We start from the raw sequence: 60948 nt of genomic DNA, 5'->3' as shown, positions 1-60948 counted from the left end.
TATGGCCCAGAATGTGTTCTTAGTGTATACTTCATGGGAGCTTGAGACAATGTGTATCCTGCTGTTGTTGGATGAATTAGTCTGCAGATGTTTATTCTATCCGTTTGGTCGACGGTGTTGTTGAATTCAGCTTTGTCTGTACTGATTTTCTGCCTGATGGATTTGTCCATTTATGATAGAGGGGTGTAGAAATCTCCAACTATGATAGTGGATTTATCTCTTTCTCCTTGCAGTTCTATCAGTTGTTGTGTCACGAATTTTGATGCTTCGGTGTTAGGCACATAAACATTAAGAATTGTTATGTCTTCTTGGATAGTTGACCCCTTTATCATTATGGAATGATAATGCCCTCTTTGTGCCTGATAATTGTCTCTGCTCTTAACTCTGCTTGGCCTGAAATTCATACAGCTTCTCAAACTTTCTTTTAATTAGTGTTAGCATGATGTAGCTTTCCCCAACCCTTTACTTTTAAGCTATATGTGCCTTCATATTTAAAGTAGATTTCTTATATTTGGATCTTATTTATCGATCCTCTGTGACAATCTCTGTCTTTTAATTGGTGTATTTATACCATTGGTATTTAAAATGATTATTGATATCATTGACTTAATATCTACCATATTTGTTACTGTTTCATACTTATTGCCATTGTTCTTTGTTCCTTTTTTATATTCCACTCTTTTTCTGCCATTTCTGATTTTAATCAAGCATTTTATATGATTCACTTTTCTCTTCCTTGAAAATCCAGACACGACGTACTGGTGAAATTCACTGCAGTACATAGTCCTTTAGTGATGTGGTGTTATAGAAGCATTGCATAGTCTTATGATTAGGTCTCAGTCTGGTAATGAGCATGTGCTCCTCAGCTATGAATGTCACAAGTGCCTCTCAGTATTTTCCCTCACCTTAGGTGAAACACAATGGCCGGCAGGGGTCAGGGTAGGATATTTCCCTTCCCCCAGGTCAGTTAGGCTCTGACAAAACCCCATAGGTTAGGCCGCTGGTACAACAGTTTCTCCTGAGGGCAGGCCTTATGAAGCATAGCAGAATGCTCTGGTGTATTTCAAAATTGCTCCTTTCACCCTCCCCCTGCCAGAATTCCAAGGGGATTTTCCTTTGACCTTCACCTGGTAGTCACAACCTGGTAGAGCTCAAGAGACAAAACTCACAAAAGGATAGGGGCTTCCCTGGAGTTTTTTACCTCACAGACTTTTCCACACAAGCCTCCAGCAATCTGTCAAATACAGTTCAGGTTTTCCTACCTCACTATTGCTTTCCACAGAGATTTCTGCTCTTGGGTATCTGTCCCAGCAAGTTGTTATTCTCTGTATCTGCCATCTGCCTCTCCAGTTTGGGGCACGGTGATTTTTCCTGTCACCTCACTTCTCTAATGAATCTAGGAAGAATTGTTGATTTTTCAGTGTGTTCAGATATTTACCTTTGAGGACAGAGTGGCAACTTCCAAGCTCCTTCCATGCTGGACTCAAAACTAGAAGTCTCATAAGTTTTTTACAATGGAATAAAACATGTTAATTCTCAATATTTCTAATGTTTTAGGTTGCACTGTATTAACTAAATCGAAGGTTTACTAATTTTTTACATCTATCTATAACTTCACAACCAAGAAGAAAGTTTCTAGTGTTTTTGTCAGAAAAATTTTAGGGTCATAGAACAATAATACTTTCCCCATCGATCATTAAGATCAACTTTGCACAGTTCAGCTTGGATGATCATTTTTGTAGTTCCACAGTGAGGACAGCCTGTACTTTACTTACCCTATATTTTATTTCTCATATATACATGGGTTCGTATTCTGCTTTAATAATATACTGGTGTACTGTTATAGCTTATTAGATTTTTTTAAACTACTGAAATTTGGAGTGTGTTTTGATATTCGATACGGACATTTCTTTCCTCGTTCCAACTTTCCCCTACTTTAAAAAATCTGCTTTATGGTGATAAATCCCTCTTGATCATAATGACTTTTTAAAAATATCTTGCTGGAATCTTTTTGCTAATATGGGGTAGAACTTAAGATCTTAAAAGAAATGTACTTCTAGTTACTTTTTGGGTAAATTTTCCATATCTGCTTTTTGTATTAGGACTCTTCTAGCTTTTTTAATACATTGGAAAATGACTGATGTCTTTCTAAGGTGTATATCTTTGATTATATTTTCTATTTTCATAAAGCTACTTGTATTCTCTACTCAAAATAGGAGTAAATATTGGGTGCATATAACTTATCAGTAATCAGCCATTTTGTCCAGATTTTCAAATGTGTTGGTATAAAGCTAGCATAGTATTCTTTTGTAATTAAAAAAAAAAATTCTCTCTGTTTTACAGCTAGTCCCATCTCTATTATACTTGCCAAATATTGCTTACTTTACTGGTCTTTCTAAAGGACAACGTTTTGGTTTTATTTGTCAAGTTTACTGCTTTTCTTCTCTATTTTTGACTTTTCTCTTGATTAATTTTGTCCTTCCACTCTTTTGGATTTACCTTGTTCTTTTTCTATGTCTACTGTCCATTTCCTGTAGCTTCAAGAGCCATTTTCAACAACTCAACGAGCTCTGCCGGCTGTGTCATGGCCACTTCATCATATGCCATTAAAACTTAATCTCATACACTGGGTGAAGACTCAGCAGTCTTATTTTGCTTTCAAAATTGTTCTATGGCCTTGGCTCCTTCTTCATCTCCTAAATTACCACTATCATCAGGGAAAATTCTACTGGGCCTCACACTGCTTATAAGGCTTGCCTTTCCTGCAGTTTAATAATAAAAGAAAAAACATTTCCACCCTTTTTTTGATGTTGATCGAAAATTTAGCAACACTTCTTTGCACTGTATTCAAATTCCGAAATATAAGCAAGCCTTCATGCATACGGGCTCACTGAAATGTCATAATTTTAAACTATGTATGACCTTGAACAATGTCCTTTCCAAATACTCCATGCTCCCCCTTTCTTCCTAGGTGTTCAGACTTTTTCATTCCTACAACATCTTTTATTTACACATGGTCAATTTGTGTCATAAGCTCTTCCTCCCTCCCACTTCTGAGTATATATCCAAAGGAAACATCATCATTATTTGAAGAGATATCTGTACTCCCATGTTCATTGTAGCATTATTCACAAGAGCCAAGGTATGGAAACAATCTAAGTGTCCATAGTAGATTATTGGATAAGGGAAATATGGTATATATATGCAATGGAATATTATTCAACCTTAAAAAAGAAGAAAATCCTATCATTTAAGACAACATGGATAAAACTGGAGGACACTATGCTAAGTGAAATAAGACAAATAGTGCATGATATCACTTATATGTGGACTCTAAAAAAAGAACTAAATAAATCAACTCTTCTTCCCTGGACATTTTCCTCAGCAGAAGCTAGAAGCCTCTACTATGAGTCTCATCTTTTTTTTATTGTTTGTACCAGATCACAACCCCAGGGAACCTATGTATTTACGGATATATATCTAGATTATAGTGTACCGTTGTTCGTTTTCTTTGCAATTCATTCCTTCCACTTCTGGCATCAGAACCTCATTTTTCCTTTGGAGAAGTCCTTGTGATTCAGGTAGGCAGTGTGTCTCCTCCCTAGGCTGTGTGACTTGGGCCTGGCTAGACACAGTGTTTTACATATACTCCATATGTCTTATGTACTTATTTCTCTGTTTTCCATGCTTCTCCCTCGAAATTTTACTGTAGTTATTTTTTAATTGACATTTGTAATACTTTCTTTTGTTTGACTAAGGTGCTGCTAAACTGATCTTCTGAGTGCTTAATTTCAGCTTTTTTAATTCTAGAATTTTCCCTTGGTTGTACTTCACAGATAATTTTTGCTTAAATTGTATATGTTGTCCTTTTTGAAGACATTAATCATAATTTTAAATAATAGTTTCATTGAGATATAATTTACTTTCCATATTATTTAAAGTGTACAATTTAATGTGTTATGCATCTACCACCACAATCAATTGTAAAACTTCATCCACCCCCCCAAAGAAAAAGAATCTATTATAAGTCACTCACTCCCCCACTTCTCCAAATCCTAGGCAGCCACTAATATACTTTGTCTCTACAGATTTGCCTAGTCTGGACATTGCATACAAATGGAATCATACAATTACTTAGCATGTTTTCAAGGTTCATCCATGTTGTAGCATGTATCGGTACTTGATTTCTTTTTATGGCTGAATAATATTCCATGGTGTGGATATTACTGTGTTTCATTTATCCATTCACAGTAAATGGCCATTTGGGTTAGTTCCACTTTGGGGCTCTTAAGAATAATGCTGCTGTGGTTGGATTTACATGCAAGTTTTGTATGCAGGTCTAGATTTGTTTTTTAAATTTATAGACTATTTTGGAGCAGTTTCTGGTTTACAGAAAAATTAAGCAGAAAGGAGAGAGTTCTCATACCTCCTTAGCTCTCTACCCAGTTTCCCCTATTACTAACATCTTACATTAGTGTAATATATTTGTTATAGTTAATGAACCAATATTGATACATTATTACTAACTAATGTCCATGCTTTACTTTAGACTTCACTCTTTGTTTTGTACATTATATGATTTTTGACAAATGTGCAATAACCTGTATCCACCATTACAGAACCATACACAGGAATTTCTCTGCCATTAAAATTCCGGGCTTCACCCATCCTTTTCTCCCTCCCCACAACCTCTGGCAACCACTGATCTTTTGATTGTCTCCACACTTTGCCTTTTCCTAAATTTCAAATAGCTGCAATCATATAATATGCATGTAGCCTTTGCAGATTGGCTTTTCTTCACTTAGCAATATGCATTTAAGCTTCTTCCATGTCTTTTCATGGCTTCATAGCCTTTTCTTTTTATTGCTGAATGCTATTCCTTTGTACGGATATACCATAGTTTGTTTATCCATTCACCTATTGAAAAACATCTTGGTTGATTTCAAGTTTTGGCAATTATGCAAGAAACTGTTATAAACATCCATGTGCAGGTTTTTATGCGGACATAACTTTTCAGTTCCTATGGGTAAATACCAAAGAGCATGATTACTAGATCACTGTATGGTAAAAGTACGTTTAGTTTTGTAAGAAACTGCCAAGTATCCCGCTAGCTACAAATGAGAATTCCAATTGTTCTGCATCATCACCAACTTCGGTATTTCAGTTTGGGGATTTTAGCCCTTTGAATAGGTGTGTAGTGGTATCTCATTATTGTTCTAATTTAAAATTCACTGATGACATGGAATGTGTAGCATCTTTTCATACGCTTATTTGCCATGTGTGTATTTTGTTTAATCATAGTTGTTTTGTTGTTGTTTTTTTTAACCAAGGCCTGCTAACTCTTGTCCTCCTGTGTCTCTATATTGTCTTTTTTCTTTCTTTTTTTTTTTTGAGCTTTTGATCATTTCGTCGTCTATATTTTTTATATTAAAATTGGGTTTAACTTATTTTAGGAAACTATAAAGATACCTCCACATTCTGGATGTTGTTATCTTTCTCTTGAAAAGATTTCCTTTTGCCCATGGCAGACAGTCAATATAGGGACTGGTAACCTTAGTCCATTCTCAGTTTGAGCTCTTTCAAAGCTGTTTTTCAGTCTGTGTGAAGGTTCATCTATTTCTGTCTTGTCCTTCCTCTACAGGTGTTGCCCTTTGGGATTACCATGTGAACGTTTGGATTCTCCCTATTCCCAACTACCCTTGTATTTGTTAGGCTTTAAATGTAATGGTTCCTGCAGCCCTGCGAGACTAAAGATACACTTAGCTTGTCATTCCATTAGTTGTTGCCTTTAGCTTGAGCTCTTGCCGTTTGGCTTCTGTGGTTAGAGTCTTTTTATCTCCTTGGCTTTTCAGCTCCTAGGCTGTAAGATTTGAATCAGCAAATACCCCAAGGAGAAAAGCTGCACCAAATGTCTAGCTTGCGTTTGTGTTTCCCTTCTCTCCAGAACTTGGCCCACATGTCTTGGTGTCTCTCTAACATTCTGATGCCAGCAAACAGATGTTTTCTTACTTTATCCAGGTTTTCTAAAATTTCTTTAGACTTCAACTGATCTTATGTTATTACTGAACTATCATCTCAATTACCCCTAGGAAGAAAATTTACAATTTTATGTTTTATTTTCTATATTACCTCAGTTTCTGTAGAGACCTTTTACCTGATTGTTCAGTCTAGTTCCTGTGTTACCAGTAAGATGGAGATAAGGTGGAGGCTAAGAATATTGGGGGGAAATCACTGATTAATGGTATGTCTCGTTCTTTTTGTTTTTCCTCTCCTTATTTACTCTGGCAGCCTACATTTGCCTTTCTTCATTTGACCCAGTTGCCCAAATAAGGAACCCACTCTGGCAAAGACCTGACTTTACTCTCATAAATGTCTGCATGTTAGGATTAGCTAGATGATGAACACCATGCCAAAGTTCTTTGTGTGAAACTTTTGCAGACTTTCATTAGCCCTTTAGTTTGCCTCTTGCCAACACTGCTCAGATTGTTGAGGTTTTCTAAGTTTCTGTAGGTCAAACCTCTCTACCTGCATACCAGATGAGCCCTTCTCTCTTTCCTGAGCTCATCTGTGGGAGGTTAGACCTCGGTTTTTCTTTTTCCCCATCCAATCATAATTGTTCATGAATTCCAAAAAGCCCTCAAAGTACCTGTCGTCCCTTTCTCTCTTCTCTTTTTTATCAACACTGTTAAATATTAAGCATATATTTGCATACCTCTTTCTTACTTACAATGGAATATCGAAAGGCTCGAGCATTGTCTGAGCTCCACCGAACTAGGCCTCATACAACACTCTCCTACAGGCCTCAACTTGTGACATCCACTGGGTTTCTTATAATATCTTACATGTATCTAAATTTGTAATGATTTAGTTAATTCCTGAGTTATGTGACAATAAGGAATCAGTCAAATTAGCACGACAGAAGTGCAGCTTAGCTCTAGGGACCAGAATCAAGGACCACAAAAACCTGTTAACCAATACGTTTCACTTGTACTTTATGTTTAACAAGTGCTGAGGGTGAATGGGAAGCGAGGGAAAAAGAGTTTAACTTCATATCACAGAAACTTGCACTAAAATGAAGAGGAAAATGACCCAGTTCCTGGTTCAAGTCACTATAATCTGCTTCAATAAATAATAACAGCACATAAGAAAAACAAACAATATATGATAGGAACAATGGATAATTAATTACCAGATCAGGGAGGACAGATTACACTTGCTATGGGATTTCATTAAAGAAGGATTCCAAAAAGCACTGGCTTCTTCTGAGAAGACTTCTTAGAACAGGTAGCATTTAAACTGAGTCTTGAACAAGTATATAGAGGGTAGGGAACAGGCCTTCTGGGCAGGGAACAGGCACAGTGTCAGGAATGGCACAGAGGGCTTATGGAATAGGGAACAAAACTGGCTGAACACAGGAGTGCTACGTGTTGGGGAATATGGGGGAAAAGCTGGCTGAGGTGGGTTAAATGAAACATAATTAGAGGGAAGAGAAAGTAGGTGAAAAGACACATGGAAGACTGTGAAAAGTCCCTGAAGATGGAGGTCAGCATAATAATATTAAGAAATCAGTGGTATTTTGACACTGTATGAATGTCTAGGTTTAAAAAATCAGGAAAACACAATAAAAGAATAAACTACTGATATAATGATATGTAACCAAAGGCCAGATACCAAAGAATACACACGGTGTGTTTCCATGTATGTCATATATGGTGATAGAGGTCAGCTTGGGTGTTGCCCTGGGGGAGTATGGAACAGAAAGAAGTAACAGAGAACCTTGTAGGGTGTTAGAAATATTTTAAAATATCTTGACCTGGTGTTGGATACATGGGTGCATAGAGATGTACAAATTCAGTTATTAGCAATGCAATTGGTGTTTATTGTTTGTATGCATACATTAAAAAAAACTCTAATAGGTTAATTAGGCTGTCAGTTGTATGAAGTAAATTTTGGCCAAGGAATAGCCAAGGTAGTAATGCAGTAATAAGTTATACATGTGCTCACTGTGCTCTAGAATGTCACGATTGGAATACAAGAAATATGTGTAAGAAAAAAGACAAATATTCAATATTGATGGTTGGATGAGCTGAATAAATTAGATCACTCTACTTTCAACTTAAGAAATTGGCCAGTGTTTGGATACCTTTGAACAAAGAAAAAATGGAAATACAATTTTTATTACGCATATGCTATGTATCAATCCCTGACTTATAGTTTGACACATATAAACATGGGAAATATTGCACCTTGTAACTAAGACAATGAAGATGAGCGAGGTAGCTGGTTTTGACACTAGAGGCTGAGAAAACAATCAGCTCATAATCGTAAGAAGTTTGAAGTCGGAGGAAAAGAATCAAGAGGAAATAGTGGTAAGTGCCAGGAGCTTCTGGAAACTACATAAGAGATGAAGACCCCAGAATTGTTGAGCTTTCTAAGAGGCCCAATGACTCAGGTAAAAACAGAAGGCTTAAAACTGAAACCTGGGGATATATGTATACATATAGCTGATTCGCTTTGTTATACAGCAGAAACTAACACAACACTGTAAAGCAATTATACTCCAATAAAGTTGTAAAAAAAAAAAAAATCCTGCAAAGTAACAATTGTTAGGATAAACAGTAAAGAATTATAAGAAAAATAATCACATGCCTGTCCCAACACAGAAATATCCTAAGCTCCATCTCAGCATTTCTCCGATTGGCCTTTCACAAAATACAGTCCCATCAGCTGAATATAGGTTTGTCAAGTAAGTGTGAGTAAGACTGAATTAAAAAAATGAAATCAATTCCTTCCTCCAAAACTTTTCAGAGTATGTAATGTAACAAAGTGAAACCTGAATTTCATGTCAGGATGTAGACTACGGCTCTTCCCAAATGCTTCTGTCTTGTAACTACATCAACATCATCTAAAACCAGTGTTCCTCAGGACAGAGATTGTGAAACGCTGCTCTCATCATGTAAGATAACAAGTCCTTCTCAAAATCCATTCTTCCTTCTGCCCTTTCTCATGTTGTCCCTGCCACCTGGAAGGTCTCTCCTAAGCTCCACCTGCCAAAACCCTACCCATTTTTAGGATCCAAGAGATCATAAAAGGCTTCCATTACTGAAAGGCAGAGAAAGAAATCCCTTCCTAGGGATCTAAATTTCCTTCCTAGGGAAAAGAAAAATTGTGAAGTATACCACAGTGACCTTAAGTCTATGAATGTAACTATGTTGTGCTACTTTGAGTTCTGTAAAAGTCAATGTGCTACAATATATATGGATATGAATGTTTGATCACTTACAAGTAGAACTTGCTGATAACTTTCATCATGAGCGAGGTTAATGATTAAGGGAGCCATTGTATTTGGCTCAGACCTTATAACCAGGGAATATTAAAATTGGAAAGGTCCCTAGATATTAGCAAATCTATCCACCTCATATTCTAAGTAAGAAAACTGAGACCTTCACAGATTGGATATTTATATTAACAAAGGATAAGGATATAAGATATTGGCAGAATATCTTTTTTTTTTTAAATAAATTTATTTATTTATTTTTAGCTGTGTTGGGTCTTCGTTTCTGTGCGAGGGCTTTCTCTAGTTGCGGCGAGCGGGGGCCACTCTTCATCGCGGTGCGCAGGCCTCTCACTATCGCGGTCTCTCTTGTTGCGGAGCACAGGCTCCAGACGCGCAGGCTCAGTAGTTGTGGCTCCCGGGCCCAGTTGCTCCATGACATGTGGGATCTTCCCAGACCAGGACTCGAACCCGTGTCCCCTGCATTGGCAGGCAGATTCTCAACCGCTGCGCCACCAGGGAAGCCCAGATATATCTTTTAGATTAAGAATTTTGAGATTTTTATAGAATACTAGGACATTATGTCCACTGATATTGAGACAATGTGTTTCTTAGTCATCATTTTCTATTGCAGTGACCAAGCGAGGTGGCAGTCAGTAGTTGTACAAAGGGAAAAAGGTAACTTTAGAAACTCCCAATTTATATACACAGGGAAATTCATCATTCATGTTATTTAAGCTAACTGGATGCAGTTTATCAGCTACATTGAGGAATGGTGAAGTGAAGTGTCTATACAATTAACATGTTAGTTTCTGTCATGAGCTCCCTGTTGTTCAAGTGAGTTAGCACTCAACTAGGCACTTAAGAGTCCATTATAAATATGGACTAAAACGTTTATCTGTGGCATCTTTATTCTTCTTCGGTGCCCTTAGGCAGAATTAGCTCTCTTATGTTTTGATAAATTCTAGTATTAAACAGGGCTAAGGTTTCACAAGTTCTTTGGCCTAGACATGGGGGTAAGGAAGACCAATGAGCTGGAGTACTTCTAGATTTGAGAATGGTCAGATTGAGGAAGAAGAGTCTTATGCCAGAGGTGAAAGAAGACTGATTATAATTACCTATTTTTAAAAATTCCAACCCTTTTCAATGTTCTAAAATGATCACGAAGTACATGGGTATGCTAGGAAGTAAGGGAGTCAACCACGAATATTCTGTAAGAGTTTGTGGATGGCAATGAAGAGGCAAGAAAGAGAACATACTAGAAAAGGTTTCGGTTGGCCATAATAATGAAGTCAGAAGGAGAAGAAGAAGAAGAATGACACATGCAATGGGAAAGAGAAAGCAAGAATAGAGAAGCAAAACGGAAAGTAGAAAAATGAGACAAATTTGGAGAAGGAAATGAGGAAGAAAACTGGGTGAAAGAGGGAAGCACTGATGGTAGACCACATGACACTCAAAAATTAACACGATGCACATTTAAGATGTGCCACCAATGGCCATGGTCATTACCCTCAAATAGTTTACAGTATGTGTTTCAAAGACATTTATAAATTGAAAATGCCATTAAAATAAGTGCCAGGGTAAAAGTATTCATGGAATTGTATGGGAGAATAAAAAGTCCCCCGTCAAAGAGCCTTCTGAGACATAGGAAAAAAAAGAAAAACCTAAAAAGCATAAGACTCTTCCTATTTTCATTTCCAATGATACATCCCAATCTTGATGATCAATCAGCGATTTAAATATCAACTATAAACCCAGTATTTTATTAGCTGCTATGCAGTATACTACAGCAATAGAAGAGAGAGGACCTCAAACCCTCTGTTCCCTCAAATTGAAAGGTAGGCTTCCTGACCCCTCCAGACCACTACTGGACACAGAGAACACACACTAATGTTTCAGGACCCCAACCAACAGTCACCTGCTTTGTGATTACTTCCATGACACACCCCCACTAACACCACTGACTTTGCTGCTCCTACGGGACATTACATATATTTCCTTTTTTAACACATACCACAGTGCATTTTAATTATGATTGCAGATCGATATTCTAACAATTTAAAGAGAATGATGACTTTTTTGCTCTTTACATCTTGCTATTTCCCTTCTCATAATATTTCTTGAAGAGAAACCATAAAAATATAAACAAACACAAAAAACAGAAAATATACAAAATGTATGCTTTGCAGCTTAACACAAACTTAAGTAAAATTAGTTATGACAGTATCCGGCATGACAAACTTCCATGGTACAAATGAGAATGGACCAAGGTTTGAGCAGGTACAGGAGACAATCCAGGCATGAACAACACCAAGAAAAGGGAGACAGGAAGTAACATGGTGTGTAGGAAATCACGAGACCAGTCTGATGGGAAGAGACTTAAACAAGACTGAAACTCACTTTCTAAACCTCCACCTCCAATTGGACAATTCGCAAGACACAGGTGCCCCAAAGTGGCCGATTTATTCAATCCCTTTAATGGGGAAGAACAGTTTAAAATTTTACCCGTTTAGTTTGCCATAAAAGCAACTATCAAATGTTGGCAGGACACAATGAAGGCTTACCTTTGTTAACGTAGTTAAGTCTCTCTCTCTCAGAACTAGCCCATTTAGCTCCAGGTTCCTTAGCGCACCCGACGCACTTACACAGCATTTAAGAGCTTTACACAACTGGAAGGTCACATCTTTATTTCTTATTGCAGGAACACAACTTCTGGAAACCTTATTTCTGTCAGAACCTAAAGCAAAATTATTGTAAAATGAGTGATTTAAACCATACATTTTATCACCGTTAAAAAGCACCTAAAAAGAAAAAAAAGCATCTGCTCTGTGCTAAGGATTAGAAACGACCCCTGCCCTTAAAGCCTCATTAAGGAGGGACATGTATAAACTCAAATTTTCAATCACATGAGATAAAGAACCATAACCTTTATGCACAGAGGTTCCTATGGAGGCAAAAAGTTATATCTAAGTGACGGCTTCATGATAACCCTGAAGTACAATCGAGAAAGATGAGGCTATGCAGAGTTGGAGGAGGAGGTGCATTAACTGCAGAGGGAGCATCTGTGCAAAGACACTCAAGCCTGACACCTGCTGTGCACTGTAAATACTGCAGGTGGGGATAACTAAACGCCAGGGGTCCAAGTGTGAGAAGGGACAGAAAATAGAGATGTTGGTCGAATCAAGCCTGGGAGAGAGCATGGCTTGTATCCCATAGGTGATGAGCCCTGGGGCTACCACTGGCTGAGTAAGGGTGCCTCCGCTGCTTAGAAAAAGGTGCCCCGCTGCTGAAGGAACAATTAGATAAAGGGAGTGATCACAAAAAGCTCTCCTTCCTCAGGGCCAAAGAGCCCCAGGAGGCTTGGCAGAGCACAGTTCAGACTACATGCCTCTGTGCAGAGCACACGCTGGGGGGCTAGTATGCACTAACTCCGTGTGGGCAAGCCATTAGCAGCATTATTTTAGGCGTATCTTTTCATGTTAGAAGATCACTCAACCCGAGCAGGCAGATGAACTTAGAGGAACTGAGTCCAGGGGCCACGAAACCACCCAGGAGCTTCTGCCATAGTCCAGGCAAAATGTAATGTGAATGAAGAAGCAAATTTAGGAGGAGGCCAATATCTACAAGCTAGACCCACTGGATGAAAGACATAAAGAAAGTTCAGTGAAGGAACTCTGAAGAGAATGGGCTCTGCAATAAATTTTTCTTACAATCAATATAAAATATTAGGCAAAATTAAGTACAGTGGCCTTTAAGGTCCCTTCCAGCTCTAATTTCTTTTGATTTCTAACTTATTACCCTGGTTAAGTAAAGTCCCTTCAGAGATACAGAACAGTTCCTACACCTGAACGGGATGCAAAGAATAATCTGACTTCTCTTCACCAGGGGATGAGTTGAACTGTCCTTGCAGAAGAGATAACACATGGCGAGAACCCCAGATCCTAGAAAAGGGCCAGGCACACGATAAGTATTCAGCTTTTTGAAAACAAATGAACAATCATTTCCTCTCCTAGATCTTCACACCCTTTCTCTGCTGGCTACTTTCTTTCAGCTTATAAACATCCTCAATATACCCACTTAAAAAGCCCTCAGACCTATGATTCTTTGGATCTTCTTGTGGGTAACCTAAGTCTCTCCCATGCCGTCAAACACCTGTCCTCCCAAAAAGCCCAGATCTGTACCTTGGGCCCAGACCTGTCTACCAGGCCCCTCTAAAGCACTGAAGATGAAGTAAGATCCTCTCCCCCCACTGCCAATCCCTTCGTACTGTGCTCTGTATCTCACAAAAAGATGCAGCTGTAAACTGTCACCCATACTTGCTGCCCTCCCTTTTCTAACTGGTCACCAGGCCCCACCCATTCCCTCTCGGATCTGCAAAATCCAGTCCAACCTTTTATAACTTAAGTGGGACCCTTAGATTACAATTCACCCTGCACCCAATCAAGTGCCTTCCACATGGAGATCCGAGTGAGTCTCTAAACCAGAAGTCCATCTCACTGTTCTTTAGGGTTTCCCACAGCCTTCAGGATAAACATCTAAATTTCTGACAGGACAAACAAGCCCCCTTTCTGTTGGGCCCCACTAGGTTTCCAGTATCAACTCTCATTTCTTTGCCAAACCCGGAGTTCCACTCGTGTACCTTAGTTTTGCCATATTTTCTTATATTTCTCAAACTTTGACACACACTGCTCCCTCCTGCCACCCCAGGAGCTTCTACATATCCTTAGAAAGGATGGCACCTCCTCCAAGAAGCCTACCCGGAACTTTCCCTTCCAAGATTCTGTGCTCTGCAAAGGGGAAAGATGGGGGGGAGGGATACATTAGGAGTTTGGGATTAACATATACACACGACTCTATATAAAATAGATAATCAACAAGGACCTACTGCATAGCACAAGGAACTCTACTCCATATCCTGTAACAACCTGTATGGGAAAAGAATCTGAAAAAGAATGGATATATGTATAACGGAATCACTTTGAATCACTTTGCTGTACACCTGAAACTAACACAATATTGTAAATCAACTATCCTCCAATATAAAATAAAAATTAAATTAAAAAAAAAAAGATTCTGTGCTCTGTAGCACCAGATCTCACTTTTTCCAGAGCACTGACTACTGTGCTTGTGTTTACCTGCCGCCCAGTAGAAGGGGAGATTACCTAGGGCAGAAGCATCATCTCCAGCAGCCCTCAGTTCTGACAACTCATTCAAGTGCCAGGATACTTCACACACATAACCTGCTTAATTAATTCTAAGAATCCACAGAAAGAGTGGTTTTTCATGTCATTTTACAAGTGTGAGGATTGCAGTTCAAAAGTAACCTGCCCAGGCCACAGAGAGCATAAGCCCTGGAATTCAAACCCTAAGCTGCCTTCACACCGGTGCTCTTTCCACTATATGATACGACTACTGAAAAAAAGATTTTTTTTTTTCCTGAGCCCTGTTTTAATGGAAAGGAAATGAAGCTGGGATATATCCATTTCCTAAACGCTTTGGCGTGTACCAGGCAAAGTCGTTCAACAGACCAGGTAACATCTGTGGAACAATTAACAATGCTCCAAACTGCGCTAAGTGTTCTACATTGTAGAGTCTACAAGCATTAACAGAATGCGACCTTGTAACCGCCACAGAGAGTGAGTCCTGTTCAGCCCATGCTACAGATGAGAACACTGAGACCTAGAAGCCTTAAGGCACTCGGCCGGGGTCACCGAGCCGGCAAGAGTCCTAGGCCGCACGCCCCGTCTAGTGCACGCACACCCGGGCACTGGGCACCGGTTCTAGTGCCCACCTCCACCTTGCACCATCTAAAACCCCGCTTCGCAGCGCCCACACGAGAGCCCCTGGAAGCGGGAACTACAAACCCGTCTCGCCAAGCCGTGGCTGGAAGAAGCTCTGGATACAGATCGGGGGCAGAGGGTGCTCAGGGGCGGCGCCCAGTCCACCCCGCGGAGGCGGTCGGCGTTGAAGTCCAGTAGGCCCTCCCGCAGGGAGGCGCGCACGGCGGGCAGAGGCACCGAATCCTGCAATGCGCACAGGTCCTCACAGTGCCAGAAAAAGTCGGCCGCGCTGTCGCGGCGCAGCTTTACTGAGTGATTATGGGCCGAGCGCGGCCTTGGGGACGCTGGCTGCAGACAAGATGCCCACACACGCCTGGAGGCCCCGGCTGGCGTCCCCGCCCCTCGGGCGGCCACCGCAGTCCAGGGAGTCATAATAAGGAGCAAAGTGGTAAAAGTCCTGCATTCTTCTTCTTCTTGCATTATTTCAAAACCGGCATCGCTGGCGTCAGGCAGTCCAGTAATTGGGTCCGGCGGACCGGGAATTGGGTTCATTTGCCTCGGCGTTATCTGCCTACCATCTGCTTCCTGAAATGCAAACAGCTACACAGGGTGATTTGCTACAAGAGAGGGCACGGAGCTTAAGCACCAGATGCAGGATGTCATTTACATAGACAGCTAGGGAGTGCTAGGAACAGAATGTAATTTAGCTTTGTGAAAGATAAATCTAGTTACAGACACTACAGATTAGTAACAGTTTAAATAAAACTAGGATCGATTAACCCTTTCAGGCCAGTTTATGTGTCTTCTCTAGCCTGTTCACTGTCCCCTTTACTTTCCTTATTTTCAGGAGAGGAAAAACTTCATTTCTATTTTTGCTGCAACACTATTATGCTTACTGAAATAAGTCAAACAGAGAAAGACAAATACGGTATGTTATCACTCGTATGTGGAATCTAAAAAATAAAGAATAAATGTAACAGAAAGGAAATGAACTCACAGACATAGACATCAAAGCAGTGGTTACCAGTGGGTAGAGGAAAGGGGGGAGGGGCAAGATAGGGGTAGGGGAGGGGATTAAGAGGCACAAATTACTATGCATAAAATAAATAAGCTATAAGGATAGCCAATGTTTTATAATAACTTTAAATGGAGTATAATCTATAAAAATATTGAATCACTGTGTTCTAGTATATTATTACAATATAATACTGTTAATCCACTATACTTCAATTTAAAAAATGATCACCACAGTATGTCTAGTTAACATCCATTACCATACATGGTAGAAATCTTTTTTTCTTGTGATGAGGACTTTTAAGATCTACTCTCTTAGCAACTTTTAAATATGCAATATCGTATTAACTATAGTCACATACCCGGGACTTATTTTATAACTGCCAGTTTGTACATATTGACCACCTTTACCCATTTCACCCACCCTCCACCCCCTGCCTCTGGTAACCACCAGTCTATGTATCTATGAGCTTTTTTTAAAATTCCATATAATGTGAGATCATACAGGATTTTTCTTTCTCTGTCTGACATATTTTACCTAGCATAACGCCCTCACAGTCCATTCATGTTGTCACAAATGGCAGGATTTGTTTCTTTCTCATGGCTGAATTTTATATATATATATATATATATATATAAAAAAAAATATATATATATATATATATAATTTGGCATATATATATATGCCTAATGTCTTTTATCCATTTATCCATTGATGAACACAGGGGTTTCCAAGTCTTGGCTATTGTAAATAACGCTGCAATGAATATGGGGGTACAGATTTCATTTTGAATTAGAGTTTCTGTTTCCTTCATACAAATACCAAGTAGTGGAATTGCTGGATCGTATGATAGTTCTATTTTTAAGTTTTTGAGGACCTCCATACTGTTTTCCCCAGTGGCTGCAACAATTTACATTCCTACCAACAGTGCACAGGCTTCCCTTTTCTCCACACCCTTGCCAACACCTGTTAGTTCCTGTCTTTTTGATATTAGCCATTCTAACAGGTATGAGGTGACATCTCTTTGTGGTTTGATTTGCATTTCTCTGCTGATTAGTGATTTTAGGTGTCTTTTTAATTATCTGCTGCCCATCTCTGTATCTTCTTGGTAAAAATGTCTATTCAGACTCTCTGCCCATTTCTTAGTTGGGTATTTTTTCTATTTTTTTTGTATGAGTTCTTCATATAATTTGAATACTAACCACTTATAGGATATATGATATGTAAAAGTTTTCTCCCATTCGGTAGGTTGCCTTTTCATTTTGTTGTTGGTTTCCTTTGTTGTGCTTTTTAGTTGGATATAGCCCCACTTGTTTATTTTTGCTTTTGTTGCCTTTACTTGGATCAACGTCTTTGCATAAGTTCTGGAAACAACTCTTTCATAGTTTCCATGGATCGTTTTTAGGGGAGAGGGTGAGATGAACTACTAGTGAAAGGAGGGTCAGTGGGTGGAACTATAGCCTCTGTTACTGTAGGTGGCCTCAAGGCCACAACTGATAGTCATTGTCTCCCTCCTGTGCTATCCATTCTCAAGTCCCCTCATCCTTGGATAATATCTCTGCTAAAATGGATGGCTTACTTGGTGGGGTGACCCTCACCCTCGTCCCTGAGTGAGTGTTCTGAGCCCTGGTCATCATTTCTTTCTCAAACCATGGATGCTGTACTTGACCATTTACTGTGTACTTGACCATTTACTGTCGAAATTGGGAAAGGCAGTACCAAGAAATACCCCACAGACTTCTGTTTTTAATCAATCATTTTCCAATTAAAAAATTTTTTCTTCCCACAGACATTTTTATCACCCCAAAAGGAAACTCTGTACCCATTAAGAAGATACTACTTCGCTCTCTCTGCCAGGCCCTGGAGACCACCAATCTGCTTTCTTTCTCTATCGATTTACTTATTCTGGATATTTCAGATAAATGGAATCATACAATGTGTGACCTTTGTGTCTGACATCTTTCACTTAGCATGATGTTTGCGAGAGTCATCCACACTGTAATATGTATTAGTATTTCATTTCTTAAAAAAATGTTTTTGGCCGTGTAATTGTTTGATATTTAATTGCTCCATTCCTTTTTTTTTTTTTTTAATTTATTATTTATTTATTTATTTATTTGTTTATGCTGTGTTGGGTCTTCGTTTCTATGCGAGGGCTTTCTCCAGCTGCGGTGAGCGGGGGCCACTCTTCATCGCGGTGCGCAGGCCTCTCACTGTCGCGGCCTCTCTTGCTGCGGAGCACAGGCTCCAGACGCGCAGGCTCAGCAGTTGTGGCACACGGGCTTAGTTGCTCCGCGGCATGTGGGATCTTCCCCGACCAGGGGTCGAACCCGCGTCCCCTGCATTGGCAGGCAGATTCTCAACCACTGCACCACCAGGGAAGCCCCGCTCCATTCCTTTTTATGACTGAATTACTATTCCACTGTAGGTATATACCACAATTTGTTTATTCATTCATCCATTGATGGACATTTGGGTTATTTCCATGATTTTTCTATTGTGAATAGTGCCGCTATAAACATGTGTGTACGCAGATTTGAGTGTTTGTTTTTAATGATTTAGGAGTGGAATTGCTGAGTCACACGGTAATTCTATGTTTATCCCAAAATACACACCCCAAGAAACTTCCTGAAAGTCTGTCCTTGTCTCAGAATCAGCTTTTCAGGAAACATGACGTGCAACAGTATGGACAGTGTCCCATGAGAGCTTATTTGTGATGCCTGGGGGTCTGGAGTTGGAAAGGGCTTCCCTTAGGAAGTGGCAGCTAAACTGAGGGCAAATTCAATGCTTTTTCCTTCCTTCCTTCCTTTCTTCCCTCCTTCTTTCCTTCAGAGGGATGACACAGATGTTTTACACAGTATATCCTTTTAAAACTTTTGCATTTGAACCCTGAACTTATTCATAAGACAAAGAAATGATTATTTTTAGCAGGGTATTAGGGCTCAAATTATTAATATCATAGAACCATTATAGTGACAACATGGATTGGAAACAATTTATTAGGAAAAAATATGGAAACTTTTTTTATAACAATTTTGATAAATAAAAAAGTTGACAAATCAGAGTGTATAGAGAGAATCTTGGTTATTTGGGAAATTGTATCATAAAATGGATGGGCTCCACAAATTCTTCCATTTACTTGAAGAAAAGAGTGCTAAGTCAGTTTGGGCCGCTGTCACAAAGTACCATAAACGGGGCGGGGTGGGGGCTTGTAAACAACAAAAATGTATTTCTCAGTCTTGGAGGCTGGAAGTCTGAGATCTAGGTGCCAGGATCATCGCCTTCTGGTGAGGACTCTTTTCCGGGTTGCAGACTGTCCACTTCTCATTGTGTCCTCACAGGGCAGAGAGCAGAGAGAAAAAGCCAGCTCTCTCATGACTCTCACAAGGGTAAGAATCTCATCATGAGGGCTCCATCCCGATGACCTCATCAAATCCTAATCACCTCCCAAAAGACCCACCTTCTAATACCATCACATTGGAGGTAGGGTGTCAACATGTGAACGTTGGGGGGACCCAAATATTCAGTCTATAACAAGTACTAATGGGGAAATGAGAGCTTCTCTTGAGGATGTTAAGGGCCGCTACAAAGATCAACGGTACATGTGTTTCCAGACAGAACTACAATATAGAATAAGTTCTATAAGGCGTTCACAGAATAGATTCATCTTTCTTCCCCAAAACAGTCCTTGGTATCCAGGGACCCATTCTTGGAAATTCACTCTTGCTCAAGGAAATCCATCCTCTCATTAAAAAAAAATCTTATGAAGCTACATGAATGACACAAAGGACTTTTCCCAGCTCTAAGATTCTGTGTGTAAAACCTGTTAGTCTAAATTTATTTCCAAAAGATAGACCCTCCGCGGGGTCTGCTCCTGCGGGGAAGGTGGGAGCCCCGCTTGTGCCGCGGCCCCCAGGTGTGGCTTCCTCAAGTTTGGGGTGAAGCCCCAGCCCCCTTGGGCTCTGCAGCGCTGCGGTGGGCTCGGGGGACGGAGCACGGTCTCTGGGGTTTCTCAGCAGGAGATGCCGGGGCTGCCGCACAGGAACCCAGCGGCCCTGGGTGGGGCGCAGACTCGCCAGGCCTGGGTGTCCCTGCTGCACACGGCTGCTGAGAACAGGGTCTGCGACGAAGCTCTGCCTGGCAAACGGGGACTGTGGGCGGCTCCATCCTCCCCTTCCGTCGGCACAGCCCCATCGCAGCCCTCCCTTCCAACAGGCAAAGCCTGTGACCTGTGGCTGGACGGCTCCACACCCTCAGGCCCTGGTGCTCGCCCCACGCTGGGAACAGGCACAACCCCTGGGCCGGCCTCTGTGGACGGCTCGAGTGGGACGGCTTCTTCGGCGCGCCCGTCACCCACCCCGAGCCCAGGGGCCGGCAGCGAGGTCTGAGGGCCGCTCGGGCCTGGGCGGGGCGGAGGCATGGGCTTCGCGACTGGGCCGGCCCCCCTCGCCGCCTCCTGCCTCTGCGCCTGGGCCCGGGCTTCCCGTGGCCCCGTATCCTTCCCACTCCCGTCGCGCCTCTTGCCCCCGGGGCCGCGGGCTCCACCCGGAGCAGCACCGAGTCGTGAGGGTGCGGGAGGGCGCCCGCCCTCGGGGCTTCCCCGACACCTACCGGCTGTTCAGACACCTACCGGCTGTTCAGCCACGTCCCGGATGGGCAGCGGCAGGTCAGTGGAGCGGAGTCGGCCCTGGTCTCCTCCCCACTGAGGAGGGGCGACCGGCACCGCGCACGAAGCGGCCCTGGCGGGAGGGAGACCAGGGCGGAGGGGGTCGGTGGGGAGCTTGACTCGCAGTCACTTCCGAGGGGACGCTGAGCCCCCAGAGCTGGGGGCTGACTGGCCTCAGCACTCCCACGAGGGGGTGGTCAGGAAGGAGGGACCCTGTCCCTGGGGCCCAGGGCACTCCCAGGTCAGGCGGAGTCGCCAAGTGTGTAGGGTGCCGTGGACAGCTGAGGCACATTTAGCCCAAAGGAAAGTTCCAGCGCATTGCAGAGAGCAGACGAAATACACGGTGGTGAAAACTCACTGTTGCTAAGGGTTGAAACGAACTAATAATTCCTCCTGTTTCTCAGGGTGTTCCGTTTGGCTGTTAATGAAATGTATTTCCAAGGAAGGCAGGCATGTGGCTGAAAAGGCCAGCAGTGCCTCGGGGTCACAGCGAGACCCTCCCATCTCGCCCCCCTCGGCCATCCTGTGCTCTGGGAGCAGAGTTATCAGCCAGAAGTGAAACATAGTAGCTTCCCCCTTCTCTGAGTGGTGCTTGACCTGCTGGTGTTTGGGGCGGGAGGGTGGGCTGGGTGGAGGGTCTGAGCGCCATCCCGAGGGAAGGGCTTTGGAGGCCTGTGTGAGCCTGAGACCAGGGGGCCCAGTGCACGTGTCCGAGGGGAGGCTAGCGCTGACTCCAGCCATTCCGAACCAGACGTCGCCCTCCTTCTCGACAATCCAGCAAAGCCTGTCGCTCAAATTCCTGGCTGTGCTGCTTACACTTGCCCTCTGGGAAGGTCAGACTGGCAGAGCTCTGTTCCTGCCGTTTGGGCTGCTGGTAACTGAGTACCTAGCCTGGGTGCTGGAGGGGAGGATCCATAGATGGTGGAGGCCCAGTGCCTGCCCAGGGTGCTGCCCCTCTGCTGAGCTGAAACTTCTAATCAACGTCTTAATAAAACCAAAAGGGATGTGATATTGTTCTACCACCTGTGCCCGACCAATGTCAGCCCTTTGTCGTATGGGGCAGTGCTGTCTAATGGTAAAGCTTCCAGTATCAGATCCCCAATCCCTTCTCCTACCCCTCCCTCCCACGGGGGTTCAGTGGGTACATCTGTATTTCATAGAACCTTAAACTCTGATTTTACAAAGGAGCTGGAGGTCTGGGGAAAGAACTGGTCTGATCTCAGTTAAGAATGCAACTTTATACCTGGATGATACTAGAGCACTTTAGCACGTCATGTGTTTGAAAATGAGACCTTCACAAAGACCTCATGGGCAGGAGACGCAGGCAGGAGAGGGGACAGACTGAAGCTCTGTGACTGACTGATCAAGTAGCAGAGGTCCAGCTGACTTCCAGGCCTACCGCTGATTTACTATCACCAGAGCCACGTAACACACCTTCCTCATAGAGAACCAGCAGAAAAATGAGTTTGAAGAGCATTTTAGCTAAATCCAAGGTCATTTTGATCATTAGTGAAAGTCATTCTGTTCCTACACGCTCCCCACACCCTGACCCCCCTTCCTAAAACCAAATGGGTTCTGAGATTAAGGTGGAAGTGACAAACCTGGAGGTGACCAGGCTTTACTTTATCATCTCTTTCTTCTTCTTCCACATGTGTTCCTGGTCTTACTCTTCCCGGTTCTTCTGCAGGGAGCGGTCCAGCAACTCTGTCAAGCAAAATCACACACCCTAAGGATGACTTTCACAGACTCCTCCCGTGGAGGCAGTTTTCAAAAGGTCTTCCTTCCTATCCACCCCCCCCCCGCACCAAAAATCAATCTTCATCTCAGGAGCCCTGAAAGGCACATATTACCTCAACATTTAATATTTAATACAACCTTTAGATCTAGTTCTGATAACTGCCAGTTGCCCCCAATTCACTCTTAGTAAGACAATTCTACCTGAATCACAAGGTTAATAACCTGACCGCAAACCCAGCATCCTTAAGCTATCTATGGTCACCCTGGCAACTCACTATAAAGTTCTTCTTTTTAAAAGATTTCAGAAATGTAATTTTAGTCATCAAGATTACATATTGCACAGAACAAAAAGCTTTATTATTCTTACCGTTCTCTGGATGTAACTCTCCGTCTGTTTTCCTCCTATGTGGAGAGAAGGGAAAAAGAGAAAAACAATCTTTCAAAAGAAGATCAAAACCAAAAGCATGAGTCAAAGTATTAAATAAATACATTTGATGTGGTTAAAAACAGGGGTTGGGGGGTAATCTGGGTTTGGGGGAGATCTGGGCAACCTTCAGTCTGGTGTTGATGTCCCACCACCCTCAAAACAAAGAGAGGCCCAGGAGCTGGCCCGGCACATGTCTGCGCACTAGAGGTCATCTAGTGATGCTACGTAAGTCAAAGATCCACCTCATGTCAGGAATTTGTTAATACTAGAAAAAAACCAAAGTAGTAATTTGGGATTCACATCAGGAAGTGATGATGACAACCTAAACTGGACACCAGCTCTTCTCTGATGAATACCTTAGTACACTACTTCCCTAAGTTCACAACACTTGCCAACTCAAGGATATCTGTATTTATGTATTTAAGAGGGATAAAAATATTGTGGTGACGAAACCGATCTACGTCTTGTTTGAGGTGGAGGTTACAAGAATGCATGCGTGCATACACGTGACCATACATGCACAGTGAATAAAGTCTGTAGATTATGTCGATGTCCATTTTCTGGTTTTGCTATTACAGTTATGTGAGACGTCACCATTGGAGAAGTTGGGTAAACTACACAGAACCCCTCTGTACTATATTATACGGAATTCATCTGTATGTGTATACACAAAATTCTGCCTCCAGACTGCCTTTAGACTTGAGCTACAACATCGACTCTTCCCTGGGTCTGCCTCTCTTGGCCTGTCCTGCATATTTCAGACTCGCCAGCCTGAAGTCGTGTGACTCAGTTGCTTAAATTAATCTCATATACACAGACATCACTGGGTCTGTTTCTCTGGAGAACCCTAAGATAGATTTTATACTAATATACTACAGTGATATATACATACATATAACCTGAAACAATACAGAAGAAACTGATAAATGCTCGCCTCTCAAAGGAAGGACAGGACGGAGAGGGGGGAGTACCACCCCTATGTACCAAACAGCCTTTTGTACTGCTGCCAGCCCGGCCACCCCAGATTCAAGCAGACGCAATGGCGTGTGGCCCAGGCAGTGGCTACACAGCTAAGGATTTTAAGGCACAATGCAGCGAGATGCCAGGGCCACGGTCACACACGTGGAACATTCTAAAGCCAAGAGCGGTTGGTTGCAGGATTCCGCGCATGGGCCCCCGAGGCCACTCTGGAGGCCGTCGCAGACCCTCAGGTCCCACATGAGGAGACAGCCCACTAGAACACAGCAGGCGGCCCTCCTCCCAGATCTCACCCGGGTCAGCCTCCCGGGCCCCCGGCCTCCTCTGCACAGCACGGGGCAGGCTCACAGAGGGAAGAGTGGCCCAAACCCAAAGGTCACACCAAACCCCATGGGAGAAGAGTAAAGCAAGGTGATGAGGGGAGAGGGGAGGGGTCCCTCGGGAAGCTGCCCACTCAGGATTTCCAGCCTCTTCCACAGGAAGCCAGCTCATGAAGCACCAAGACCTGTCCTGGGTCACACTCAGAGGACTTGACCCCCTGACTCCACAGCCCCGCTTCCCAAGCCTCCTCGATGCTGACGATGCTGACGCGGATCAGCACGGAGGAATGGGGGAGCGCACGGCTGGGGGGCTGCTGGGAACTCAGGACTGGCCCACCCTGAGGCCCTGCCCCAGCAGGCGCCACACTCACCGGATGGTCTCGCTGATTTCGTGAGCAACATCGTGGGGTTTGTCCTGAAAGACAACGGGACAGGGTTCAGAGCCGTCCCTCCCCGCTCTGGTGATGGGGGCGACCAGAGGAGGCGGGTGCTGCAGCCCCCGGGACTCCCCGCCTCATTTCCCGACCCGCGGGACCCACCAGAGAGCTCCACCCACAGCGCTGGGGCCATGTCCTACCAAGTGGGACACGCTGGCTCCGGGAGCGCCTGTTCCTGCAGCGCCCTGCCGCCCAGCGGGCTGCGGGAAAGGGACCGGGACGGACTCGAAGCCCCCGACCCTCCTTCCCCAGGACTTCCCCCGGGCGCTCCTGCAGCCTGGAAGCCACAGGCCTGCCTCTGAGTCCCTGAACCACCGCAGGCCTCGGTTTCCATCTGTACAATGGGGAAACACCACTCATGCAACCACCGGGAGCGGGCGGGCGAGCAGCGGTCCTCCCTCCCAGCCACAGCGGCGCTCTCCTGGCCTCCCTGCGCCCGGCGGGCTGGCCTCGCCGCTTTCCCCGAGGAGCACGTCGGGGGTCGCTCTGGCCTTTCGCCGGGGTCTTGGCGGCCAGCTAACCCAAGACCCCGCAGAAACCAAGTGAGGACGACGCATCGTGTGGACGGTCTGTAACTCCAGACTGCACCTCCGCCCCGCTAGTGAAGGTTCCTATCGCGGTGAGGAGGGGCCTCGAAGAGGATGCACAGCGAGAGGAGGGGCCACGAAGAGCACGGGCTGAAGCGGAGGTGAGATGGTCAGGCCCAGAACTGCCAGCCCTGCCCCGGGACAGCGACTGCCCCTCTCAGACCAGGCCACCATTTCCACGCTTCACAGTGGAGGACGGCAACGCGGGCAGAGCCCCTACGGGCCAGGGCACGGATGCCCGGAAGGTCCCAGGACAGGGCCCCCCACGGCGCAGCGGTCCTAACAGGTCAAACAACTCCGGAAACACCCTTTGTGTCCTAAGCCTCATCTTTGCAACAGCAGCCCTACTGAGATATAATTCACACAGAATGGGCCCCCGCTTCAAGTATACAGTTCAGTGGGTTTTAATACATTCAGAGCTGAGCAACCATCACCTCTATCTAGTTTCAGAACATCCCATCACCCCATTAGCAGACGCGCCCCAATCCCCTCCCCAGCCCCTGACAACACTAATCCACACTCTGTTTCTGTGGATTTGCCCCTTCTGGACGTTTGTAAATAGAATTACGATATGTGACCTTTTGCCCAGAATCTTATTTTTTAAGGCAAAGGAAAAAAACAATCTTCTATCGTTCTTAATAATATCCTCCAACTTACCAACGACGGAGCAGTAAATATCCATTGAACTCATATTACTTAGACAAGGCCGGGGGCGGGAGATGGAGCACGCGCGGTCCAGCACAGGACAGCCCTGCAGACCAGTGGTTCCTGACACCGGGGAACCGACCCGCAGCGTCAGCACCACTGCTGACCCAGAAACCCTGGGGAAGAACCACTGATGGGAACAATCGGCCCCAAGGACTCCTGGCAAACGGCAGAAAACAATGAGGACGGCTGGGTTTGGAAAACAGTCTGGCAGCTCCTCAAAGGTTAAACAGTTAGCAAATGACCCAGCAATTCCTCTCCTGGGTGTCTGCCCAAGAGAAATGAGAATATTCGTCCATACAAAACCCTGAACATTGGGCTTCCCTGGTGGCGGAGTGGTTAAGAATCCGCCTGCCAATGCAGGGGACACAGGTTCGAGCCCTGGTCCGGGAAGATCCCACATGCCGCGGAGCAACGAAGCCCATGCGCCACAACTACAGAGCCCGCGTGCTGCAACTACTGAAGCCCGCGGGCCTAGAGCCTGTGCTCTGCAACAAGAGAAGCCACCGCAATGAGAAGCCCGCACACTGCAACAAAGACTAGACCCCACTCACCACAACTAGAGAAAACCCGCGCGTAGCAACGAAGACCCAACGCAGCCAAAAAAAAAAACACACCAAAAACCCGAAAATTAATGTTCACAGAGGCGTGATTCACAACCGCCAAAAGGTGGAAACCACCCAAATGTCCATCAACAGATGAACGAATAAACAAATGTGTCCCTCCACACACTGAAATATTATCCATCCATGAAAACGAGTGAAGCACTGACACTCGCTACAACGTGGATGGACCCTGAGAACACGATGCTCAGTGAGAGAAGCCAGATGGACAAGGACACACAGGGTGTGATTCCACTGATGGGAAACGTCCAGAACAGGCAAGTGCACAGAGACAGAGAGTGGGTTCCTGGTTGTCAGGGGCTGGGGAGGGGGATGGGAGGGATGCTAATGGGGATGGGGTTTCCTCTCGGGGTGATGGAATGTTCTAAAATTGGTAGTAGTGACGACTGCACTCAATGAATACACTACAAAGCAGGGAACGGCACGCATTAGGTGGATGAGGTGAAGAGTATGGGAATTACACCTCAAAACAGCTATCAACAACAACAACAACAACAACAGGGACTTCCCTGGCGGTCCAGTGGTTAGGACTCTGTGCTTTCACTGCTGAGGGCCCAGGTTCAATCCCTGGTTGGGGAACTAAGATCCCACGAGCTGCACAGCATGGCGAAAACAAACAAAAAACAACAACAAAATCTACAGAAGGAAATGCGAGGTATTGTTAAAAGCACCTCCACCTCAGCAGGAAAATACTGAGCATCTAAGACACTCACGTGGCCGACAGACTCTGTTCCTGGTCCACAACATTCAGTGAGTCCAGACAGACAGTCCTGGCAGCCCTGAATTCCCTGGGCTCCTGTACCCACTGAAAGCAGAGAAGACGCCACGCTGTCCCGCAGGGTCTGCTCAGAGACAAACGCACACAGCACAGTGTACAAGGCGCTGAGGTAGTCACAGTATGAGGAGGAGGGTCTAGAACTTTCCACCAACGCTCTCCCGCGTCACACTCCTCCTGAGGGGAGCCGGCCCCCGTGCACTGAGGAGCCTCAGCAGCCCTGCGGGGGCCCACGTACTGAGGAGCCACGGGAGGGGCCTCCTGGAAGCCAGGCATCCCGCCCAGTCCGGCCTTCGGATGGGGCAGCCCCGGCTGAAGCCCCTACTGCAGCCTCCTGAGGGACCCTCGGCCAGAATCCCCTGGCCCGCCTGCTCTTAATCCCTGCCCTCAGAAACCATGGGAGGTCATCAGTGTGCATCATCTCAAGCTGCTAAATTCATGTCTGCGTTTAGGCCAATACACTACCCTGCAAGCACGGCCCGTAAGAACAAGTCTTAGAGCCACAGGAGGACGTGACAGTACCCAGGAGAGTCTCATTCCGGTCACCACTGTGGAGTTACAAAACAGCGTGCGCGCTCTGAAAGGACCCCGTGAGCATGCGCGTGTGCCTGAGCGTGCGCCGCGTGGCAGGCCCGTGCCGGCTCGGACTGCACTCCCTCCCTCGGCCCCCCAGGAGGCTGGACGCGCCCCAGAGACGCTCCTCCTGCAGGGGCAGCAGGGGCCCTCATGGCACGCGGGCCGCAGCCCTGGCTGAGCCACCGCGTCTCAGGCTGCATCACGCCGACCTGGGAAGACGGGCCTGGAATGTGGTCTCATCTGTGATGAGATGAACTCAAGCTTTCCCAAGCTTTACAACCAGAACGAAAGGAAGGAAACAGTTTACGACGTGCCTCCTACGATCTGAGGATGCTGCTTTAGGGACTGGCCAGCTTCCAGCGACCGTCCTGAGTCGTATGATTTAAGATGCCCTGATCACCATCGATGATTCAGAAGCTCTCACAGCTTTTCGGCTGTGGCCTCTTCTTCTGCTTCACAGGCCTTCAGAACAGAGCGACGCCAGAAGCCGATCCAGAAAGGTCCGACTGACAACAGCCCTGAGGAAGCCCGCGCTTAGGAGCACCCGCACCTCCTCCCCCGGGGGAGCCCTGGAACTCCGGGGTTTGAGGCCAGCCCTGGGCTCGCTGCACGGGACGCCCGGCCTCCCCGTCCCAGCCACAGCCCCGGCCCGCTGCTGGCTGCTTGCTGAGTCAGTGACTCACCCAGGCTCTTCTCACTAACGGTGTCAGAGCCTCCGCAGGAAGCCGCGCACAGGCTTAGCGGAATGCTGCTCACCACAGAGCCGGCGGCCTCACTCCGGGATCCTGGGAAAACAACCGCAATAAGCACAACCGTTCCCGCCTGAAAAAGCACCCCGTGCGGAAGCCGGAGGCTGTCATCAGGCCTGAGCCGCCACCAAGCCCGTCCTGTCCGCCAGCTCCCCTCCCCTGCCCAGCTCAGGTGAGGGCGGGGTCCGCCCACAGGGCGGGGGAGTCTGGCTGTCCCACTCGGCAGGCCCCTGCCTCCTCCTTGACCGTGAGGACAGGTGTGGGAACAGGAACTCCACCCGGACGCCCGCAGGTCTGGCTCTGCCCCCGCTCTTCCCCGCAGGCCCTGCGCCCGGTGTGAGGAGCCTGGACAGGAGGCCTCCTGGGTGCTCGCTGCCAGGGCACGGCCCACCCCTGAGCACGCAGGCTGGTTCACGGTGACAGGGGCACGACATCTGGAGACATCGTCCCTGGAGGACCCGGCGAGAGACAGGGGGCAGAGACTAGGGAGGAGACAAGACGTGGACTCCGTCCTCCTCTTCCCACTTGCAGCAGGAAGACGCCGGGACCCAGGGGGCCTCCGAGGCAGGGGCATCACACCGGGACGAGCATCAGAATCCCTGGTCAGAGTGGAGTTCTGGGGCCCACCCGCAAACTTTCAGAGTCAGCAGGTCTGGGCCCCAGGAACCCGCATTCCTAACCAGTTCCAGCTGGTGGGGAAGCTGCTGGCCCAGGGGCCCCACTCAGAGAACCACCGGCCTGAAGCAAGCAGGGACCACACTCTCTATCACCATCTGCTGAGGGCACGAGTGCCCAGGAGGTGCCGAGGGGGAGCACCCTGGGCCTCTGCCTGCGGTCCCCGCTCCCCAGCAGGCTGCAGGGGGCACGGCCTGTGGGCTGGGGGTCGCTGCCTTCTTCCCCGAGGCTCTGCACACTTCCGGAGCCCTGGGGTGGGGGCCAAGGCAAGTGGGACAGAGCGGCCAGGGTGGGATGCACGCACTGTTTCCCAAAGTGGAGAAGCACAGCGGGAAGAGTCAAAGGCAGGGGAGATGGAACACGGAGGGAGATCTACCGGCTGTCTCTCTGCCTCTCCCAGTGGCAGGGCTTTGAGAGCAGACATCTGGCTGGAAGAGTGGAAAATCCACAGAAGGCTCTCCATCTGGGAGGAAAGCCAGGCAGGTGAGCAGAGGGCCCCGAGGCCCAGCGAAGGCGCTCAGCCTCACCTCTCAGCCTGCGGCCCCGCTGGGGAGCACCCACTCACCAGGGGGAGGGAGCAGGGGGTGAAGGGGGAGGGGGAGGGCCAGCGCCTGCGGTGGGCCTGAGTATTCAAGAAGCGAACAGGTTTTCACTTGCAAATGAGTGCATCTCACACAGGGGCGGGGGTGGCAGAGAGACTGGCTGTGGAGCATCACACGGGTCTCGTCCACAGTCAGCCCCGGACATCCACAGGCCCCCAGCAAGGGGGTGCTGCCTGGCCCCAGGACCGCACCGGAGGACAAGCCAGGCCAAGGAGGGGAACCGCCTGGTAAAGCAATGCAAAGGAGAGAGCCAGGAAGGAGGCTCTCCTCCCACCGCCAACCCGGCCCTCTCCCCGCAGGGCCAGGCGACAAACCAGGCTGGTCTCGGGACCGAGCCGCGTCGCAAAACCCTGCCCACGAGACCGGCACTGCAAGGAACCGTCAACATGGGAAAACAGGAAGGGGCTGCCGGGACCCCATGAGGCCAAAGTCCAGCTGGAGGAGGAAGAGAGAAGAGAGAGCAGGTCCGTGGCTCCCGGGCCACGGACACGGTGGGCCCGTGGCCCTGACCCGGGCGGGTGGGACCCGCTGTGCACACAGGGGCCCCGATGACCAGGGTCCAAGGAAGGAGCCCCCACGAGGGAGAGGGGTCTAGAGCCTCACTGTGCCCACAGCGGCCCCTGGCCACCTGGACGAGGGGCAATGGTGTGCGCTGGCCCACTCCAGTGACATGTGCTGTGGGCACAAGATGCACGCGGATTTCTAAGACAGAGCGTGCGCGCGCGCACACACACAAAGTAAAAGTGCCCTTCAGTAACTCTTTAAATGGCACGTTGAAAACGTAGCGTTTGGGCCGTACGCGCTTACGTACAATGTTATGAAAACGTACCTCGCCTCCTCCTTTTGACTCGTCACGTGGCTCCCAGGAGGGCACGCGTGTGGCTCGTGTGCCACCTCACCTACCGCCACACCTGCGGGAGCATTTTCAGACCTGACCCTGAGCCTGAGCTCCAGGCCTGGGTCCGCAGCTCACGGAAGCCAGTCTGCGCAGAGCCAGGACTGGCCGGGACGTCCTGCTGTCCGGGCAGCCGTCCTTCTGCAGGACGGGCATGGGTGTGTCCACAGGAATATGGGGCGCCACGGGGGCTCCAGGGGTGACAAGACCATTTCAGTTGCTTCAATCCAAACTAGCCCACCTGTAAGAGCCCAGGCCGCCCAGCCACCCAAGGAGCCGCTGCAAGTGCTGAGCGCCTGACGCCGGGGGTCCGCGTGGAGGGGCCGTCGTGGAGTGACCCCGGTGGGACGGGGGAACGCGACGACCAAAAGTTCACCACCAGAACTTTTCTCACCCTCACCAAAGAAAATGCTTTACTGCCACAGAGCAGTCCGGCCTGAGGCCGAGGCCGAGGCCGAGGCCGAGGCCGGGAAGGGAAGGGAGGGAAAGCCCAGGGACAGAGGAGGCCCTTCCGAGGGGGCACAACTGGAGAAGGACTCGCCCGGCGCTCCCCAAGCGACAAGCGGCAGCACGGCCTCCACCCCGCGGTCTCAAAGGCCAAGACGAGCCGCGCCCTCAGCCTTCCAGCTGTCTCCCACTCCAGCAAGGGGTCCTGTTAGCACCGTATCAGTGCAACTGGAGTCACCCCACCCCAGGACCAAACCAAACGAACGCCTCTCCAGGGGCCTCGAGACCCCACGACCTGGGCCACACGCACGGGAGCATCACTCAGCCACGCAAAGGGGTGAAGCCCTGCCACGCACAACAACGTGGACGGACCCTGAGAACATGATGCTCAGTGAGAGAAGCCAGACACAGAAGGACACACAGTGTGTGAGTCCACTGATGGGAAACGTCCAGAACAGGCAGATCCACAGACACAGAGAGGGGGTTCCTAGTGTCAGGGGCTGGGGCAGGGGACTGCGGGCCCTTTGCGCTGATGGAATGTTCTGGAATTAGAGGTGATGGCTGCACAGCTCTGTGAATATAGTAAAAGCCATTAAATTGTACACTTCATATGGCTGAGTTCTCTGGTGTGTGAATGCGATCTCGACAAAGCTGTTATTTAAAAAGACACAAAACCCACAAGACTCAGCGCGGCTCCTCCTCCCCTTGTCCCGCCCCTTCACCTGGTGTCTGTCCCAGACCAGGTGTGGGCCCAGCGTGTCCTGCGGCCCCAGCACCTGCTCCCCGGTGGGAGCCTCACTCAGCGCGCAGGGTGAGCACAGAGCAGACGCCAGGGAGCCACCTGCACACCAGGGGAAACGTGAGCCACCACCACCACGAGATGTGGAAATCCTTCCCGAGAGCTCCCCGCCCCGAGCCCCACGACTCCCGCCGTCCCCGTGGGCACCACCCCGTGGCGGCCCCCCACCCCCCAGCACACAGCCTGCAAAACCCCTTCCCCACCCGGGAAAAAACGCGTCAGGTTTTCAAAGGACCAGCGTTCTCAGAGGTAACCTCTCTCACACACCGGCTACCCGTGCACCTGGTGTGAGTCTGACGCGCTTTCCGGGCATCGGCCGCGCACCCCATGACTAACTGAGGGGATTCAAACGGAAGCCCCTCAGAGATGAGGAGGCATCGTCATCCAAGGTCAATACTCAGTGAAGCACACAGCCTCCGACCTCCCAACTGCAGCTCACGGGAACCTGTGACTCGGCAGCCCTGCCAGGCGCCGTGGACAGGAAGAGGGCCCGGTCCCACACGGGGGCGCCGAGGAACAGAGCCCCGGGCTAGGCACCGCGACAGCAGCCGTGGGTGGGGAGAGAGAGTCCGGGAAGGAAGAGAAAGGCGGGTGGTGAGGGAGGCACTACAGAGCCACGCATGAGCTGCGGAGGACCGCGGACAGACACCCGGCACATCCTCTGTGAACAGCCTCGGCAGGAGACCCAGCTGGTGGGAACGGCAGGGACAGCCTGAAGGGACAGAGAAGATGCCAAAGAGGCCTCCAGGCAGCACCCTGAGTGGGAAGAAGGAAACAGGACTGTCATCCCACAGCCAGGGAGACAAGGCGCACGCACTGGGGAAGAGCGCCAGGACCACGAGACGAGGACACGGCAGAAAGAAAGAGGGAGGAGAGGGGTTTCCTGGGAGACGTGCGCCGGGCCCGGGACCCAGGGATGCGCAGACACAGCCAGTCGCACCCTACAGGTCCCCGAATTCAAAAGGGACACCAAACACTCTGTATCTTGATTGTACCAATGCCAATGAAATCATTACATCGGTGCGTAGCTTTGTAAGATGCCACCATCGGGAGAAACTGAGTAAAGAGAACGTGGGATGTGTCCGACTTATTTCTGACGGCTGTGCAAGAATCTATGATCATCTCAGAATAAAAAGTTTAACTTAATTAAGGAAAAAAGGATGCAGCTCCTAGAGGTAGACTGGGGGCGGGTCCCCTGCAGCTCTGCCGCCTCCTGCCTAGTGAATATCCAAAGGGCCGGCTGCCTCTGGCTCCTCCCACCAGGAACAGAGCATACAGGCGGCATTTGGATGTTAGGGACCAAAGTACGAAAGCTAACAGCCACGTACGTACAGAATACCAGGCTTTTCCGGTGATCCCTTCCTCTTTAAAGAGGCTACTTCACCCACGGAAAGTCGTCAAAGGGTTAACCTGCCTTCCACCTGAGCTCAGATTAGGCAGGACTCACACCAGCAGAGGTCAGATCAGAAAATATTTTCTGAGTCACAGGGAGGGATGGCTCACTCGGCCGCCCACTTCAGACACTACTCACAGTCGAGTGAAGGGCGTGACTGCTCAGCGGGCATTCATCAGAGACTCGTGGGCTCTCAGGAGGAAGCCAGAAGCAGGAGGGGACAGTCACGCTGGGGCCGCTCCACGCCCACAGCCTCAGTGAGTCACGGAGGGGAAGGACCACTGCACGCCCTCGCTGGCTCCTGCCTTGCCATCAGGCAGCGGAAGATTCCACCTGCTTCCTCCTGAGCTGAGACCCGGTTTTCCCACCAAAAGAAGGGCCATCCTGCTTTAGAAATGTCACCGTGAGCTATAAGTGGATATCTGGGAACTCTCAGTCATGGAAGGAACAAAACTTGCCCTGCAGCCCGCCCTCCTATTTGTCAATTGCGCAAAAGTCCATTTTGAAGGCTGGACATTTCCGCGTACAGGCGGTTGTGGCTGTTTGCACTTCATCCTGCGGGTGTTCCCTCCTCAGAGAAGCCACCCACACCTCCCCCAGGGCAAATCTGGCAGCCCCACCCTCTGGGACCTCAGCTGATCCCATATACGGGGAACTACACCTCAGCTGAACTTCTGTGTTTATAGATCACCTACCGTCCTTAGTTCATAAGTTTCTTGAGAATAAGAATACTGTCACCCTCAGAATGGGAGAAAATATTTGCAAACCAATCAACGGACAAAGGATTAATCTCCAAAATAGATAAACAGCTCATGCAGCTCAATATTAAAGAAACAAACAACCCAATCCAAAAATGGGCAGAAGACCTACATAGACATTTCTCCAAAGAAGACATACAGATGGCCAAGAAGCACGTGAAAAGCTGCTCAACATCACTAATTATTAGAGAAATGCAAATCAAAACTACAATGAGGTATCACCTCACACCAGTTAGAATGGGCATCATCAGCAAATCTACAAACAACAAATGCTGGGGAGGGTGTGGAGAAAAGGCAACACTCTTGCACTGTTGGTGGGAATGTAAATTGATACAGCCACTATGGAGAACAGTATGGAGGTTCCTTAAAAAACTAAAAATAGAATTACCATATGATCCAGCAATCCCACTACTGGGCATATACCCAGAGAAAACCATAATTCAAAAAGACACATGCACCCCAATGTTCACTGCAGCACTATTTACAATAGCCAGGTCATGGAAGCAACCTAAATGCCCATCAACAGACGAATGGATAAAGAAGTTGTGGTACATATATACAATGGAATATTACTCAGCCATAAAAAGGAACGAAACTGAGTCATTTGTTGAGACGTGGATGGATCTAGAGACTGTCATACAGAGTGAAGTAAGTCAGAAAGAGAAAAACAAATATCGTATATTAACGCATATATGTGGAACCTAGAAAAATGGTACAGATGAACCGGTTTGCCAGGCAGAAGCTGAGACACAGATGGAGAGAACAAATGTATGGACACCAAGGGAGGAAAGCCACGGGGGAGTGGGGATGGTGGTGTGCTGAATTGGGCAATTCGGATTGATATGTATACACTGATGTGTATAAAATTGATGACTAATAAGAACGTGCTGTATAAAAAAATAAATAAAATTCAAAAATCAAAAAAAAAAAAAAAAAGAATACTGTCTACTGTCCTCAGCGCCCCCTGGAACACTCACTGTAAATATCCAGGAGGTGCTTGCAGAATGAATGAATCAATGAACAAACAAGCTCACTCATTTCAAACGTGCGGTCACATGAGTAATCTGACCTTCTCAGAAGTTAAGCTTCTGGAAGGAGCCCATTTTCTTAATGTATTCAGCATCGAGTCATCACAAAATATGAACTCTTATAAAGTACTGCCCCCTCACTTCCCATGAGAAAGCAAAATTCCTCAGCAGGGAAATGGGAGGGTAACAGACGTTACTCGCAAAGCTTTAGGAAGGCTGCGGCTCGCTGAGCACTTCACTAGGGCCCCTGACCGCCTGCCTGGTAGTAGGACAGACACACCAGGAACGGCTGCTGACCGGCAGAAAGAGTGCCCGGCCAGGCAGGCAGCACACCCCGCACCCTGCCAAGCGAGGTCCGGTCAGCAAGGGAAAGACGCTCTCCACTTCAGAACCGCCCACCACTAGAAAGCCAGGTCCTGCCAGGGCCTGGGCACACGAGGCCTCCCTTACAAGGGTTACAAATCTGTGGTCTTGCTCTGCCTCGAATAAAAGACAGTGATGGGGACAACGTGACCATCTCCAGATGAACTTTCAACTTCGTTTCAAGTGCCTGGGTGCTGGGTCACAGTGGATTTCTAAACTCTTCCAATACTCAAAAATACCAATTTCTAAGATGCAGAAGGGTTGTTAAACATACACTTAGCACAGACTCCAGTCCCACTCCTGAGTATTTTCTCAAGTCAGGTAAAAACCCAAGTTCACATGGAAACCTGCCCTGAGATGTTTACAGCAGCTTTATTCCTGATCCCCTCAAAACTGGAAACATCCCACAAGTCCTGCCACCCGCAGGCGAATGGACAAACGGAAAATGGAATACAACACAGCAAGAAAAAGGAGTGACTTCTCATACCCGCAACAACAGGGATGATGGGCTTCCCTGGTGGTCCAGTGGCTAAGACTCCGCGCTCCAAATGCAGGGGGCCCGGGGTCCACTCCTGCTCAGGGAACTAGATCCCGCACGCCGCAACTAAAACATACTGCACGTGGCAATGAAGATCCCATGTGCCGCAACTAAGACCCGGCACAGCCAAGTAAATAAATAAATAAATAAATAAATATTTAAAACAACAACAACAACAAAAAACAAACCAGGGATGAATCTCGCATAGGTTTTGCTGAGCCAAAGCAGCCAGAATCAAAAAGCTACATGTTGTTGTTCCGTTTATCTGACTTTCTGGAAAAGCCAAAGCCTTAGGGACAGAGAGGAGATTAGTGGCCAAGAGGCTAGAGGCGCGCTGGCGCCAAAGGGCAGCAAATGGGATGACGGGATTGCTCTGCCATCTGACGGCGATCATCTGTCAAAACTCCTACAACTGTGCACTACAAGTGAACTATGCTTCACGGCTACTAAGGTTAAACAAATTATTACATTTTGAAAAATGCGCCGGCCAGCCAACCCGTACATGACAAGTGCAGTAAGAGGGGTGGGGAGGCGAGGCAAGTGGATCAGCTGGAGTTCTGAAGGTTCTCCCCACTTTGTTTCCCTCCCCTGGGATGTCTCACCGCCCTGCCCACTGCTCAGGCCGCCCACCCGGGCCACCCAGAGTTACCCAACCGGAAAAGCCAGAGCCCAGGCTCAGCCGCGCCTCCGGGCACAGGAAGAGCAAAAATAGAAAGCGCCAGTGTGCAGTGGCGGGCTGGAAACCCTCCGACCTCGGAGAACTGCGGAGAACCGGGGACCGGAGTCAACAACGGCTCCCAGGTGGTCCCAGCGTCCCGACCCCGCCCCCGGCCGCGACACAGTTTCCACAAACTGACACACACGGAGCCCGCGTGAGGAGCGGGTCGCGCGGGCTTCCCCGCCGGGTCCCCTGGAGGCCGGTCCCCCGCAAGCCGAGCACACGAAAGGGCGCCCCAAAGGCGCCGGCCCAAGGCGCCCGCTGCGCTTTCCCTCCCGAAGGTGGGCTGCGGGGCCCAAGCGTAAACCCTGAGACAAGAACACACGCACCACGCCGCCACGGGGGACGAGAGGCCGGGCGCCCACCTTTCCGGACACCCTGCATTTCTGGAATCACCGGACGCCTGTGTAAATTTCCGTTCGGCGTGTCATTTTCCAAAGGCCACTCAAGACCAGGGGACAGGATGCCTCCTCTCCAAGGGTCCAGCCAGCCCACCCACTAAAATTACGGGACACAATGCCTCCGTTCCAAGGGGCCTGCCAGCCCACCCACTCAAATTAGGGGAGACAACGCCTCCTCTCCAAGGGTCCAGCCAGCCCACCCACTCAAGATCAGAGGAACAACATGCCTAACTAAAACAAAACAAAACAAAAACACAAAAAACTGGAGAGAGGGAGGAAAGGGTGTCCTCAAAAATAAAAAAGCTAAGCACATTGACAGAGCTAAGAATAAACTACCAGGAAAAAGAAACCCTACATGTCAGATCATAAAGTACGGAAGGGCAAGCCCGCCGGCAGTCCAGGCCCAGGGGGACCGGGGTCCCCAGCCCTACAGAGCCAACGGCAGCCCGGCTCGGGCGCCCCTCGGAAGCGCGGGGTCCCCGCGGCCGAGTCTGCGCCCCCGGCCGGCCCCGGCTCCCCTCTGCCCGCCCTGCGCGCGGGGGCTGGAAACGGCCGCGGAGAACCACGGCGGGGCGGGAAAGGGGGCTCCAAAGAGGGTCTGGCGACTCGAGTCGCTCCGTTTCTCGGTGGGCTCAGCGCGCGCCGTGGGGCAAGAGGGGCGGGGGTCCGGGAACAGGGGACGGGCGGCACTCACGTAGACCGGCAGCGGCCACGGGTAGACAGCGGGCTCGGCCCCCACGGGCGACTCCAGCCTCAGCTCCAACTTCTCCCCCATGTCTTTGCGCGCCGACCCCGCACCAGGCTTGTCTGGCGGTTAGGGGAGGGGCGGGGCGCCGCCAGCGGGGGCGGGGCAGGCGGGCGGGCGGGAGGCTGAGGAGAGGGGGCCTGGCCTGGGCCTCAACCGCCGCCGCCGCGCTCCCGTCCGGCCCCCGGCTCCCTCTTTGTGCTCACAGGCCCAGGACCTCCAGCGCTGCCGCCAACTCGGGCCGGCGTGAGGCGGGCACAATGAGCCGGGGCCGGGCTGAACGACTCACTCGCGGCGCGCGCGCCGCTCGCCCCGTGCACTCGCCCGCTCTCACGCACGCGTGCACGCACGCACGAACGTCTTCGGCTGCCCCCGGCCACTCCCACCGGCCCGAAGTGGGGACCCGGGGAGACCCCTTGGGGTCTGGGGTGGCGGGTTCGACTCCCGCCCTTGACGTACTGTGACACCGCCCCCCCCCCCCCCAAATAATAAGACTATAATTCCTCATTAAGTATGACAGCCGGAATCCCGGCTTCTGTTCACAAAAATGCCGTGTATTTAGCCTATGCTAGGCACCAGACCCTGGACGCTCAGTACTGGGAAAAAAGGAAATGCCCTGCCCTCATGGCGCTGCCATTTTAATTGGAATAGTAGTGACAATGGTCAAGGGAGAAAATAAAGTGTCATCATCGCCACGGGGATGGTTAATCTCATGTGCGCACTGCGTGGGGCCCCGGCAACCACAAACATTATTCCAGATGTGGCCAGGAAGGTATTTTTCAGAAGAGATGAACACTGAAATTGGTCCACTTTGCCTAAAGGAGATTGTCAATGCCGCGGCGTGGGTGGGCCTCGTCCATCAGTTGAAGGACTGGAGAGAAAAATGAGGTTCCGTAGAAAGAGGGAACTGTTCCTCCAATGGCCTTGGGACATCAGCTCTTCCCTGTGTCTCCAGCCCAGAGTCCTGCCCTGACTTGCCTGCCTCACGGTCACATGAGTCAACTCCTTAAAACAAAACTATATATGTAAAAATACTGAATATATACAAGCCTATTAATTTGTATATGTGTGTATACATACTATATATATGTATACACATATGTTTATATGTGCGTGCGTTTGTAGTATATGTGTAAGTACTATATACAGTATACATACAAGCCTATATATTTGTGTGTATATATTGTATACATGTATGTATGTGTATATATATAGTATACATATTACAAATGTGAACATGCTGTATATATACACACACCCATATATTGATATATGGGTGTGTGTATATATACAGTATATGTACACTGTATGTATGTATGTATACAGTGTATATTTATATATAGGTGTGTATATATGTTGTATACCTGTATGTGTATATGTTTCTAGGTATTATATGTATATATGTATATACTATTATATACACACTTGCGTATGTATTTATATGTGTATGTACATGCGCATATTTACATATAGGTGTGTATGTGTGTGTATACATTGTATATATGTATGTGTATATATCTTATATATATGATATATGTATGTATATATACGATGAATTTATATATACAGTACATATATATTTTTATGCTATATGCTTTTATATGTAGGTGTATATGTGTGTCTATATGTATGTACGTGTATGTATTGCATATATTATATGTGTATGTATGTATACTGTCTATATACACACCTAAATATCTTTGTATGTGTGTATATATGTATGATCTATATGTACCTAGGTGTGTATATTGCATATGTTATACGTATGTGTACATACTGTATATATACAAACTATGCATTTTATATGTGTGTATGTATGTGTGTATTGTATATACTATATGTGTATATGTGTGTATGCATACTGCATATATACACAGCTGTATATTTTTGTATGCGTGTACATATGTACGATTGTGTGTATATACACACACACACCCTATGGATTCTGTTTGTCTGGAGAACCCTCACTGATACGGACACTTATGACAATTGAGCACCTGCTCTTTGCCAGCCAGGGAGCCAAAGGCTTGTCCTTTCTGTGTCTCCCTTAAGTGTCACAAGTCCCAGGAGGCAAGATGATGCGACTCCTACCAGTTGAGGTGCCTCAGGGTCAGAGAGGTGCACAGGGCGGGGGGCTGGAGCCTGGTGGAGCCCAGGTGGAGTTCTAGCAGCAGTACAGCCTAGCAGTCCCACTTCCCTGGGTGCTTCTCACAAAGACGCCAAGGGAGAGATGGGATCTGAAGGAGGGGATGAGGGAGCTTCCGTGGGTCTGCAAGCCCAGACCAAGGCTGACTCGTCAAGGGTGTTAGAGGCCAGGACTGTGGTTACCCTGGGGGTGGGCTTACACAGAGCCATTCACATTCTGAAAAAGTATCCATTCTGCTCTTGTTTGTATGTTTACCCCCCTCCCCCAAATCTTTTAAAAACAGATTCTCTTAGTTGCTGGGAACACACACGGGGAAGTTGTGTGTGAGGGGCTATGATCCAGGGAACAGGGAGGATAAGCCCCCCACTCGTAGGGCCAGGAGTGGCTCAGCTTTGTGAGCTGAGGATGGCCCACGAGGTCCCAGAGAGAAGGGTCCCTGCTCTGTCCCTGCTCTGTGCACCCCATTCCCAGCCTGAGAAGCCCAGAGCCACCCCCACACACACACACACACACCAGGGAGGAGAGCCAGTCACCCTGGCTCCCAGGCTCCAGCTCCAAGGCTCCCGGCACTAGGAGCTATTTTCAGCTTTCATGCTCTGTCTGTCTCTCTCCCGCCCTCCCTCCCTCCCTCCCTCCTCCGCTTCTTCCCCTCCCGCTCCATCTGTCCTCCCCTCCACCCTGCATTTCTACACAGGATGGCTCACAGACAGCTGCTCCCCGTGCCCACCTGCCACCATTAGATGGATGTCAAAGCAAGCCCTGGGGACTTCCCTGGAGGTCCAGTGATTAAGACTCCGAGCTTCCACTGCAGGGGGCGGGGGTTCGATCCCTGGTCAGGGAAATAAGATCCCACATGCCGCACGGCACGGCCAAAAAAAATAAATGAATAAAAAATAAAGTTATAGTGATGAAACAGCCCTAGTGGTGCAAGGATGGGACGTATAGCTCTATGGTATAGAATAAAGGTCCAGAAACAGATATATGAGAACTTGATATGACAGAAAGTGGGGAAATTAAGGAGTTTTCAATAAATGGCATTAGGACAATTGCATATCCATGTGGGAAAAAGTAAATTAGAAAAAAAAAAAAAAGCAAGCCCTGGTCAGGTGTGACCTTGGGCCCAGGGCCATTGGCACACGTTGTCATGTGGGACGTTTTTCCTTAGACTCCTCCCTCCCTCCTGTGTCACTGTCACTTCCTCCAGAACCTTCCTGGACTCCCCTACACAAGCCCGGGGTGTGCCCTCACCCACCCTGGATCACAAGAATTCCAATCCCGGCCCACCCTTCCCCGCCAGGTAAAGAACTGTGCATGGTCAATAAGACCTAGAGGTCATTGGCCATTGCTATTGCAGCTGGAATTGTTACTGTGTTTAGATAGGGTGACTAACACCCGCCCCCAGTTTGCCCAGGACCGCTCAGGTTTGCGCGCTGGAACTCTGGGGAAACCCTCAGTCCTGGGGAACCCCAGAAGGCTGGTCAGCCTATTTAGGACGGATCTTTCACTTGATCTCCCAACCCCCGAGAGCCAGACAGGGAATCTCCCCCCTCCTTCCACTGTAACCTTCATTCATTCATCCACTCATCCCTTTATTCAACTCCTTTATTCAGCAAGTATTTATGAAGCATCTACTACACAGCAGACACTCTTCTAGGTGCTGGGGACATAAGAGCATCCCTGTCCTCAAAGAGCTCACGTTCTAGCGAGGGCAGCAAACAGTAAACTGAGAAGGTGTGATTTATTACATGGGGATGATGTCTCGGAGACCACTGCAGGGCAGGGGAGGTGGGAGAGGAAAGGGGCAGTTCTAAATGCAGGCGCTGACGGGATTGGGGCAGACCTTGCCCTGGGCCAGGCTGGTTGCTTCAACACAGCTGTCCTTGCCCAGGGCCATCCTGCCCCTGCCTCACCCAGTTCTTCCGTGATGTGTGGGAAAAATCTGTGGTTGTCACAACTGGGGGGGGAGGGGTCCCTGGAATCAAATGGGTGCGGCCAGGGATGCTGCTAAACCCCACACAGTGCCCAGGAGGGGCCCGCAGCAGAGGATGACCAGCCCCGAATAACCCCAGTGCCGCGGGGGAGACCCTGCACTAATATTATTCAGACCCGCTGGTGCCCCCAGATTCCTGCACAGGCAGGGACTCTAACCGGGTCACCTCTGTATCCCGAGGTGACCTAGAGTGGGGCAGCCAGGAGGGCTGAGATGAGTATCGGGGGTGAAATGACAAATCTCTGTGCCCACTCTCCCCGCCGCACCCCAGGGGCGATGGCCTCTATCTCCTCCCTGTGCAGGTAGCTTTTCCCTGAGCCATTTCTTCTTGTCAAGGTCCCTGTCACAGGTTGGGTTCCCCGAAGATGACGTTGAGAGCAAGGATTGGAGTGCAGGTGGTTGATGTGAGACGTGCAGGAACAGATACAGCTGCCATAGGGTCCCGCAATTCCACTCCTGGGCATAGATCCGGAGCAAACTCTAATTCAAAACTATACATACACCCCTGGGATTTCCCTGGTGATCCAGTGGTTAAGACTCCGCACTTCCAGTGCAGGGGGCATGGGTTCCATCTCTGGTCAGGGAACTAAGATCTCACATGCCGTGTGACAAAAAAAGAAGAAAGAAAGAAAGAAAAAGAAAGAAAGGAAGAAAGGAAGAAAGGAAGAAAGAAAGGAAGAAAGGAAGGAAGGAAGGAAGAAAGGAAGAAAGGAAGAAAGAAAGAAAGAAAGAAAGAAAGAAAGAAAGAAAGAAAGAAAGAAAGAAAGAAAAAAGAAAGAAAGAAAGAAAGAAAGAAAGAAAGAAAGAAAGAAAGAAAGAAAGAAAGAAAGAAAGAAAAGATACATGCACCCCAATGTTCATTGCAGCACTATTTACAATAGCCAAGACATGGAAGCTACCTAAATGTCCACTGATGTATGAATGGATAAAGAAGATGTGGTACATATATACAATGGAATATTATTCAGCCATAAAAAGAATGAAATAATGCTATTTGCAGCAACGTGGATGGACCTAGAGATTATCATACTAAGTGAAGTAAGTCAGAAGAGAAAGACAAATATCATATGGTCTCACTTATATGTGAAATCTACAATATGACACAAATGAACTCGTCTATGAAACAAAAACAGACTCACAGACATAGAGAACAGACTTGTGGTTGCCAAGGGGGAGAAAGAGTGAGGGAGGGTTGGATTGGGAGTTTGGGGTTAGCAGATGCAAACTATTAAATATAGGATGGATAAACTACAACATCCTACTGTCTAGCACAGGGAACTATATTCAATATCCTGTGATAAGCCATAATGGAAAAGAAAAAAGTTTTATTTATAGGTTCCATCCCTAACTGAGCTGGCCCATCCCCTCCCATGGTTCTAAGTGCAGCCCGAGGCTGCAGACTTCCCACCATGGTCTTCAGCTCCAGAGCAAGCCACCTGCAAACCACCCACATCTTCCCAGGGGCTGGCAACTCTCCTTTGCTACTGATTCCAAGACACATCCAGATAGCAAAAATGTGACCATGAAAAGAAACTCAGGCATGTTCAAATCAGGGAAATAACATTCTTATCTCTGTTTAGTACTCACTTAATTTTAGAATAGCTTAGAGTTACAAAAAAGTTGCAAAGATCTGTACAGAGTGTACAGAGTGCCATGGACCCTGACCCAGTACCCCTATTTCCAACACGTTAGTACGTTAGTACGACATGTTTATCCAACTAAGGAACCAAGATGGATACATTGTTATTAACTAAAGTCCACACTTTATTAGAATTTCCCTAGTTTTCCCCTAACATCCTTTTTCTGTCCCAGTCTCCTCTGGGCTGTGACATTTCTCAGACGTCCCTGTGTTTTGATACCTTGAAAGTTTTGAGGAGGACTGGTCAGGTATTTTGTCCCTCAATTTGTTTGTCTGTTTGTTTTCTGATGTTTTCTTATGGTTGGTCTGGAGTTGTGGGGTTTGGGGCGGAAGATCCAGACAGAGATAAAAATGCCATTCTCCTCAGGTCACATCAAGGATACACACCATCAACGGGACTTATGACAAACGATTCTACCCTTGATCACCTGGCCAGTATCATCTTTTTTTTTTTTTTTTTTTTGCTGCGTTGGGTCTTCATTGCATGCGGGCTTCTGTAGTTGTGGCACGGGGGCTCAGTAGTTCTGGCTCCCAGGATCTAGAGCGCAGGCTCAGTAGTTGTGGCCCACGGGCTTAGTTGATCTGCAGCACGTGGGATCTTCCTGGACCAGGGCTTGAACCTGTGTCCCCTGCATTGGCAGGTGGATTCTTTTCTTTTCTTTTTTTCTTTTGGAACCAAAACTTTAATCCCAAGGATTCTCACAAAACATATTACAAATGACAGCATGAAAAAAAAAAGTGCACAGTAACTCAAAGTTCAGCTCTACAATATACTCTTAATGTGGCAGGACATTGGTATCTTGATAATCTCAAATTTCCAAAAAATATTACAAAGAGCTATGTATTCATGTACAGCAATCACACAGGGGACTTATGACCTAAATCAAAGGTAAACTAACTTTCTTGAAACTTCTTAGATTCTAAACTCACTGGACAACCTCTTGTCCAGTGTGAAGACTAGTGGAATTTTTAAACCTCTAATCTAGGGTAAGGGTGCAGCTTTCATTTTTACCTGCTGGCTTGTGTTCACAGCACCTTTTAAAGACTGCTTGCTTAACTACAGCTGCATACCATATCCCAGCTACCGAAAGCCTTTTCAATGTTTGCCAGTGTTGTTTCCATAATAGTAAACATCACACTTTAGCTGGGCAGGAGTTAGAGTTTTATTATCAGTCTAGGCAAGACCAAAAATTCAAAGCAAATTCAATTTTGCTTAAGGGAACATTGTAAGGTAACAATTCTTCATATTACATGCCTCATATGACCCATTTCAAACCATAGAGAATGACACCTTTATGTGTCACTGTCCCAAGAGACAAACAAATGTGAACAGCTAAAACATTTAAAAAGTGCACCAAGCTTCGGAAGTCTCAAACAAAACTTGAATTTTCTGTACATACTCCTGTCAAATGAAGTTATTGCCTGTACACCACTCCTCTTGCAAAGTGGTCTTCTATTTCCTTTCATTTGACCTAGATCAGCTAGGAGACCTAGAGAAAGATCGGGACGGCTTGTGATTTCTCTCCTGGGACAGTGATCTCTCTCTTCTCCTATATCTAGAAAGGGACCTGCTCTGGCTGACAGAGAAGCTTCTCTGTCTTGGAGATGTGTGGCGAGGTGGAGGACTCCTCCTCTGATAATCATCTCGAGGGCGACGACCCCAAGAAGGAGGTGGTCACAATTTCGACTTCTCTTTTCCCCATTCGACAGGTCCACTCTTACTCGGGAGCCACATGGTGTTCTCCCATCTAGTTCTCGGACAGCATTGGCTGCAACTCGGGGATCTTCACATTCAACAAGAGGGAAGCCGGGAGGGTTTTTAGCAACCCACACACTTCAGAGTGTTCCATAATAGCCTAAAGCTCGTTCCAATTCCGTCTTGTTACAACTGTTTCCAAGATGCCCTACATAAATTTTACAGTCCAACAGACTGTAAAACACATGAAAAGATGGTCAACATCACTAATTATTAGCGAAATGCAAATCAAAACTACAATGCGATGTCACCTCACACCAGTCAGAATGGCCATCGTCAGAAAATCTACAAACAATAAGTTCTGGAGAGGGTGTGGAGAAAAGAGGACCCTCCTACACTGTTGGCGGGAATGTAAATTGGTACAGCCACTATGGAAAACATTATGGAAGCTCCTTAAAAAACTAAAGAAAGAGTTACCATATGATCCAGTATTCCCAGTCCTGTGCATATATCTGGAGATAAACATGGTTCAAAAGGATGCATGCACCCCAGTGTTCATTGCAGCACAGTTTACAATAGACAAGACATGGAAGCAACCTAAATGTCCATCAACAGATGAATGGATAAAGAAGATGTGGTACACATGTACAATGAAATATTATTCAGCCATTAAAAAGAATGAAATAATGCCATTTGCAACAACATGGATGGACCTAGAGATTATCACACTAAGTGAAGTAAGTCAGACAGAGAGAGACAAATATCATATGATATTGCTCATATGTGGAATCTTAAAAAAATGATACAAATGAATTTGTTTACAAAACAGAAACAGACTCACAGACATAGAGAAGAACTTATGGTTACTAGGGGGGAGAGGTGGGGAGGAGGGATAGATTGGGAGTTTAGGATTGACAGGTACACACTGCTATATTCAAAATACACAACCAACAAGGACCTACTGTATAGCACAGGGAACACTGCTCAGTATTCTGTAGTAACCTAAATGGGAAAAGAATTTGAAAAAGAATAGAGACGTGTTTATGTATAACTGAATCACTTTGTTGTACAACCAACACACCATTGTCAATCAACTATACTCCAACATAAAATAAAATTTTTTGAAAAAATAATAAAAGTAAAGATATGAAGTGGTTCCCCCAAAAAGATAACAATACATGCATATTAGAATGGCTAAACCAACATAAACAAAAAAATAATTGACAATATGAAATGCTGGTGAGGTTGCGGAGCTAAAAAACTCTCATTGCTGGTGAGAATGCAAAACAGTACAGTCACTGTGGAGAGAGTTTGGTAGTTTCTTACAAAGAAAACAGGCTTAACATACCAATCATGCTCTTAGGTATTTACCCAATTAAGGTGAAAACTTAACACCTGGATGTTAAAAACCTGAATGTTTACAGCAGCTTTATTCATAACTGCCCCAAACTGGAAGCAGTCAAGTTGTCCTTCAATAGGTGAATCAATAAGCTGTGGTACAGTGTACATCCATAAAATGGGATAAACAGAATTGCGCTATCAAGCTACAAAAAGACATGAAGGAAACTTAAGTTCATATTACTAAATGAAATAAGCCTAAAAACAGTCTGAAATGCTAAATACGGTATAATTCCAATTATATGACATTCTGGAAAAGGCAAAACTATAGAGACAGTTAAAAGATTGCCAGGGATTCAGGAGGAAGAGGGGGAAGGATGAATAAGTGAAGCACAGAGGAGTTTTAGGGGGCAAAACTATTCTGTACAATACTGTAACAGTGGATACATGACATTACACATTTGTCAAAACCCATAGAACTGAACTATTAATACAAACTATGTACTTTAGTTAATAGTAATATACCAATATAATCAATATTATCAATAGTAATATATCTTTAATTATAACAAAGGTATCATGCAAATGCAAGATATTAATAATAGGGAAAACTGTGGCAGGAGAGGGGATATGAGGATTCTTTTGTACTGTTAGCTTACTTTTTCTATAAATCTAAAATTGTTCTCAAACTACTATGTATAAAACAAACAAGATACAAGGATATTGTGTACAGCACAGGGAATATTGCAAATTTTTTACAATAACTTTAAATGGAGTATAATCTATAAAAATATTGAATCACTGTTGTACACCTGAAACTAATGTAATATTGTAAATCAACTATACTTCAATAAAAAATAAAATTATTCTAAAAAATAAAATTTATTAATTTTTAAAAATCAGTGGGAATAGAGTGGTCGTATAGGGCATCCTGGTTGTGCTCACAATCTTAAATCTTTCAGCATTTCACTATTGAGAATGATGTTTTGTAAACACCCTTATGAGATTAAAGATGTTTCCCTATTTTCCTAGTTTGTCAAAACTTTTTTTTCAAATAATAGATACTAAATTCTATCAAATGCATTTTCTAATCTACTGAGATGATTATACTTTTTGTTTCCTCTCTACTCTGTAACTGTGGTGCATTATACTGATCAATTTCTACTGTTTAGCTGAGTTCACATCACTGCAATATACCAGCCTGGGCAGGAGGGTTCTTAACACATGTTGCAGGGTGAATTTATTGGTAGTTTCTTTAGGACTTTTGCTTCTGTGTTCTTGTAATTTTCTTTTCTCATAGTATCTTGCTAGGTCATACTAGCAAGATCATGCTAGCCTCATAAAATGAGTTGGGATGAGTTTCCCATTTTCTCTTCCTTGGGAGAAATTAAGAAAGTTTGGCATTTGGTAGTGTTTGCCTGTTAAGCCACTTGTACTTTTTTGAGGAAAAATTTTTCATTACAGAATTTTAATTTTTCTGTTAGTTATAGAACTATTCATCATTCTTATTTCTTTCTATGTCAGTTGTGGTAAGTTGTATTTTATCAAGGAATTTACTCATTTCACCTAAATTTTCAAATGTAATATCTTCTTATCTTTTTAGTGGTTTTATGATCTGTAATGATGTGCCCTTTACACTGCTGACTTGTATTATTTTGTGTCACTTCCCTTTTTAATCTTGCTTAGTTTTGCCAGAGGTTTATTAATTTTATTAACCTTTACAAAGAGCCAACTTTTGGCCTTGTTGACTATCTTTATTTATGTTTTCTATTTTATGATTTTCAGCTCTTTATTAGTTTCTTCCACTTTAGGTTTATTTAACTGTTCTATAACTTCTTGAGCTGGATACAAGATCATTAATTTTCAGCCCTTCTTATATAAAACATACATTGTTAATACCCCTCTAAGCCTTGTTTAGCTCCATCCCACAAGTTTGGTTTGCTTTTGTTTTTGCTTTTTTTTTTCCCAGTGGGCTGGCAGCTCCTGAGCACACACCTGAGGTTCTGGGCAACTCTGACCTCACAGGTTTTGATGTATAGTTTTTTGTTATGCCTCACTTAAAAATATTTTCTAATTTCCGTTATGATTTCTTCTTTGCTCCAAAAGTTTTTTTTAGAATTGTAGTTCTTATTTTCTAAAATTATGGAATTTTCTTATCTTTTGTTGTTGTTGTTAGTAATTCTTGGCTTAATTGCATTGTGGTTAGAAACATTCTCTGTGTGATTTCAATCCTTGCTTTATGGCTCAGGGTATAGTTAATTTTTGTAAATGCTTTGTGGATGTTTGAAACAATGTACATTCTGTTATTGGGTGTAATGTCCTGTATATGTCAATTAGGTCAAGTTTGATAATTGCATTCTTCAGTATTTTATAATTCTTTCTGATTTTTTTTGTTTGCCTAAATCTTTTACCAAAAGAGGGTGTGTTTAAATTTTCAATTATGATTGTAGGTTAACCTATTTTTCCTTGCAGTTCAGTTATTTTTATTTTTTAATTTTTTAAAAATTTTATTTATTTATTTGTTTACTTATTTATTTATTTTGGCTGCGTTGGGTCTTCATTGCTGCACATGGGCTATCTCTAGTTGTGGCGAGCAGGGGCTACTCTTCATTGCGGCACTCAGGCTTCTCACCGTGGTGGCTTCTCTTCTTGTGGAACACGGACTCTAGGCATGCAGGCTTCAGTAGTTGTGGTGCACAGGCTCTAGAGCGCAGGCTCAGTAGTTGTGGTGTACGGGCTTAGCTGCTCCGCGGCATGTGGGATCTTCCCGGACCAGGGCTCAAACCCATGTCCCCTGCACTGGCAGGTGGCTTCTTAACCACTGTGCCACCAGGGAAGTCCTGTATTTTTAAAAATTAACTAAATTCCGTACTTTTTTTGGACGTCTGATTTTTCCTTAAAGTTACTTTTCTGTTTTAGTTGTCTCCTTAGCCTTCTCTGATTTATGATATTTAGTTTCTCAGACTTTTTTGTGTGTGATGACCTTAATAGTTTTGAGGAGTACTGGCCAAGTATTTTTTAGAACGTCCTTCAATTTGGGTATGTCTGATGTTTTTCTCATGGTTATGATCTTGGAGAGACAGCAGTGAGTGGTGGCTCGAAGCAAGATCTTAGTTTCCTGCCCAGGAATTGAACCTGGCTAGCCTGGGTGAAAAACCAGGAATCCTAACTGCTAGTCTACCAGGGGCTAGAGGCTAGAGGCAAGTTTGAAAAATGAATTTCACAAGGAGGCAAAAACTGTAAAAACAGGCAAAAAGTTTATTATTAGAGATACAGCACAACATGTGGAAGAGCACACAGAGAAACAGTTTATTTAAGACAGAAGAAAGGCAGAGATACACACCCGGAGAGAAAGGATGTGGGTGTTCTCCCTAATGAGGAGAAGTACAGTAAAGAGGCGGTTAAATCATTTATATAGGGCAGTTCTTCCAGGTCTTTGTTTACCTCTGGCCAATAATCTCATTTCTTTTCCCACATCTAACCTGTTCTAAGACACTCCCCAACATGCATGCATATCTTTTTGCCAAGATGGATTCCAGCACAGAGGCCTGTGGGAGGCTTGGCATCACCTATTATGGGGTGACGCCCTCTCCTTTTTGATCCCCAAGGAACGTTTCTGCACCTGTACAGTCGGGGAGTTCTCCTTGACCTCAGGAGTGGTCATCTTATCTCTTTACTCCAGCAGAGCTCAGCTCCTGCCATTAACTTTGTCCTTGGAGTGTCAGGGAAAACAAAGCTCCAATTTTACTCCGCTTGACAAACTCCAGCTGCTCTGCCCAGAGGCCTATATATCTCCTACCTCAGTTAGACAGGGGCTATGGACTTGGGGAAGGTAGAACACACAGGTGAAGTGCCATTCTCATCACATCATATCATGTTCTTGAACATCCTTGCTTCTAGGCCCTCTCAGTGGAGAGCACATATGTATGTATACTGACCACAAGTTCAGTCAATTTTGGCTTTATATATTTTGAGACCACGAATAAATAAGATAAACACAAAAACTTAGAATTACTATATATTCCCAGTGAATTAAACAGTTTATCATTATGAAGCATTCTTCTTTATCTCTAGAAATATATTTACTTTAAAGTTTATTTTGTTTGATGTTAATACAATGACACAAGTTTTGGAGAGGTTAGTGTTTGCCTAGTATATCTGATCCATGCTTTTTCTTTCAGTTTTACTATATTCTTATGTTTTAGATGTACTTATAAACAGAAAATTGTTATTTTAAAATATAGTCCAACACACCCCTTACATGTAATATAATTATATATGTATGTGGATTTATGTTTACCATTTTACAATGTGCTTTCTTTCTGTCCCATATATTCTATGTTCCTTTTTTCCTTCTTTTGGATTGAACATTTGTATTATTTCATTTTTCTTCCATTAGTTTAGAAGTTATACGCTCTTTTATAATTCTTAGAAATTACAATATTACATCCTGAAGTTAGTTGGTGCTTTTATCCTCTTCCCAGTAACGTATGGATAACAATTTAACTCCCTTAAACCCCTTCACAACTTAATGAATTTTAATTATCTCTATATTTTATACCCCAAAAAATTGTTGTTGTTGTCTTATATATACAATATTAGTTTAGATTTACCAATTAATTTAGACTTTTTGTTGCTTTTAAATCCTTTCACAATCTCTGAGTGTCCATCTGGGATTATTCTCCTTCTGTCTCAAAAATGTCCATTAGTATTTTCTTTAGTACAAACACGCCAGTGAAATATCTTCTCATTTTCTCCTTATCTGAATATGTCTTTATTTCATATTTATTCTTGAGCATATTTTTGCTGAGAATAGAATTCTATGTTAGCAGTTATTTTCTTTAGAACACTGAGTACATAATTCCATTGTTCTTCTAGCTTCCATGTTCCTGTTGAGACTATGACTGCCATTCTATTTCTTACTTCTTTGGATGATTTCAAGATTATTTCTTTCTTTTTGCTTTTCAGCAATTTACTCTGACATATATCTAATAGTGAAATTCCTTTTATTTACCCTTCTTGATATTTATTGGGCTTCTTGAATCTATGGATCATATCTTTCAACTATTTTTGGAAGTTTCACATTCATTATCTCTTCATATATTTTCCCCCATTCCTTTTCTCTTTTCCCTCTAAATATCCACTTATATATATGTTAAAACTTCTCACTCACTATGTTCTCTATGTCTCTTACATTATCTTCTGTTTTATCTCGGCTTTTTTGCCTCTCTATCCTTTATTCTGGATATTTTCTTCTGATCTATCTTACAACTCACTAATTCTTCAGCTGCATCTAATCTGCTGTTAAATTATTTTTTTGAGTTTTACTTTCAGTTATTTTATTTTTTTAGTTTTATAATTTATATTTGAATCTTTTAAAAATAAGCTATTTCACTTTATGTAGTTTTCAGCTCTCTGCAAAAAATCTTCCACCCTCACGACTCAATCATATCCCAAAGCCTCCACTTCCTAATACCATGATTTGGAGACTAGGATTTCAACACATGAATTTGGGAGGGACACAAAACATTTAGTCCACAACATTTAGATAAATACATAGATGTGGAATTACAGGGTCATTGGGGAGATATATGTTTAATTTCATAAGAAACTACCAAACAGCTTCCCAAAGTAGTTGTATCATGTTACACATCTAAGAGCAATGTATGAGCATTCCAATTATGCCAAATACTTGCCAATACATGTTGTTTTCAGTTTTTCAAATTGTAAACATTCTGGTGGGCGTGTAATGATATCTCATTGTGGTTTTGCTTTTCCTTGCTGACTAATGATGCTGAGCACTTTTTCATGTGTTTATTGTCCATTTATATGTCTTCTTTTGTAAAGTGTCTGAGTTTGTCATCCATATTTTTATTGAATTGTTTGGTTTTATTACTGAGTTACGGGAATTTTTAATATACTATGGACAAAAGTCCATTTTCAGGCATGTGTATTACAACTGTTTTCTACCAGTATGTGGTTTTGTCTATTTATAATCTTGAGTCTTTTGATGAATAGCAGTCTTTAATTTTAAGTAAGTCATATTTCATTTTGATTAAAACTTCAGAAAAGAAGAATTTCTTTCATGGTTAGTGTTTTTTGTATCCTATGTGGGACATTATTTGACCATATGTGTGGGGGTCTATTTCAGAACTCTGTTGTGTTCCATTCTGTTCCACTTCCATTGACCTGTCTTCAAATTCACATGCTCGTTTCTTCCAATGTTTCCAGTCTGCTGATAAGCCCATCACATGAATTCTTCATCTCTGATATAATATTTATTATTTCTAGGATTTTCTTTGGGCTCTTTTCTATAGTTTTTATCTCCCTGCTGAAATTCTCCATGTGCTTATGTATAATTTCCACATTTTCCACTAGACCCTTTAAAATACTTAAAATAGTTATTTAAAAATTCCTATCTCATAATTCCAACACTTGGGCCATCTTTGGATCTGCTTCTATTGACTATTTTGTCTCCTGATGATGTGTCACATATTTTTTCTTCTTTGAAAGGCTCATAATTCTTTTTAAATGCCAGACGTTTTGTGTAAAAGAACAGTAGCCTTAAATAAATAAAATATATACTTAGAAAAGGGCATGCCCCTTCCTCTGTCAGGCTATTAAAGTGGTGGACTGAGTTAATCTGAGATGTAATTGAGGTAGGTCTGGGCTTGTTGTAGCTTTAGTTTGATTCAGCTCACCACTGGTTTCAAGTGATTTGAAGGCAGAATCAGAGCCTTCCCTTCAGCAGGTACCAGTGAGTTTCCAGAAATTTCTTTGTGCTTTACAGTCCAGCTGATACCTTTTTGAACTGTGGGAATATATCACTTTGTTTTTTTAAATGGCCACTAGCTTTTGCATCCCTACAGAGTTTTCTTTGCTCTGCACTCTAACCCCTGGCTTTCTGAGCTTCAGGAGAACTCTCTTTATCCTGATTCCCCACCCCTAGCCTTGGAGTGCTGAGGCAGTGTATTCAGTGAAAGACCAGCCTGTTCTTGAGCAGTTTACTTCAGTTCTCCTTTCCTGCTCCCAATTTATTTGCTTCTTCCAAACCGAGGAAACCTAGGAGTCTGGAATAACTATAATTCAGTTTCAGAAATTGAAATGTTTCTGGGTCACCCAGATGACTTGGAACTGGGCTGTAGTGTACAAGAGCTAGATGACTTACACCTATGATGCAGCACTTTTGGATTCCAACTCAAAGTGTGTGTGTGTGTGTGTGTGTGTGTGTGTGTGTGTGTTGGGGTATGGGGGGAGGTAACATTACCAAGGCCCACACCCTTGGTGGATTCTAGACTTCAACTTCTGTCCCCCAGCCCCATGAAGCTGTTAAAAGGGAAAAGGCAGAGTGGGAGATTCAGATTGACATATACACACTATTGATACTATGTATAGAACAGATAACTAATGAGAACCTACTGTGTAGCACAGGGAACCCTACTCAATGTTCTGTGGTGACCTAAATGGGAAGGAAATCCAAAAAAGAGGGGATATATGTATACATATAGCTGATTCACTTTGCTGTACAGTAGAAACTAACACAACATTGTAATGCAACTATACTACAATAAAAATTAAAAAAAAAAAACAAACTTAGCTTCTCATCTGCGTTTTCTTGATTGGGCAAAAGTGGCCCAAATGCAGGGCTCACCTCTCAGCAGATACGTTTTCTTCCAGGTCTTGGCCCATGATTCTTTAGAAATTTATTAGTGTTCCTATGCTTTCAAGCAGGTGTTTTATTCTTTTGTACAGTTCTAGTTATTCTCAGTGGGATGGTTGACCTAAATTACCTAATTTGTCACTAGCAGAAGATGCCATATCTATCTCAGTTTATTCCTCACTCAATCTTCCAAAAACCAAGAGCAGTGTTTTAAAATTTCTCTTCTTCCATACCATTTGTGATGTTATTAATTTCTGAATTTTAATATATTATAGATTTTAATATAATATTATTTAATGCCTTAACTATTATATACAAATGATGGATATTTTTATGTGTTCTATTTCCCATTCCCTGCTTTTTTGCCTTAAATTCTACTTCTTCTGGTTTTTTAAAAAATATTTTCATTTACTTCATATATTTTTGCCTAACCTCTTATTTTTTACCCAATGAGAAACATTTTGCTTTAAGTGTGTCTTACAAAAACATTCATATTTACTGTGATTACTTGTGGATGGATACTTCTTATTTTTAAAATATCTTTAATTTATTAACGTCAAGAATAAAACCATAGCTATTGGCATCTCTTATGATAGATGAAAAATGGAACCACTCTCCTTTGCTACCATCCAGTTTTTGTCAAGGTAATTTGTGATATAAAAATCCCAGTTCATAATTATGAAGTCTTTATTATATATAATTGTAAGAATTATTTTCACCTCATTTTTCTTGAGTTTTATATCATATTAATCACAATTATTTAGCTTACATAGTCTTATTAGTTCTATTGATTTAATTTTTCTTTGCCTTTTACACTATATTGTCTTTTGGGTTCTTCATTTTCATTCATTTCTCAGCTGATAGGAATATTTCCTAAAACTATATTTTTCAAAAAGGTTTTATGAAAAATCCCCCAACCCCCCAAATGAGCCCACAAACATCCTGTACCAGTTATCAATTTATTACCTTTCAGCTCCAAATGCACCCTTTATAGATGTCTGGAACATCTTCTCCCTGGCTCACGTTATGCTTTAACAGTAGAGGGCGCTGGAGGGACAGGAGAAAAAGAACATCTTCCTGGTTCCTTTGCACTTTGCTTCTGACTTGCCGCCAGGACTGAAGTCTGGTGGAGCTAACTCCTAGCAAGTTTCAGCAGCACTTCTGCTGATGGCGTCTCTATGGCTAGTTTTGTGGGTGTCCCATCTGGTTTCCCAGTGGCAAGTTTAGCTGCACCCTCGTGGGTGGATTCCTGATGAAAGGCAGGGGTGACTCAACCAGTTCCCTGGAAAGTCCAGCATGCAGCTTCCTCCCAAAGAGGTTTCTCAATGAGTTCTGCAGCAGCGCTAGGTGGCTTCACCATGAGTTCAGCAGCATCCCCCAAAACAGCTTCCTGGGGAATTTTGTGGGCACCCAGCAGGAAGCTTCCAGCTGGCAGCCCAAGCCTGCAGCTGTCTGCCCACCAGCCTTGGATCTCTGACTATGGACCAGTTCTGTCCAAAGACAACCCAGAGAGTTTCTCTGCCATCCAGTAGGCTGCAATCACACCTTCCCTAACAAGGGCTGAAACCCAACCTTGGGGAGCCCCTCTCCCCTTCCAAGTGTGTTCCTTCTTTTGTACTCTCCATCAGCCTTAGGAAATTTTTTAACATTCCCTTTTATTCCCACTGTGTAGTTAATTCCCTGAAAATAGTTAATTTTTATATCAAACCTTCCATTTTCAAATGACTGTGTGATTTCTCTCTCCTAATTCAACTGTGACTGAAACACAATCACTGGTTCAGAGGCAAGGGAAAGCTATGGGGAATTTCTTGCCTTCTCTACTCAGAATGGAAAGAACCAATGGAATCTTTTTGCTATTAACATCTCAATATTGCACTTGTTTCTGGAATCTGCCAGAGCAGGAATCCTGCAGAATTATAGCTTGATGGAAAAGTGCTATGTAGGGCGAGGTCACTGCAGAAGAAATCATATATAACAGGCAGTCAAATCAATTGGAGAAAGTGCTGTCGGTGATCCATAAAAACCATGTCCCTTCTGATTTCTGCCCTGTGTCAGTAGGTCCACTGTTCTCCTAATACCCCTTGGCTGGAATCCCAGTCCTCTTTCCCTCTTTGGTGTCCTTCATGTGCCTCCCTTAGCCACCCTCACTGCCATTGCTCTATCCAGGATCTGATCACCTAGCCTAAGAATTCCCCTGGAAATGCTATCTCCCTTCACTCCATAGGTTCCTGAGTGTCCAACTCAAGCCTCACTTCCTGGAAAGCTTCCCCATCATCTTGACTCAAGTGTTCTCCCTGTTCTGCCTTCTCCTATTATCTATGCAGGTCTTAAGGCACTTTCCTAAGTTGGCTCTGCCACATAACTGATCTTCCCTACTAACCTGGGCTGCCTTGATGAAACCTGGTTCAGATTAGCAGAGGAAAAGAACTCACTTATTTGTATAGAAATGGCATCCTCTGTTGGTAACTGTATATATGACTGGATTTCTTTTTCATCAGCTATATAAGAACCCTCACTGCCCAAAACTGAGAGAACCAAGAAAACTCAGCTGCCCCTCTCTGTTCATCTCACTCCCTTAGCAGGTAAAATTCAATCCACTGACAAACTCACCAGATTTCTACCCTTTACTGTCACACTAAGAGGTTTCTGATGCTGAAGTCTCTTGGATAACCATCGATAATATTTATTGAACATCTGCTATATGCCAGGCATGGGATTAATTTCTTTACCTATATTATATCATTTAATCCTCACAGAAACTTTATAAAGTAGAACACTTGGGTCAGATTCCCTAAAATCAAACTTCAGTACATGTTATCTATTTAACATTTATTGAACACTTGCTATATGCCATGCATGGGAAAGGGAGTCTGGTTGGGCACAACGTGTCAACAGTATTTTTATTTCTACTATACAAATGCAGAAACATAATCTTTCACATTTGTAGATGCTTTACAGATTTTGGAATGGTTTCATATTCAGTATCTCATTAAATGTTGCAATAACCTTGAGAGAGAGTGATTATCATCCCCATTGCACAAACAAGGAGAGTGACAAGATAGGAGACTTCCTCAAGATCAATCAGCCAGTTAAATGTGTCTTGTCTGTTTGTGAATAGCACCTTTCCAGATACATAGCCAGCTGTTGTGAGTCCTAGCTCAGACTCTCCTCTGTGATGTGCAGGCTCTGAGAGTTTACCAGTAGGATCTTACAGCCCTTTTAACTCAAACTCCTACTCAGCCCTGAAGCTGGTAAACACCCCTTATGAGATCAGGTAGGAGAAGATATACCTGCTTACCAGAAGGGGGTCCTTCCTTGCCTACCTGACATTTTGCTGGGCTCACAAAGGTCCTGCAAAATTCCCCTGTAGAAAGAGGATGCTCCTGGAGCATTGCTCACCTGTTTCAGCAGTTTTCCTTAGCAAAGTTTCATTAGAGGTGTCCCAGTAGACCAGAGTCTGTCAGAGCACACTGGGGGACGCAGGGCTACCTGAGTTCAGCCTTCATCTGCCGCGAGGGGTGGCTGTGTGGCAAGTCCTGTGGCAGAAAGCTGGGGCTTCCTGGATCTCAGGGGGGGCATCATCTCCACCACCCTCTCAGGGTCCTGGGCTTTGGCCCCCAAGTTGCCCCTGTATCCATCAAAGACCCCTGAGCAGTCTTTGGAATGAATGAGTATGAAAAGTTGCATTAGACAAGCTCCCCTCTTCCAATTCCCACCCCATCACAATTCTGAGTAATGCTTCACACCTAAGAGCTGATGGAGGTACAGCAGGAGCACATGTAGGGCCCCCAGAAACATCACATTGTGGTGGGAAAGCGTGGGTTTAAGATCTCATTGACTCAGGTTCAAGTCCCCCACTCCATCACTTACTAGGTTAGGTATCTAATCAGGATGAGGTATAAGTGAAGGTATCAGAAAACCCACAACAACAATGACTTTAACAAGGTAGAAGTTTATTTTCCTTTTACATAAAAGCCCAGAGGTAGGAGTTTGGGGCTGGTATGATGTCCCAGTCTCCTTGCAGCTCACTATTCTGCTGTTCCTAGTGGGTGGCCCTCGTCCTCGTGGTTCAAGGTGGCACCGGCCTACCAAACAGCAAAATAGAGGGAGGAACAAGGAAGAAGACACAGAGAGAATAAACACCGGCTGTGTCTTAAGGAAGAGTCCTAGAAACTACCACATGACACTCCACTTACTTCTCACTGGCCAGAACTCAGTCACATGACCACATCTAACCACACAGGTAGGCTGGGAAATTTAGTCTTCTTTCTAGGCTAAAACGTTGATAACGTAGTAGAAAATTATTGGGAACCACTAGTAGCTTCTACCAGAAGTCTCATGACTTCTCTGGGCATGGGGATGATGCTATCTCATTGTACGCAAATTGTTGTTTTAACTGAAACCTCCTATGCCAATCATCTAGACCAGAGCCTGGAACATACTATGCACAACCTCCCTTTTTCCTCCTCCCCATTTCCAGTATTCTGGAATGTGTGGCAGTAGCTTTTATCCTCTCAAATGTGGCCAGAGCTCCTGTAGCCAGTGTCTGAGCATTATCCCCAACCAAACTCTCAGAGTCAGCCTGCAGCTTACCAGGGCTTTGAGCTGGGCCTCCAAGTACTAGAGTAAGTTGTAGGGACTTGCCTTACCCCCATGCCTACCACCCTGGAATCTGTGAAAAGAGATTCTCCCCACTCACCTTTCTGATACTGCTAGTAATTTTGTAAGACAACACCTGCCCCAGCCCCTCACTGGAGCCCCAGCTCTGATTCTTGTCCTGGTACTGGTGGCTGAAGCCCAGGAGAGCCGGGACTTAATTCAAGGAAAGATCTCAGATGTGCAAAAGCCTGTGAAAAAGCTAAGAGAGCTCCACTGAAGGGGGCTTGCTGGGCAGGAACCAGCTCCTCACACACGTCAGTTTCATACTCTTCTATCAAAAGACTCTCTAAGGCAGTGAGAGTGACCCTTGACCAGATAACCCCTGACCCCCAAGTTTAGAGTATAACCCAGAGCAAGTGACTATAAATAAAAACACTTCTTTCAGTCTTCTCTTCCTTCTTTAAAATTTGTTCAAATTTTACATTTTACTATAGTTTACTTCAAAATATATTTCCCTAAATGCTTCTAGTAAAATTTACACTCCAGCAAGATATACCATGTTTATCCTTTGCCTTCACTTGTCCTCAGCCCAGTGTTCATGTCCCTTGGAGTCACTGCATCATTCCCTTTCATTCCTGTACAACCCCATGTGATACGAACTATTATATGGACTGACAGATGTGGAAACTGAGGTTGAGCGGCTACGCAGATTGCCCAAGGTAACTGGTTGAACTGGGATTCAGATCCTGGTCCATCTGGCTCTAAATCCTTATCCTGTAATCATCATGTAAGTAAGTAGGGGCTTCCCACCACCTAGTGATGGAACCTGTTGCTAAGGGATCTTGGCCACACAGGGAAATGAGCAAGGAGGGGGCATGATGAAGGAAGCCCTCTCCTAGGTGAAGAGACGGCGCTTTGGAGACTGTGGCTCGTTGACTTCAGGAGTTACCACCGAATCAACCTAGCAAGTTGCTGGGAGGCTGGAGAGATGCTTCAACAAATAGCATGGGACCAGCTTGGGACTGGCTTGGGAATCCTTCTCATATTGCCCTGGCCTCGAGGGCAGAGAGCCAGGACCAGACAGAAGTGGAGAGAGCCCCTCACCCCTGGTCAATGACCCTGAAAAGGGAAAGCTACTTTGTGAGCTGCAGTCAGTCATGATCGCTGATTTCAGCCTGAAGTCCAGGGGTTCCCAGGAGAACTGAGGCCAAGGTGGCCCAGACCCAAGAAAAGAAAGACATGGACACTGTCTCAATCCATGTGTTCTCCAGAAGAGAGAAAGAGGGACCCCCTACTAGAAGGACACACAAGTGCCGTGTATAATCCTGGAGATGTTGAGCGTGGAGGAGAGTGATATAGGGGATTCCTGATAAGGAGGTAACGATCTAGGCCTGGGCACCCACTCCCTGCCGGAGACACCAGCTTGGCCTCAGCTTCAGGAGTCCTCTAGCCTCCATCGTGTAAATTCAGCGCTGCTCCCAGCGCTGCAGGGATGTGACTTCTTGGTAGACTCATCTGGCCTATCTCCCCCGTAAGTAGGAGCTCCCCAATGGAAGGGTGTTGCAGGCCCCTCCTCCTGGGCTCCTGATTCCTACAGCAGGACCCCCTACCCGCTAGGCACTTATTCCACAGGATGGGCACTTTCCACGTCATCTGAGGACTGTTCCTACTACAGAGTCTGAGGGGCTGGTGTTCATATGGGTCACAGGTAGCTCAACTGTGTCAGCGGTCCAGAGTTAGCCACTGCCTGGCCAAGGAGATAAGGAGGTAAGGTGAGGAGAAGGAGGCCTTGGCCAATGGAGATGAGAAGACACAGCGATGTCTCCCTGCGGGAGTCTGGTGGTCCTTGTGACAGTCAGTGGGCACATC

General features: G+C 45.6%; 1 protein-coding gene across 1 annotated transcript; it reads right to left on the bottom strand.

The window, feature by feature from the left end:
* Positions 1-9546: 9546 nt before the first annotated feature.
* LOC133086959 (uncharacterized) lies at positions 9547-42051 on the bottom strand. Its single transcript, XM_061183724.1, has 10 exons — positions 41998-42051; positions 38301-38469; positions 37961-38203; positions 28584-28685; positions 24569-24612; positions 22840-22874; positions 22337-22439; positions 15139-15639; positions 11839-12011; positions 9547-9781 (listed from the first exon to the last, which is right to left on the bottom strand). The coding sequence occupies exons 1-9, from the start codon at positions 42049-42051 to the stop codon at positions 11967-11969; spliced, it is 1296 nt and encodes a 431-aa protein (XP_061039707.1). The 3' UTR covers positions 9547-9781; positions 11839-11966.
* Between the last annotated feature and the right edge of the window lie 18897 nt (positions 42052-60948).

The sequence above is a fragment of the Eubalaena glacialis genome, chromosome 3 (assembly GCF_028564815.1).
Source record: "Eubalaena glacialis isolate mEubGla1 chromosome 3, mEubGla1.1.hap2.+ XY, whole genome shotgun sequence".
Lineage (NCBI taxonomy): Eukaryota > Metazoa > Chordata > Mammalia > Artiodactyla > Balaenidae > Eubalaena > Eubalaena glacialis.
Note: the sequence above shows the minus strand (reverse complement) of the source record. Positions and strands in the feature narration are given on the sequence as shown.

Coding starts and splice junctions, on each gene's coding strand:
- LOC133086959 (XM_061183724.1), bottom strand. CDS start 42,051: ATGGCCCTGGGCAAGGACAGCTGTGTTGAAGCAACCAGCCTGGCCCAG. Junction 28,686..37,960: donor CGTGGCCGCTGCCGGTCTAC/GTGAGTGCCGCC, acceptor TTGTTTTCCCAG/GATCCCGGAGTGAGGCCGCC. Junction 22,875..24,568: donor GAAATCAGCGAGACCATCCG/GTGAGTGTGGCG, acceptor CTCTCCACATAG/GAGGAAAACAGACGGAGAGT.